The 72,089-nt window shown below is 44.2% G+C and overlaps 1 protein-coding gene across 1 annotated transcript; it reads left to right on the top strand.

The window, feature by feature from the left end:
- The first annotated feature begins 21,846 nt into the window (after positions 1–21,846).
- APOB (apolipoprotein B) lies at positions 21,847–61,581 on the top strand. Its single transcript, XM_082643180.1, has 29 exons — positions 21,847–22,041; positions 22,342–22,380; positions 23,421–23,536; positions 24,647–24,792; positions 27,046–27,199; positions 28,053–28,208; positions 28,657–28,781; positions 29,747–29,832; positions 31,315–31,534; positions 32,289–32,516; positions 32,737–32,854; positions 32,946–33,092; positions 33,794–34,005; positions 34,264–34,501; positions 35,068–35,244; positions 36,674–36,865; positions 38,409–38,576; positions 39,030–39,241; positions 41,764–41,946; positions 42,634–42,755; positions 45,864–46,074; positions 46,640–46,815; positions 46,938–47,125; positions 47,601–47,746; positions 49,521–49,894; positions 50,412–57,971; positions 58,352–58,466; positions 58,565–58,751; positions 59,658–61,581. The coding sequence occupies exons 1-29, from the start codon at positions 21,978–21,980 to the stop codon at positions 61,293–61,295; spliced, it is 13,698 nt and encodes a 4,565-aa protein (XP_082499306.1). The 5' UTR covers positions 21,847–21,977; the 3' UTR covers positions 61,296–61,581.
- The last annotated feature ends 10,508 nt before the right edge of the window (positions 61,582–72,089 follow it).

The raw sequence follows: 72,089 nt of genomic DNA, 5'->3' as shown, positions 1-72,089 counted from the left end.
CCACGGCTTTGGGACTTCCTTCTCTGTTCTCTCTCGCTCGCTCTCTCTCTCCCTCTCTCTCTCTCTCTCTCTCTTCTCTCTCTCTCTCTCTCTTACATACACACACACACACACACACACACACACACGGCAACACCCTGAGGAAAACCCAATTCTAAGGCTGGAGCATGGACTACCTTTGAAGCCATTTGCTGCATTCTTTCCATAGCACTCATTTTCCCTGTCAAGACAATTGGTTCTGGACCTGTGACTCAGTGCACTCATTGTGTGGCTCCCTCCAGGATTTCTTGATGACACAGGAGCAGTTAACTGTACTATTTATTGAAGGATAGTGTTATTCTAGCATCTAATATCATGGGCCAAAGAACCAAAAACCCAGGTCATCCTAACAGCAGTGACCACACACTCATGACTTGCCCGGTGTGTTCAGGTTGGGGTTGCTACTGCCGGCATGTGGGTGTCCCCGACGCCCAGCACTCACTGTGCTGCCCAGCCTTCTTGAAACCCTCTCTCCTGAATGCCCAGTGGCTGCAATGGGCCGGGGCTGGGGAGGCGGGGTGGGACTAGACCTCTGGAGATGCTGGCACTAGCGCACTGAGTTTCTCAGAGGTTTCCCACTGGTGCCCTGGAGCTCCCTGTGGCTGAGAGCACCAACTCCAACCCCTGGTAAATTGTTCATTCCCAAAGACTCTGAAATCCTACTCCAGGCTGGTCACTGTGCTGGGAAGTTTAAAGATACAGAGATGGATGAAGTATGAACATGGTTAGTTGTCGCATTAAGCAGCTTAACTAAGGAGTTGTTGGGGGCCCTGGATGGATTCCAGGGGCTTCACAGTGTCTTGAAGTTCTGTGCAAAACTTGCTGGTCATTTGTAGATATTTATAGTAAGAGGATGCTAGCTCTTGTCAGATCATCAAAGGGCAGGGTTCTGTGGCCCCCAAATTTTTAAGAAGGATTAGTTTTCTCAAGTATAATTTTGATATCTTCTCATATTAAGAAGAGTAGTTCCATAACCCTGGATGAAAAGGAGAGAAAAGGCCTTTTGAGTAACAGAAGCTGACTTCTATCCGGTTTACTGCCCCAGCATTTACTTAGTAAGTGGCCAGGGTCTTACTGCCTCAGCGGGGATGTGGACCCTTAGAAGATCGGTTAGAAGCGCTTTGACCCAATCCAAAGGCTGACCCTCAACTCCTTAAAATGTAGTGTCGTATGTCACTAATCCCTATACCATTTGTGCAAGCATTTATTTCTATCCTACTGTAGCAGCATGTTCAAAAGCAAGTAAATTGAAGAGAGTCGATTTGTTATGCAATACAGCCAATCCCACTGTTTCCGTCATCAGCGTGAAGGGTATAGATTGCCCCATGGTGGATTCTGTCCCTCTGATCGCTGCTGTTGAAAATATGGAGAGAATAGGCTGTGTTGACTCTGCTGTATCCAGCTAGGCCATGAAGTTTCTTACTGAGTTGGCTTATTGCAATTCAGAGTCCCATTTACTAATTGTCATTGACCACATTGTATATATAAAGTCTAATTTTTAAAATTTTGAATGTAAGCAAATCTAAAATTTATTCTTTGAAATTGGGATGTTTCTCTTCTCTTCTCTTGTGGGAGAGGCATTCCTGTCTTTATTGCTGAAGATCTGAGAAAAAAGTTTACCTGATGTCCTCTAAATGACTAAATAACTTTTACACAATTGTGTAATCTAAATCAAGGTGTTTTTATCAGAAGATTAACTGTGGCCTCATTTCACAGCTTGTAGCTTTCCTGAGTTCAAGAAGGTTAATCCCATACCTAAACTGGAATTGCTTCTTTCTCTTTGTATGAAGATACCTAATTATTTAAGTATTACATTTCTTACAGATAATTAATATCAGCAAAATTAATTCATTCACTTTTAAAAGCAGTGGTCTGAGAACAAGTGAAAAATTCAGGCTGTAGAAAATGTAAGTTATCCTCTATTCATTCTTTCCAATAGTCTGTTGATAAATCAATAACTGTTTCTATCATAACAGAGTCATTACTGATGGAATAATGAAAAGTAGGAAAGTTAACAGTTAACTATACCGTGTGACTTTAGTTATGTAATGTTGATTTTAGAGAGTTACATAAAATAAGCTCTAGTTGGCTGCTGAAATAATAGAAAATAATATCAAGCAGCTTTATGACCAGTGGAAATCTAACATGACAATTTTAAAATATCCATTTAGTTTATGATGCTGTATTTCAAATATACATTTAAATGGTAATGGGAAAGATGATTAAAGTTGGCCCAGTGACATTTTTCAGATAGCTGAGAAATGAGAAATATATTCTTCCCTTCACAGCTTTATGTTTCATTGGTATGAATTGATAGGTTCTTTTGCTGAAGAAGTGAGCCAGTGGTCCATGTACCAGAGCATTTATATTTTCAATTCTAAACCACTTCATTTTTCTAAACCCCAAAGAATTTTACTAGAGTGGAAGTTGTATCTCATTACACACAAATCATACAAAAAGAATTAAAAAGTAGGCTCTGTTCTTTTGCTCAGAGTAGAACAGTGTTTTATAAAGTGTAGAGCTAGAAGGAATTTCACATGACACAGAGGAGGAGTATTTTCTCACTCTGACCAAACAGATAGTAGAAATTGCTAAAAAAAATCTATTGCACTAAGACAATGTGAGTTGAGTTTTTTTCCTTGTTTATTCACTAAATGTTTTGAGGTTTGTGAACTTTTGCAAATGGTTGTGCGATAGAAATTATCTTTCTTAATCTTTTAAAATGCATGCCAGGTAAAAAGGAAACTTCTTGAAATACCAATGTTCTGTTCAAATCCAACTGTGCATCTAGGAAGCATTCCTATTAACAGTGCACTTTAATTCAAACAATGATCTTTCCATGAACAATGGAAACTTCATTGGAGGTTTAAAAGTCTTATTTGTCACACTGTGTAGGAAACGGAGGCTTGAGAAGGGAACAAGTTGTTAATGATAGATGAGAACTAATAGGTTATGAATCTCCATCAGTCAAGACATATGATTAAATATTTGCCACCAAATGTGATGAAAATGCCCACACTTAAGATACAGAAGGTGAAAAAGATGTGTTCAACTAATTCATTCATTCAACAAACATGTCGTGTTTGAAATGTTTGTGGGATATCCAAGTGGAGATGTTTTGATGTGCTGGGCATTGAGATGACAAAAATGAAAACACAGGACCTCTGCCCTTAAAATGCTCAGAGTAATGAAGAGATGGGTGGACAAATGTTCAATTACAATACAATCAGATATTACTATAATGGGAATATATACAAAGCACACAGATAGCAAGCATTAAGAGCAGCAGCTAAGTTTGTTGGGGACATCAGGGAAGGCTACCGAGAGGACTTTAAGTTTGTTTGTCAAACTAATGGGAGAACACTCCAAGCAGAGGGAATGGCATCTTCAAGGACTCAGGGAAATGAAAGACTTTGAAATATTCAGGGAACTACATGTTGAATTATGTGGCTGTAACTAGGGTGCAAAGAGGCTATTACAGTAGTACAGGCAAGACATGTCCAGATCAGTGGCAGCAGAGAATGGCAGGAGAAACAAGTGATGGAGATATTTAGAAAGTAGACTTGACTAGGTTTTGTGAAGAGGGAGGAGGCTCTAATGACTCCCAGGGTTCTGGTTTGCACACACAGAGGACACCGTTTACTAAAATAGGGAATGTACATGGCGAAGAGATTTAGACTCAAGGATGGGTGAGGTAGTGTATTCATTTTTGAATATGTTGTATTTGAGATGCCTGCAGGACATCCAATTGGATGGCAATTATATATGTAGGTGAGGATCCCAAATAAGAAAACTGGGCTGAAAACACAAATGAGAAGCCATCAGCGTATAGATAGATGTTGAAGCCACAGGATAGGTGAGATAGAGAGTAATAAGAACAGAGCCCGAGAGAAGACAGACACTTAAAGAACAGATAAAGCAATAGTTGGGTAAAGTGGGTTGCAAAGATTATATGCAGGATAGGAGGAGAACTAGCAGATTGTAATGACACGAAACTCATCAGGAGAGTAGGACTTCAAGAAAGAGGCAACAGATATCAGTATGGAAAGCTGAAGTTAAATCAAGCAGAATAATGATTGAGATGCTGACACTGGATGTGTTAAATAAGTTTGGGCACCCTTAATAAAGCAGTTTTTATGGGTTTTAGTGGTGGAGAGGGTCTCCACCAGATTGTGTTGAGCTGAGACGTGAACTGGAAGTGAGAAAATGGAGGCAATGTTTATGTGAACTGCATTTTGGAAAAGCTGTGGGAAAATCAAGGAGGAATAGAGGGTGGTAGTTAGTGATTCAGTATCAAAAACATTTTTTAAGATAGTCAGAACTTGACAAGTTTTATATATGCAAACAACATAGCATGTTTTATATGCAGTTTTAATCATTTTAGATATGCATTCTTGGATAATTCTCAGAATAATTCTGAGCTGATAACAATCATATTTAACATTTATTGAATGCTTCCTATGTTCCAATGTAGGATGTGGACACTTTACACGTATTACCTCATTTAATCCTCATAATGACTCTTATGAGGTAACTGGTATTATCACCCCCATTTTGCAGATGAGAAAATTGAAGGACAGAGAAGTAATGTATAGCTCCAGGCATACAGTTACAAAACAGCAAAGTCAAAATTCAACCCAAAGTCTGTGAAGTAATAAGATAGTTCTTATCACCCTTTTAAAGATGAGAATACTGAGTCTAAGAGGTTAAACAGTTTCCCTACTGTTAGGTCAATCGATGAGTTTCAAAGCAGGATGGGCACAGGATGCCTGATTCCAAAGCTTGGAACAACCATGTTGCTGATGGAGCAGAGTCTGGAGATAAGAGAGAGAGGGCACAACACGTGGAATAACTCTGACCCAGCACAGCCAAAAAAATAAATAAATATAAAAAAGAAAAGAAAAAAGAACCTCTAAAAGCGGAAGAGGATAACAACACAGGTGAAGCAATTAGTCTGTTACCTGCAACATGGGAACAAATCCAGGAATGTACAAATCACAGGATTGGAAAGAAACTCTTTGAGGCCAACCCTGCTGCTTTCTTAATACACCACAAGCAAAGCCAGAGAGGCAAATGTATTGCTTGCCCAGGGAAGAAGGTCAAACACTTCTCTGCAGGCTCTCAAGGCACCAGTATAATATTTACTCCAGCATCCTCTTGGACATTTATCTCAGGGAAATGAAAACTTATGTTCCTGCAAAAGCCCATACACAGTGCTTATAGCAGTTTTTTTCTTAATAACCAAAAACCTGGAAACCACCCAGATGTCCTGTGAAGGGTGAGTGGTTAAACATACTCTGATAAATCTTCACCATGGAATACTACGCAGCCATAAAAAGGAAAAAATTATTGATACACACAATTTCTATAGATCTGTAGCTAATTATGAGGAATGAAAAAAGAAACCATCTCAAAAGTGTGTATACTGTCTAATTCCATTTATATAACATTCTTGAAATGACAAAATTATAGAAATGGAGAACAGATTAGTGGTTGCCAAGGGTTAAGGAGGGGGGGACTGAGCTGGAAGTAGTTGCAGTGATTAAAGGGTGCAAAGGAGTCTGTGAGGGAACAGATTTGTGTCCTCCCTGCGGGGGGTGCTCACACAAATCTACATACATAATAAAATTGCACAGAACTATCTGCACACACACCACACACAAATGTGTGCAAAACTGGTGAAAGCTATACATCAGCGGATTGTATCAATGTCATTTTCCTGGTTGTGATGTTGTGCTATAGTTTTTAAAAATGTTCCTATTGGGGGAATCCAGGTGAAGGGTGTACAAGACCTCTCTGTATTATTTCTTACAACTGCATGTGAATATGCAATTATCTCAAAAATTGTTTAAAGCTACATAAGTAAAAGCCTTAGAGATTGCTATGTAGGCTGTCTCTTTTTTTACTTGGATCACTTCAGAATAGGTCCCAGGGAAAAACTGTGTGGTACACTAAAATAGAAATATAAAGTTATTTGGACTTTCTTAAAACTGAGACAAATACATGTTGATCCATGTTTGTTGAACAAATGCAGGATGAATGAATAAGGACAGGACAATTTTCTTTTTTCATTTCCTGCCAACTTTTTAATAATGTTGGTTTCTAAATCAGTAACTCACCCATACTCTAGACTCAAAGTTCTGTAATCGCCTCAGCTCCAATGACCTTCACCTATATTCCAGCAACCCACATCCATGGTCACACTCCAAACCGTCTCTCCCTCCAGAACCCCAGGATGATTCTCCTTCTGAAATCTTTTTTTTTTTTTTTTGCTGTACGCGGGCCTCTCACCGCTGTGGCCTCTCCCATTGCGGAGCACAGGCTCCGGACGCGCAGGCCCAGCGGCCATGGTTCACGGGCCCAGCCGCTCCACGGCACGTGGGATCCTCCCGGACCGGGGCACGAACCCATGTCCCCTGCATCGGCAGGCGGACTCTCAACCACCACGCCACCAGGGAAGCCCCTTCTGAAATCTTAAACTCAGAAAGCCAACATCTGACCCTAACTTCCAGTAAGCTCTCTTTTTACCCTCATCAAGATCTTCAATCCCTTCACCCCTTTCTAATCTGTCCAGGCTTCACTAGCTTTATGCCCTCTCATCTCTAGATTCCAGCTCATAGTGAATCCCACAAAAGACTACCCTACCCACCTTGGTTACCTGACTTTTTTGTTCTTCTTCACATCCCTCAGTCAATCCCACTTACTCTGCCTGTCCAGTATCTGTGTTTCAAGGCTGTGTATCTCTGCTGGAGAAAATTCCCACTGAGTTCTCAGGGTCATTTCAAACATTATTTCCAACTTCCATTAGACACTCCTCTCTCCTTGAGAGAGTTTATCATCCTATTCTCAGTTTCTTTTCCCTGCTGAGATTCTATTTTCAACCTTTACCACATCCCCTTCCCCCTCCTTTCCCAACTCCTTTGGGAAAATATTCCGTCAGTTATTCTTTTTATACCATCGACTTTCTCCTTCATAACCTCAAAGCGTATCTATGTTTCCATCTTGCCAAAATAAATTCTTCTCTGTGCTCTCCTCTTCAGAGCACCATTTTTTCCCAGAGACCTGGGCAGCCCATCCACTCCCACCCTATTCAGAAGATTCTAAGGCAACTCAACTTTCAGCCTAACCATGGATATTTTAATTGTGTTACAAACTTTATAATGATACTTACGATGATATTTTTACAAATTGTGTGGGAAAAGAATTACTTGTTTTTCATAAATGTTAAAGCTAGATGAAGGAACTGCCTACCCAAAAATAATTTGAGAGTTTCCAGATTTCTGAAAATCTCCACTAAAAGTGTAAAGATACCAAATAAGAAGCTGAAACTCATTTTACAAAATGAGAAGTTAAATGTTACTACTTCAAATGAAAAGATAAATCCCACCTAATAAAGAAAATACCATGGACATATTTAGTAAAACATAAATATCACAAAAAAGTCAGTTGGCCATTCAGCTGGCATCCAAAGGAACTTACTGCAAAATTCCTCAAAGGTTTGGATCTTTCATCATAGCACTTTATCTCCCTTAACCACCTCCTGTGACCCCAGCGGTTGCTGCACCTCTTCTAGGGCAATAATGTTTGGTCTCATAGTCTGGCTGTTCTTGTAGGTCTTACTTCCTCTATAAGAGTGTAAACTAGCAGAAAAACTTTTTATTCATCTTGGGAAAATATCTGAAGTAGACGTTATGTGTGCGCATCAGTAGATCACAGACATTTGGGAGAAGAAAGGGAACTGAATGTGAAAGGATATATTGACAGACCAATGACATTACTGATATTTATGGACTATTTACCATGCACAAGAACTGTGCCCAGTACCTTATCGGTATTAACTCATTTAATAATCGTAAAACCTTATCAGGTAGGAACAGTCTATTATGTATTATGATCCCCTTTTTACAGATAAGGAAACAGAGGCACAAGAGATTAAATAACATGCCCCCAATCACATAACCCATAAGTGACAGAGCTGTAGTGTAAGCCCAGACCTCTGGCTTCAGAATGTGTGCTCTTAACCATTCTGCTAATGCACCTCCTAAAAAGAAGAGATACATGAGCAAAGGAAGCATTGGGTCCCCAGCTCTGAAAAAAATGGTAGGTTTCTGGGTCTGCTGGAATCAGCTTGTTCTACAAGAAAAAGTTGCTCAGTAGATCATCCAACCTGGAAGCCCAGCTTCCTTGTTGTTGGTTATCTAGAACAAAGTCTGGCTAACAGGATGAATTAATTGAACACATAAAGGTCTTTATAAAGGGAAGTTACAGATATTTCAGCATGTCATCATGAGCCCATACAAACTGATTTCATATATGACGTAAATACCCAGTTTTCTTAACTAGATCCATATCTTCTTTCTTTCACCACCCAGTATAGGATTGAGAGTGCTGAAAATAATCAATACATGCTCTTTTGCTGATTAATTGATTTACTGACTGACTGATAGGAGGAAGCCTTATTCTTTTTGTTTTTGAGTCCCAGCTTCATTTATAGTCAGGTGCTTCATCATCCCACTCTCAGCAGCTCATAGAACCAATAAACAAAATCAGCAAGAATATAGAAGAACTCATCAACCAACAGGATCTAATTAACATTTATAGAAAACTACAGCCAACTCAGTAGAATACACATTTTTTCAAATGATCATTGAAACATTCACCGATATAGACCATATTCTGGGACATAAACAAGCCTCAACAAATTTAAAATAATTGAAATCATACAGAGTACATTCTCCGACCATAAGGAAATCAAATTTCCTTTGGGTTCAGTCAAGCTACTCAACTAAATAATGTTATTTTTGCCTTATTTTTGTCATGTTAACCAAATATGCTATTACTGTGCCTTTCTTCACAGGCTGGTTGATGTTAATGGTGTCACTTTAAAAATCTCATAAATATTTCTTCCAGCATTTTTTTGAGAAGCCTGGTATTTCATGTAAATGAGTCTTTTCTAATTTGTAGATTTTTGCACCTATTTTTTCCTTGCAAGAGACGCTTTTATTTCTCTGTTCTCCACCCAAAACATTCACAGTATTAAAGCATTAATCTGCCCTACCTAATCAGACCAAGGTCGCTGGGTGCACTGCTCCTGAGCTAAGGGGCTTGCTGGTCCACAGGTACAAGGGACTCCATAGTTATCTGGGAGTCTGTCTTTAATCCCCTAGAGATGAGTTTATTCTGCTAGGAGAAAAATAGCCCCTAAAGAACGAAAGTCAATAAGCTTTATTACTTTTCTTCTGAGTTCTTTTGCTGCTGTTGATAGGCTGTCTAAATTTCCCAGACCAATTGTTTTCTGTCCTACCCTTGGAATTACCACAGGATTTCCTGGCTGCCCAAAGGTATGTTCTAGAGGCATTATTATCCAGCGATATCCTTCTACTGCAGTGATCACATGGCCAAAAGCCATCTCAGGACTCTGAGGAAGCCACTAACTCAGTGAGGCAGTTCTAAGACCACGTGGACCATAGTCCCTAGTCGGCTACTCAGCTAACAGGGTCTTCTTGAAGCTTTCCAGAGTCCTTCTCAGGAATCACAAGGGGAGTCCATATCACTGTCAATTGTAAGGAAATCACATACTTCTGTTTATAGAACCCATTCAGACTATTATGGACTCAAGTGTATCCCCCCAAAATTCATATGTTGCTGTGAACAAAATTGTGTTCCCCCCAAATTCATATGTTGAAGCCCTAATCCCCACCCCATTGTGATAGTATTTGCAAATAGGGCTTTTGGAGGTAATTAGGTTTAGACAAGATAATGAAGGTAGGGCCTTCATGATGGGATTAGTTCCCTTATAAGAAGAGACACCAAAGAGCTACCCGCTTCTCTCTTTCACTCTCGCTCTCGTTTTTCTCTTTCTGTCTCCCCCCCTCATCTCCTACTCCCACTCCCCTGCCATGTGAGGACACAGGGAGTAGGTAGCCATCTGCAATCCAGGAAGAAAGCTCTCACCAGAACCTGACTGTGTGGGCACTCTGATCTCAGACTTCCAGCTTCCAGACTGTGAGAAAATTAATTTCTATTGTTTAAGCCCCTCAGTCTATGGTATTTTGCTACAGCAATCTGAGCAGACTAAAGCATACTTTGAAGTCCTAACTTCCAGTATCTCAGAACATGACTGTATTTGGAGATAGGGCTCTTCAAGGGGTTATTAAGTAAAATGAGACCATTTAGGGTGAACCCTAATCCACTAGGACTGGTGTCCTTATAAGTAAGAAGAGGAAATTAGGACACAGACAGGCACCCAGGGAAGACCATGTGAAGACACAGGGAAGAGGAGGTGGCTGTCCACAAGCCAAGGAGAGGGGCCTCAAAAGAAACCAACCTTGCCAGCACCTTGATCTTGGACTTCTAGCCTCCAGAGTTGTGAGAAAATTAATTTCTGTTGTTTTAAGTCACCCAATCTGTGGTACTTCGTTATGGTAGCCCGAGCAAACTAATACACAGGCTATATTGGGAGTCATTACAGCATATTCACTTATATGCCAGCATCTCAGTCCATAAAGTAACTCAAACTTTAAATAAATTCAGAGATAATGAGGTACTAAAATGGTGGCGATAATGAAGCACACATGAAAGAGGAGGAAGACTAGGACAGACAACCTTAATAGAGAAAATGGAGACTAGGGCTGAGGTTGGGTGACCAGGGCAGGAGAGAGAGTTCACTGAGGGAGTGACAGCAAGAGTGAGAAGGGGCAAAGTGAGGGTGCGAGTGGGAGGAGCAGGAGGTCCCATACGGAAGTGCTTCCTCTGCCTCCGAGGGAGGATTGTAGGGAGGGGTGTATCGGGGGGTGAAAGCAGGGCAGCTGCTGCTCTGCCCTCAAGATGGTGGCGTGCTCATCCACGGGATGGCCTTGGAAGCTGCTCGTGTTCTCTGACTCTTCCACCCCGGTACCTCCCTCCTTTCAGGAAGGTTCTAGCTTCTGTGAGCAGTGAGGGTGCACGTAGCTCCCCTGCCCTCTAACAAGGAGACACAGTTCTGTTATTAATGAAGTGAGAATGAAGTAATTATCTGGATAATTCAGACATCCATCACCGTATTCAACTCAGAAGTCCAGGTAAAAAAGGTGTAAGAGTCTAGAGGAATATATTGATTTGAATTAATTGCCTCAATTTACCATTTTATACTGGACTTGTCCAGATTAAGTGACATAGATGGCCTTTAGCTTTGCCTGTGGGTCCGCCAGTGTTCTGCCAGGGACTCCAGTCCCAAGGGCTGGTCCGGAATAAGAAGACAGACATATCATTTCCTACTGACTCATTCTCAGAGATATTTTCTGGATGGGATAACAGTGTCTCACATTCCGGAGTGTTGATCCATAGGAATAATCGTGCAAGGCCATTATGTGCAAGATAAGTATGGAAAAAGAACGGAGGTGTCTGAGCCAGCTTCTTGTGTACCTACTTAGTAAAAATGCATGAAGGCATTTAGAAGGGGAAAATTGCAATAAACAGTATTTACATTAACACATCCAAGGAGCAGCGACCACAGGTGTTTCACCACGTCTTTGCTTCTTCCCTAAGTACATTTCATCAGAAATCAGGACGTTATCAAAGGCAGCCCCTCGGAAATGCCGCCAAGCCCCATCTCCTTCTCTGGCAGTGGTTTGCTATGGTATTTCTATGTTGCCTCTCTGAGTGTCCTCTCTGGGAGCCAGCTAAGGCTCAGAACCCCCATGCCTTATCTCTCTACCGAATTCCATAAAAAGTCCTGGGTCCCCTAATCCTCTCATTAAGTTTCAGGATGGTGGAGTATGAACTCCTTGGGATATGAAATCAGAACACCTGATTTTGCATTCTAGCTCAGCTAGTTACATGCCAGGTGATCCCAGAAAGTCATTTAACTCCAGGGAGCCTCAGGTTCCTCACCTGTGATATCTAATATAAAACTCACAGGGTTATTAGAAAGATGAAAAGAGAAAATGGATAGCAAAGCCTTTAACAAACCTTAAAGCAACATGCAATTGCAGCTCTTGTTAATAAGACACTAGCTTATTTCCCCAGATAAAGGGCAACTTAAGTATATGTGCCTGGGGTCACTGAGATGAACCTTAGGTTGCTTATTTGATCCTCTTATACATTCATAGTCGCCTCTTCTAGGGATCACAAGGAAGACATTGCATAACTTATGTAGACTTTAGCCCTTGCTTCCTTATTTGTAGGAGCGAGGGTTAAAAATACCTAATTTGCAGGTTTTATCTTTTGAATATTAAATCAGATAATTTATGAAAGTTAACTGTAACAATGATTTGTACATTTTGAGTTCTTGATAAATGTTAATTTTTTTTAACATTTATAATGATAGGACTTTTCTGTGACCACTCAGGAGACATGACTATCCCCCCTCCTCAGCACCTGGCATGCTGTTACAGGTCTACAAGGGCCCCTGTCTCAGTCTGTTGGTTTATTTGTTTATTTTCCATCCTAACTCCCCATCCCCACCCTCCAGCTCCTGATCTTCTCCTCTTCCTCCCCAAAGCAACCATTCCAATGTGTTTGATGTCACTTTATTTTATTTATTTGTTTGTTTATTTCTAGTTCTGTATATTTCCTTGTAAAACATGTGAGCTGTTTTGGGTGCAGAAAAGCCTCATTTCTCTAACCACTGGCTACTTTCTGAAGGAAAAAGGAAGCATGGTTATCAGAGGATCATGGACTTGAAAAGGAGCTTGGGATTTTAGCTTCAGAGACCAAAAATATCATTTTTCCTTCTGAGAAGACAAGGGCTCAGGGCCTGTCCCCTCAGTGACTGTGGCTCTCAGTCACTGGTGACTGGTCACTGCCTGGAAAGCACCAGGGAGGAGCAGCACCCAACAAGGGACTGATCCACTCATTGAGCAAGAGGACTGATATCATCCTTGTCAGGAACAGGTCACGCCCTATTAGCAGAGAGGTGGGAGAGGTTACTCAGAGTCAGGTACAGGCTCACAGAACCTAGAAATTTCCAAAAGCAAGGCTTAGAAGGTAACTTCTATATACAAAATTTAACTCTAAATAGATCAGAGACATAAATATAGCACCTAATACTATAAACCTCCTTGAAGAAAATATAGAAGTAAATTTTCTTGACCTTTTTTAGGCAGTGTTTCTTAGATATGACACCAAAAGAACACGTAACAAAAATATAAACAAAGCGGACTTTATCAAAGGAGATGTGGGGATATATGTATATGTATAGCTGATTCACTTTGTTATACAGCAGAAACTAACACACCATTGTAAGGCAATTATACTCCAATAAAGATGTTAAAAATAAATAAATAATGAGGAAAAAATTAAAAATGTACTTCAAAGGACATCATCAAAAAAGTGAAAAGACAACCCACAGAATGAGAGAAAATATTTGCAAATCCTATATCTAATAAAAGGCTTTACATATCTAGAATATGTAAAGAACTCTTACAACTTAATAATAAAAAAGTCAAAATAACTCAATTAAAAAGTTTAAAACCCAAAGGATTTGAATAGACATTTCTCCGAAGGAGATACACAAATTTCCAGTAAGATCACAAAAATATGCTCGATATCCTAGCCATCATGGAAGTGCCAATCAAAACCACAGGGAGATACTGCTTCACACCCACTAGGATGGCTGTAATCAAAAAAACATACACTAACAAGTGTTGGCCAGGATACAGAGAGATTGCACTACTGATGGGAACATAAAACGGTGCAGGCACTTTGGAAAAGTCTGGCTGTTCCTCAAATGATTAAACATAGAATGACCATATGACCCAGCAATTTCACTCTTAGGGCATATACTTAGGAGAAATGAAAACATACGTCCTCACAAAAACTTGTACACAAATGTTCATAGCAGCATTATTTATAATAGCCACTAAGTGGAAGCAACACAAATGTCCATCAGTCGATGAACAAATAAATAAAGTAAACTGGTAAATCCAAACAATAGAATATTATTTGGCAATAAAAAAGAATGAAATGCTACAGCCTGGGTGACTCTTGAAAATGTTATGCTAGGTAAAAAAAAAAAAAAAGCCTGTCACAAAAGACCACACATTGTATGATCCCATTATATGAAATGTCTAGAATAGGCAATTTGTGGCTGCCTAGGGATGAGGGAATGGGGAATTTAGGGGGTGCTGGCTAATTGGCACAGGATTTCTTTTTGAGGTGTTAAAATTTTTCTAAAAATCGGTTGTAGTAATTGTTGTACAATTCTCTGAATACACGAGAAAACATTGAATTATATACTTGAAATGGGTGTATTTTATGGTATGAATTTTATCTCAATAAAGCTGATAAAAAAGAAGTCCTTTTCCAAGGTAGATCTCAAAACAGCTGAAGGTAGCCATTATTTTTTTTAAATAACTATTAAAAGGTAAGTGCCACTATTAAAAAGAAGACAGAGATACTAAACAGCACGTTTCTACCCACTTTCTGCTTCGAATAGCAAGACACCAAACCGGATTGGGTTCCGGGGATGGCCTGACTCCTCCCCCCATGCTAACAGGAAAGAAAGGATGTACAGATGAAAATAACATCAGCCAGTCTGGCAGTCATTTGCTCTTGACTTCAAAATACAGATAAAGACAGTATCAGAAACTTCCATCCCCAAACTGGCACCTTCCTCAGCTTTCACTGTGATGGATGGTCTGACCTGGACAGAGGACAGAAATAGAATAAACCTGAGATATGACTACAGGGCATTGCTGTCCATACACAGGATCCATCTGGTCCTCTGCAGATAAACAGGCTGGAGGAATGTCCCTTTTAGGGGCTTTTAATTGCTATGCTGACTAGAGCATCGTGTAATTTCTCAAAATTCCACCATTTAGGCAGCTTGCTAATGGGTGCCCAGCTACTCTCAGTCTGATGAGATCCCCTTATTAGGAGATGAGTTGGATGCAGTGACTTTAATGGCCCTTTGAAACCCTGACTTTAATGGCCCTTTGAAACCCTGAATCTCTGTGATTCTATGTAATCAGTAGCATAACAATGTTTATTCTGAATATAAACCCACAAAAAAATCAATTAAGTTTTTCACTTCTAATGAGCAATAGATTATAAGGAAATACACTGATATCAAAGATTCATTTTCAGTAAAGCAATCTCCAAGCAATTTTATGTAGTCAACATAGATTTAGTGCAATTGGAGTATAATGAATATTCTAAATTATAAACTAGGGGACCCAAGTTCTTGCCCTACATTTGCCCTTGTTTGGGAAAAACAACAAGAACAAGAAAGAACCTCAGGCTGTTGAGACCTCAGTTTCTCTGTCTATAAAGTAAGAATATTGTCTAGAGTCTGCCTCTAAGACCTTCAGTATGGGACTTCCCTGGTGGTGCAGTGGTTGAGAATCTGCCTGCCTTGCAGGGGATATGGGTTCAATCCCTGGTCCGGGAAGGTCCCACATGCTGCGGAGCAACTAAGCCCGTGCACCACAACTACTGAAGCTGCACTCTAGAGCTTGTGCTCCGCAACGAGAAAAGCTACCGAGAAAGCCCATGTGCAGCAACAAAGACCCAACGCAGCCAATTAATTAATTAATTAATTTTTTGTGTGTGTGGTGGTATGCGGGCCTCTCACTGCCGTGGCCTCTCCCGTTGCAGAGCAAGGCTCCGGACGCGCAGGCTCAGCGGCCATGGCTCACAGGCCCAGCTGCTCCACGGCATATGGGATCTTCCCGGACCGGGGCACGAACCCATGTCCCCTGCATCCGCAGGCGGACTCTCAACCACTGTGCCACCAGGTAAGCCCTAATTAATTATTTTTTAAAAGACCTTCTGTTTGTCTGACACTCTGGGAATCCCTGTTCCTCCATTTCCCTTCACAGCTCTGGACAAGGAGAATCCAGCCCAATAATCATAGCCTTCTATACTAGCTAGAGTTTCAATGCCATATGTTCCATATTTAATGCCAAATGTCTAATGTGCAGTTTACACAGTAACTCACAGTTAAATCAAAGACTGAATTAGCCAGCAAGCTCTCTGTCCGGAGCACAGCAAAGTGTGCTCCCTGCTGATCCCCATCCTGGTTTTCCCCAGCCTTCTCTACGGACTCAGCTGGCTGGCTGGGTTACAGACTGTCAGGCGTGTCAAACAGTGGCAGCTCCCTGCCGTTACCCTTTCAGTGGTGCCACCCAGTCCAGTTACCCAAATCCTGCCCATCGCCCACCCAAGATCCACTCAAGTCCCACCTCCTCCAGGACCTCTGAGACCTACATCAGACCACTGAAGTCTGGCTGTGCAGACCCCACTCTGGACGCTTTATCTTTTCATTTTTTTATTAGCTGTGATGTGTATTCAGGCCCTTCTCCTCACCTGTAAGCTCTCAGAAGACAAAGTGCTCAGAGGCTCCCTAAATACCTGAAGAGAATCAGCAGTCACGTGGGGATGGCGAGGCTCGTCTAGCTAGCCAGCCATCTGTTTATCATCAGCGCCAGTCAGCCCTTCGAGGCTAGTGCATTCTGAGCCTTAGTCCATGAGAAGACAAAGAAAACTTAGAGAAAAAAAAAAAAAATCAGTGAAGAGCAGCCGACCAAAACCAGCAAAAAGTCTTTCAAAGGAAAAGCTAAGGTCTACCTAAGGAAGGCAAGGCAAGGATGAAGCCTAAAGTTAGACATGAGGAGGAACTTCCTGAGAGTCCCCAGTGTCCCCTGGAGGGCATGGCCTCTCTTTATTTGGAAATCTGTTTAAAATGGGTGAAGGGTTATATTCCTTGCACAGTATTATGGGTGCAGGTCTTTGAGGTAGGTGGCCTTCTAGAAATCCATCCTGCTCAGTGATTCCAAATCCTTAGCCACAGCTCCTCATCATAGTGAGGTCCGAGCACAGGATAATTGATGTGCTGTTTTCTTTAAGTTCCAAAGTCTTCACAGAATCAAAGTAGTCAGGGCTGCAGTGGGTTTAAAAGGTCACCTAGTCCTGTCCACTCATCACACAGGTGAGGAGCCATACTCAGAATCCGAGACTGTCCCGTGATCCCGGCTCCCGAGATCCTGCCTCTCTCGTGCTGATTCAGATTCACCATGCAGTCTAAATTAAGAAATAAGCATATGCAGCGGCACCTGAGAGTAAAACTGAGTTGCAGGTATGAAAAACACCTGTCTCACAGGGACCGTCTCACATTATAATCACAGCGTTTACTCCTTTGCTACCATCTGCCTTGCCTAGTGCGAGGTGCTGGTGAGGGAGAGGGAAGAGGAATACAAAGGTGAAAACGATGCACAGTTCTCATCCTCCAAGCTTCTCTCTCTGGTTGGCAAGATAACATGTAAACACATGAAAAGTTAGATAATATCACCAGAGACAAATGTAAGTTCAGGGCAACAGCAGGTCTGTATGAAGGCCCTTCAGGATCACTTGCTCTATGAAGCAACTGACTGATAAGAGACCAGGGTCAGAGGCCATGAGGTCTTACTGGACTGGAGCCAGAGGAAGGCTCCTCGAAGGAGGTGGGGCTGGAGCAGGCCTTGGCAGGGTGGAGGGGTGAGACCTTCATGGTCAAGGAAGTGATAGCTGCACACACATAGAACCTGACTGCATGCCGAATGGTGCTGACTTCGGACTTTTCTCCCCGGTAAGAACCGCTGCCCAGCATTCTGACCTTATCTCCTGGATAGCAGAATAACCAAGTAGGAAAGTTTCTTTCTGCTTCCTCACTGGAGGTTAATCATCCATCAGTAATGTCTTCATCTGGTTGACACTGGGCCCATCCCACCATCTTCCACTTGTACCGCTCACCTCAATGCACTATTTTTTCCTTGACATTTATCATTTGTGTATGTGTTTGTATATATGTGTGTGTGCACTTGTTATTAGCATGCACAGACCACACTGGGCATGGCTCCGTCTACAATTCTTGAAGTTTACTTTCCAGCTTCTGGGCATCATTTGCAATTATAATGCTGTCATAGGCAGAAAAGAGATAGGCTAATTAGTCATTGTCAGTACTGGTCCCTATTTGCCAGATGAGTTATTTGAACAGTATAGCTGGGAATAATTTGCATCAGATTGTATTTCCTTGTTTTATGTCACTGTAAAGATTTATTTAGCATCATGGTCACTGTACATAAATATCCTGGAAGCAGTGGGGTATAACTGAATGGCGTAGATTCATTTGTATTCGGCAAATACATATTGAACACCTATTTCAGGATATGAACTACACTAACTCAGGATATTGGGCTGCTGAGGGGCTTTTAATAGTCTCCATAGGTCCCTGAACTTGACCAGGACCCTTCTGGTCAGATAAACAGAATGCATAGTTTTCACTTCTAGAGGCTGTTAACTGGAATCCTTGGCATTACCGAATTCCTTGAAATTCCATTAATCAGGTGACTTTCTAATGGGTACGCAGAGCTTTGTGATTACTCAGACTGATGGTTCACCTTATGGGACTTTGCATTCACAGACTGTCAAGTCATAGCCACTAGCTGAGATTAATCTTTGTGCTATCAGAATGTGTCTCTGCTAGAGTCACTAGTCTGCTTGCTGTAGGAAGGCCTCCATTCACCCCCAGAAAGGACAGTGATTTCAAATCCCCAGAAAAGTTAGGAATCATCAGAGACAAATGGATGTTCTATCTCCCCTATGCGCAACCCTCAAGGATGCCCTGTCGTGTTTCTGCTCTCTTTCCCCAATGCGATTTCCTGTTTTTGTTCTGTTAATCTCTGTCCCTATATCCATTGTGCTTAGCTAGCTCAATAGCTACCCTCCAAATATACTTCCACTCCAACACACACACATAATAAATGATAATTTATCGTTCATTGTCTTTTTTGCCAGGCATCATGCTATCAATGCAATTATTTACATAATTGTTTCACTTAATTCTCACAAAAATTCCTATGAGGAAGTTTGCTATTTTTAATCCGGTTTTAGGGATGGCTAAACAGAGGCTTAGGAAAGTGAAGTCACCCAAGGTTACAAGCCCCACAAGAAACCCAGCTAGGACACAATCCCAGGTCTTCTTGAGTCTAACACTCATACTGCTTTCCTTTACATCAGCTGACCTCCCTCGACCTGGGTTTTCTCTGTTCAATGAATACCTTATACTAGAAGATTTCCTGACTCCTGACACCATTTGATGTCTCTGTGAAGACAGGTCACTGTCCTTTGAAACTTTGAATGCGTTTAGGAGAGGGAACTGAGAAATGTTCTTCTTAAAGGCAAAGAGATGAAGGGTGATATCTGTGTTCACAAATAATGCTGTATTTTAAAATAGCTTTTGACAAAAGATCTAAGTGGATTTAGTCATGTAAGAAAAGTCTACGGGGCCTCCCTGGTGGCGCAGTGGTTGGGAGTCCGCCTGCCGATGGAGGGGATACGGGTTCGTGCCCCAGTCCGGGGGGATCCCATATGCCGCAGAGCGGCTGGGCCCGTGAGCCATGGCCGCTGAGCCTGCACGTCCGGAGCCTGTGCTCCACAACGGGAGAGGCCACAGCAGTGAGAGGCCCGCATACCGCAAAAAAAAAAAAAAAAGAAGAGTCTACGCACTAATCCTTACAGTATTTCTGTAAGTGTCCCCAAGTCAACTCAGTGAGCCAACACTTCCTCTGTGGTGCTTCTGTCCCTGACCTTGTCAGAGGATGAGTACTGCTGGCTGCTACCCAGCACTGGGGTGACCTTTCAGAGGAAATCAGGGGAAGAAAGAGAAGCTGAGCCCAATGCTTCCAAGTCTCCATTAGAGATGGTGACAGTCAGCTCAGGGGCATCTAAGCAACCCACAAGTTTTCCCTTGCATCCAAGTTAGCAGATTCATTTTTTGATTCCCAAATCATAAAAATGATGTTCTCTATTTTTTTACATCATAATAATTCAATATTTGTGTATTGTGAAATGATCACAATGCCAACATCTGACACTATACATACCCCTGCACAATTTTTTCTTTTCTTGTGATAAAGACTTTTAAGATCTACTCTCTTAGCAACTTGCAAATACAAAATGGTGCTATGAACTATGTTCATCATGCTGTACATTACATCCCCGTCTTATTTAATGTTCTCTACTGACACTGACTATAGGACAGTGGCTTCATTTGTCGTCCAACAGAGAAATCCTGGCCTTGTGCTTATAAATTGAAGTTAACCATCTCGTTTCAGTTTCTTTATACCTAAATATTTTTACCCACATGCATGGGAGTATGACCATTTCCTGGTATACTAACAGCAGCTCCTCCCGTGGAAACACAATCCACATAAAATAGTTCAAATAAAGTGTTCAGAGAAATGGGGTTTGGGGGCAGTTACTTTTTCCAGACCTTTCTGAATTCAGTGGTGTAGGTATGAGCAGCCTTGGGTTGAAACCTCTGTAATATCCACTTTTAACAATATTAATATACCTTGGATGCAAAGCAGCTGATCACTGAAGGGAGTTTAGCTGCCCACAGGGAGTTACTGGCTAAGGAAAATACATGAGTTGAGGAGAAGTGTGGCGACCCAAGTGCCAGGAGCAAGACAAACATCCTCCTGCGAGTCTCGGCTAAGGTGATGGGGGTCCTTATACACTGTTACCATCTCAGAACTGACCCTTCTGACCAGCATTCCTGGCACCAGAAGATTTAAATGACTTCACAAGTAGTTTGTTGCATCTGGATACATCTCATAAATAACAAATTGTAACAACAAATACTGCCTTCTGCCTCCGGGGCTTCATGTCCCCGTCAGTCCACAGCCCCTCCTCATTGCTCCAGGGCCCCCGCCTCCCACGCCTCCCTTTGCTCTCCTCCAGCAGTTACACCCCACACAGTTTAGCATGGCTTTCAGCCGACCTTCATTGCTCACCAGCAGTTTCCTGTCTACACACTTTGCCTCCCCAACCGGATCGGAGGTGCCTTGTGGACATGGCCAGTCCCAGACATTTGTCCATCCCATCACAGCACCATCCCATCATTCACCCTTAATCGCTTCTGGGTCAGTAAGTCAGTGTTGCCGAAATATCTATACTGTGCCTTGGCAAAAGTTTCCTGTGGGAAACGGACAGTACCTAGAAAAGAAGGGAAGGATTCATGGAGACGTTTCCGGGATGTTTAGGAGGAACGTTATGCATCCACCCACTACTCCGCTTCTCCTCGCTGGCCTCCCCCATCCGTGAGGAAACCCAGAAGCAGTTCACGTGGGGAAAAGCCTCCTCTCCTCAATTTCTGAAGAAGAAATTGGGCCGCTGGGGGGAAGATAGGGGAGGCTGGTCTTTTCCAAAGGCCCCACCTTACTGGGGTTTCTAGAAGATTTACGCTGCTGGATTTCTGCTTTGACCGAGACGTGGTCCCTCAGGTCGAGTGGGGGTCAGTCCCTCACCAGACCTCCCTCCTTCCCCTTGCTGTCTGCTCCCTCCAGATGGGCTGAATCCAGGGCCGGTGACCCAGAGCCACGGGTACTGACCTGGGTTACAGGCCCCCATGCAAACTCAGAGTCCACTAAAGGGGGAAGGAAGGGGTAGGAAAATGTCTCCCCCGAGACGCTGTGAAGGACTGGCTCCCCAGTGGTTATACAGCTCGGGGAGCAGGGGCGAGATGGGCTCCTGTGCTTGGTCATCTCCCGGAGGCACCCCTAGCTCAGGGCAGGCGCTTCGGGTGCTGAGCCCACTGGCCCGGGGCCCTGAGACCCCGGGGACAGGACAGGCGAGAGGCAAGGCCCCAGTGGCCCTGGCTGAGTCCAGGCTGAGCCCCCTCGCCTGCCCCTCCTCGGGGCTCAGAGCTGGGCCTGAGGCGGAAAAGCAAACAGGCCCGGGACGCTGCCCTTTGGACCTTTTGCAATTTGCCCGGCCCTCTTTCACCTGCAGCCCTGCGCGGGCGGCCTCGTATAAATCAGGCCCGGGCGCCGGCCCCGCATTCCCACGCCGGGTGCGAGTGCGGAGCGGGTGCGGGCGCGGAGCTGCTGCCCGTGGGCGCCGGTCCCTAAGGAGCCAGCGAGCAGCGAGGAGGCCAGGCCCAGCCAGCGGGCGGAAGGGAGCCGCCGCTCAGGTCGGCCATGGGCCCCCCGAGGCCTGCGCTGCTGCCGCTGCTGCTGCTGCTCGCCGCCAGCGCCCGGGCCAGTGAGTGAGGCCCCCCCGGCCGCTGGGGTGCCAGGCCGGGGGTGGGGGCGGAAGCCAGGGCACGGGCGAGGGCTGGGGCAGCTTGGGCCTGGGTCAGAGCGAGGACGGCCACAGGGTCGGGGGACAGGGGCACAGGACCAGCTGGGTGGCTCCTCCAGACTCAGGTAGTGGGAGGGGCTGGGGATTGGGTTCTTCAAAACCTGCTTCCCTCCAAGACACTAAAAGTCCTCTGCAGTTGTCCCCGTCAGACGCTAGGACCCTTCGGGAAAACCCACAGTTGTCGTTCTCCATTTCTTACAGGAGACACCGTGCCGGAAAATGTCAGCCCGAGCTGTCCAAGTAAGGCATTTCCCGCTGGGGCAAGGAAGGGCCCCCCGCCATGCCCCACCCATCCCCCACCCAGCCCCCTGCACCTCAGGCCACTTAACTGCTGTGATGCTGTGATTGGCGTACCCTGCTCTGAGCCCAAGAAGCCAGTTCCTTGAGCCTCTGACCCCCTCCAAGGGGTCTCCGCTCTCTTCTACCCACCCTTCCCATCTGTCCTAAAAGTTCAGCCTGGGAGTAGGGTGGGGAAGGGACCGTCAACTGTTGGTCCATAGACACTTTAAAGAGACATCTGTCCTGTTTGTCAGGGGCTAATCATTAATTTGAAGCGCAGGAAGGTGAGGAAATGCTGACTTTAACCTTTGTGCAGAAATCCAGATGCCCACCCCTTTGTATTTACCTGACCCCTAGGGGTCAAAGGAGCTGGCCTTGCAATGGTACCCTGTGTTCTCACAAGAGCCGGAGGCTGCCCTCTGATGGAGCAGCGCTGCCATCTCGTGGGCGTCTGGCATCACTGCATCTGGGCTCATGACCCAAATGTTCTTTTTCTCCAATTGTTCACAAAATGCCTCTCATGCCCTGTGGAAACCTCTGGAAATTCCTTCTTGGGGGTTTCTTAAATCAGCCGGATACCCTTAACGCTTAGTGAACTTAGCCTCAGATGTTTGGTAGAATCAAAAAAGAGCCACAGAATTATGGTATTTTCAAGCTGAAAAGGCAATGAGAGATATTTGCTTTTATGCTATCGACTCTTAATTTTCCAGGGAGTCTTTCCTGTAGACTCTCTGAGCCTCATTACTTGACACTCCCTGCCTTGTGTCTCAGATTATATATTCAAGGATTACCAGCTAATTTAAATATTAACCTCAGCAAAATCATAATGCAGAAGCTAAATCTATAAAGGAAAATTAAGTATAAGGCAAAATCAATTAAAAATAATTTGAGCTTAATTACCATTTTTTATTATCTTTGCCACTATCCCTCTCTGCCCAGGATTGACTGTCCTCAGGCAAGTTATTTCTGCTATGTAGCTGACTTATTTCTCCTCATTGCAGGAGATGCAACGCGATTCAAGCACCTCAGGAAATATGTATACAACTATGAGGCTGAGAGTTCCAGTGGAGTCCCCGGGACTGCTGATTCAAGAAGTTCCACCAAGATCAGCTGCAAGGTATGAGGGGAGATGGAGGGCCACTGGAGGGCCCTGGAGCCCAGGGCTGAGCAAACCAGCTTGTGCCAGGACTGTCGTAATCTCCAAGTGCTGGACTGGCCCTCAGTTTGAAAGTCAGCCACTTTGCTGAGAAGTTGTCTGCCACAGAAAAAATATTTTACCCACCAGGTTTATTTTCCCATTATCTTCCAAGATGTCATTAGAATATGTGATCTAGAATATCAGGATTGCAGACCAGAAGATTTAATATGTTGAGGGATGTCCAGCAGGTGAGTCAAGGGAGGTGGGCATCCCAGGAAAGCATTCTGGAGTGTGGTTTTTATCATCTAAGCCAGATAGTATCTGCTACTAAAGGCAAAATGGAAAAAAAGAAAAAAGTTTAAGTGCAATTTGTTCTCAAATAAAACTTCACTTATTGTTGAGACTGATTGTACTCCTATCCATGTTCCTGTGGAACAGATCTAAGGGCCACTATTGGGGTGCGTGTGGGAAAGAGAATTCAGGCTGGGCCACCCTCTTCTTTCTAGGGTCCCAGGGTCTGTGCTGTCAGATAAGGTAGCCGTTAGCCACGTGTGGCTATTTAAATTGAATGAAAGTAAAAATTCAGATTCTTAGTCACACTAGCCACATTTCATATGCCCAATAGGTACCCATACCCAGCAGCTCTCATACTGGATAGTGAGAATATAGAACACTTCAGCACTGCAGAAAGTTCTTTAAACAGTGCTGGATAACAACTAGGGATCTGTTTAAACTACAGCTGCATGCAAAGCTCTGAAGAGGCCCTGATAGGTACAGTGGTCTTGGAGTTTTGGTTTTTCTATTTACATTAAGGAAACATTCGCTGTTGAAAGCAATGATAGCCCTCCTCCTGCCTCCTGGTTTTCTTCCAAACCCTCACTCCTAGGCTGCCTTTCTTCTAGCCAGTTGTACGTCTTTAAAGGGAGTACATTTAGAACCAATAAAAAGATATCATCCTTTGCATGCATAGGGGAAAACTTCAGAAGCATGGTACCCTAGGACATGGAAAAGGCCAGAAAGCCCTGGGCTGAGGGGGGATCTTGTGTTCTTGATGGAGAGTCTTACTGTGCTGTTACCCTCTGTTGTCAGGTTGAGCTGGAGGTCCCCCAACTCTGCAATTTCATCCTGAAGACGAGCCACTGCACCCTGAAAGAGGTGTATGGCTTCAACCCTGAGGGCAAGGCCTTGCTGAAGAAGGCCAAGAACTCTGAGGAGTTTGCTGCCGCCATGTCCAAGTAAGACGTGGGCCTGTGCATTTACGTTTCTGAGCTCTGAGTACCACTGCACGTGTTGTGCATGAGCGTGTGTGTGTGTGTCCACTGAGCCATGAATGTGTGTGTTTATGTTGGGCATGTATGTGAGTATAAGTATTGGTATTCTCTATTCACCGTGGATCAGGGAATTGCTGAGTTTTCACAATTCAAAAGAGGGAAGCAGTATTTACCCTCCCCTACTGAAGTTCCCCTAATTATCATTTAAATGTGGTTCTAAAAGATCTCACGTTTTAAAACTCCTTGAGACGGTAAAGCTGAGATGGTTTGTTTCAACAAGTGAATTCACGTGTAAAGAATGAAACAAGACTACGCCTCGCAGTCTTCAGACAGGGTCCCGGCAGGACTTGCTGCGGCCAAACATGGCAGTGCAGGGCCTGCTCAGCAGAGGACACCAGCTTCAAGGGGTCCAGGGAGAGCCAAGGCCTGAGCTGATCGCCCTCCAGGGCTGGCACTTTGCCAGTGCACACTGACCAGGCCATTCCTGTTGTTTATGACTGGCATCACTTCTGACTGATCAGTGTTCACGTTGTACTGGTTGTTAGATTTTTTTTTTTTTGCGGTACGCAGGCCTCTCACTGTTGTGGCCTCTCCTGTTGTGGAGCACAGGCTCCGGACGCGCAGGCTCAGCGGCCATGGCTCACGGGCCCAGCCGCTCCACGGCATGTGGGATCCTCCCAGACCGGGGCATGAACCCGTGTCCCCTGCATCGGCAGGCGGACTCTCAACCACTGCGCCACCAGGGAAGCCCTGTTAGATATTTTGATCATCCCTGCCTCATCTCCAGATCACAGTTTGTAGTGTCCTGAGTGTGTGCAAATATGGACAGTCATGGATTTGTTGATTTGGTAACATCGGAAACTCTCCCCACCCCGTGCCCTTCTTTCAGTTTGTTAAACATTAGACTCGGAAGTCAGAATAGGCCTTGATGCTTCTGTCTCTTACCAATACCTCTAATTTTATCCAAGACTTAGATGCATCTGAGGGAGTGGGGTGCAGTGACAGAAGGGAGTCATGGTTCCTTTTTGGTCCTTACTCTCCTGCAAAAAAGGACTCCTGCTTTTGGCTACCTCAAGGCTTTCCTGTGAGCCTGCATCAGTGTCTGGAATTTTCTGAGAGGATGGACAGCTGTGGGAAACATGCCTGGTCTTCTTTTCTTTATTCTGACTTAACTAGAGCGGGTGCTGCCAGGCCGTGTGAAACCCCCTAAGGAAGTTCCCAAAGAAAGGTCCCTTAAATCAAAGTTGACCCAGGCTTTAGACATAGCCTGAGATCATATAGAAGAGTGAATGAACGTCCAACAGATGTATGGGAAGAAGCTCCAATTCGCCAGTGGTCAGGAAATGCAATTGATGTAACAACGAGATATTTATCACCCTAATCCCGTAAGACTACAGAAATTGAAAACAGCTGTAGCACTTGTTGCTAACGAGCCTGTGAGGAAAGGTGTGCCCTCGTGCACGCTGCTGAGGACGAGTGCCATGAGTCAATACCTACTATAATTAAAAATACTTGCAGCACTTGACACAGCAATTTCAAATGCTGGGACTCTAGCCCATGAAAAGGAAAGGAGTAATGTGTGACAATAGATGCATGAAAATGTTTATTTCAGTGTTGTTCATGTGGCAAAAAAAAAAAACTAAAAAATCCAGGAAGGGAAAGTGAATGCCATCCAACAGGGGACTATGAATAAAGTATATATAACCATAGAATGGAATGTTATACAACTTTTTAAAAAGAATCTGTTAGAGCACTACCAATGACTCAGAAGGATTTTCATGGAGTATAATTAAATGAGAAAAACAAGAAAAAGACAAGTATTCATAATACCATCCCATTTGGATAAAACAAGGAACGACAAACTCTTTCTATGCAGGTGTTTTCACTCCCACGCTTCTATACAGGATTGTCTGAGTGTGGAGATACAAATGGGATGCCCAGTAGTTTGTTCTGTAGGGGAGTGTGGCCGCAGAGACCCAATGTGGGTAGAAAAGAGAGAGAGGATGAGTGAGCCAAGCAAAAAAGGAAATTGAGAGAATACCAAAAGCATACACATACTTGTATGCTCTTGAAAAAATATGTATATATGTTGATATGTATAAAGAAAAAATGTAAAAAGAAAATCAGTAAAAAGGAGGCTACAAAGCCACCCAGCTTATGTCCATCAGGCTCATGGTGGAGAAAGAACACTCAGTGACCACACTCTCTCCGGGACAGGTACGATCTCAGGCTGGCTGTTCCTGAAGGGAAGCAAGTTTTACTTTACCCAGAGAAAGAAGAACCTAAACACATCCTGAACATCAAGAGGGGCATCCTTTCTGCCCTCCTGCTTCCCCCGGATACAGAAGAGGCTAAACAAGTGTTATTTCTGGTGAGAATTTAGAAAGCTGATAACAGTGGCCCTTTGAATGCATCTTCACATATTGGAGCCGGGTCCCACTTATACATCAGGTGGATCGTTGACTCAGCTGCATGGCTAGTTACACGGGAGGCCCGATATTGGTGTGAAGCACAGTGCCCAGGGCTCGCCCCAGCCTCTGGGCTCACTGAGGGCTCAGCCCACACAGCCTGAGCAGGTTGTGTCTAATTTTATAGCAGTTTCTGGGGAGTCCCAACCACCCTACTCCTTTGTTTGATTTTGTTCTGTTTCCACAAGGTATAGCCTCTGTGTGTTTTAAACACAGAAACTAATTGAATCTACTTGCCAGCCTCTTTTAAGAATTTCAGGTTTTGATCGGAGAGAGAATTCAATTTACTTCAGTCCCACGAACACTTTTGAGCCCTTACTATGTTCTGAGTTCCATACTGCGCTACTCTCGGAGAACTCACTGCTGCCTCCTGCAGAGGCCTCTCCTCAGGGAGTTCTCAGGACCTGGGGTGAGAACCAAGACACATATAACACAAGGCAGATTGGAATACGAGCCATAAATGAACAGTAGAGAAAATGCCCTGCGAGCACAGAATATAAAACCAGCATTGGCCAGGTCCTAGGAGGGCAGGCAGGTATGCCTCAGAACCAGGATCACCTGTAAGTGGTTTACTCACTCCAGCTCTGGCCGCCCTTGGAACCAGCAATGCCCACGCTCTGTCAAAGAGGATGAAGCTTTCTCCCAAAGCCACGTTGCATCCGCCTTTTCTCCCTGGCTCCTTTCCCAGCCCCACCCCAAGAACCTAAAGATGTTTCCCCATGTTGAATACACCAATTGTATCTTTTGCTCCCATAGGACACCGTGTATGGAAACTGCTCCAGTGACGTTACTGTTAAAACAAGGAAGGGAAATGTGGCAACAGAAATATCCATTGAAAGAAACCTGGAGAACTGTGATCACTTCCAGCCCATTAGCACGGGAGTTAGCCCCCTTGCTTTGATCAAAGGCATGGTAAGTTGCACATCAGCATTGCTATTCACACTGGCAGCAGCCTCTTTATTATTAAAATGATGGAATGTTAGAGCTATAAGGGATCTCAGAGAAAAACTTCTAGGCAAAGAAAACATAAGGAGCAGTAGCAGCTGTGAAGTGTTTATGTTTGGTGGGATGGACAGGCGTGTGTAGGATACCAGGTTATATATACTTTGTGCAGGATCATAGGTCCACTGTGGTAGAATAAGACGAGTCTATAGCTTGACTCAGCTTTGGATCTGCCGAGTTGTTGCATCCCCTTGTCAAAATGTCAAGCACCAAGCTCTCTTCTCTAACTGAATTTATCTAGGGGTACAGAACCCCCATTCCCCCACCTTCTTCCCTGAAGGTAAATACCTATGGCAGAAGACTCAGGTTCAAGCCCCAGGGTCTGATGAAAATGCTTCTCCCCTGATCTCATTCACAGACCCGCCCCTTGTCAATGCTGATTGGCAGCAGCCAGTCCTGCCAGTACACCCTGGACTCTAAGAGGAAGCACGTGTCAGAAGCCATCTGCAAGGAGCAACACCTGTTCCTGCCTTTCTCCTATAAGTAGGTCACCCTCTGCAGCCTTGATTCATTATTTATGGAGCCAGTAGGAGCTGAATGCTTCTCAGGTGCCCTCTTGCAAGCTAGGCTGTGCCTGGGAGGGGGTTGTGAAGAGGTACAGAGCAGAGCCCATCCCTGTCCTCCTGTCTCAAGCTAACAGGCAATTTGGTAGGAAAGTCTTAGGCGTGCAGAATAATTTGGAACCAACAAGATATCTGAGACCCAGACTTTAAGGGCTATAGATCGGGAAAAACTGGGGATCATTACAGCCTGCCCTGGTTATAAAGGCTTTGCAGAAGATTTGGGAATTGGCATAGAGACTTATGTATCCAAATCCATTCTGAAAACTGATCAGTCAACCAATGTATATCGAGTAGCCGCTATAGTCCTGGCACTGTGTTGTGGGAGGTGCAAAGGAATTTCAAAGCACAATGTTAGCCATTCCCTCTGGGCGCTCCAGGATGGTGGAGGGTGTAAGGTACATGTGTCCTTCTGGTGGAAGGACAGCCAACATGACCAGGAGGTGGTACTGTTGGCTTTTTTTTTTAATTGGAGTATAATTGCTTTACAATGTTGTGTTAGTTTCTGCTGAACAGCAAAGTGAATCAGCTATGCATACACATATATCACCTCTTTTTTGGATTTCCTTTCCAGTTAGGTCACCACAGGGCACTGAGTAGAGTTCCCTGTGCTATACAGTAGGTTCTCGTTAGTTATCTGTTTTATACATAGTATCAATAGTGTATATATGTCAATCCCAATCTCCCAATTCCTCCCACCCCTCCTCCCCCCTTGGTATCTATCTGTTTGTTCTCTACCCCTGTGAAGGACAGTTGGCTATAACTATGGGTTGAAAGGTGAGCAGAATTTGGGTAGAAGCAGAGGTGGGGGAAACATTCAACATGAAAAGAACAGAATGGTCTGGGGAGCTGGCCATTGATGACATGATGTGCCTCCTTTGTTACCAGGAATAAGTATGGGATGATGGCACAGGTTACACAGACTTTGAAACTTGAAGACACACCTAAGATCAACAGCCGCTTCTTTGATGAAGGTAAGACTTTATGTGCACCTGGTTGCCAGGGCTGGGAAATCTGCCCATGATGTACCAACCATGGCTTAGCTCCTTGCTGGGCCCGATGAAATGTCTGCTGGTGATGAGGTCATGGGCTCTAGTGTTCTGGCCGTGGGCCATTCTCCTGAGGAAGTACATTCACTTCAGAATGTCAGCTGGCAATGGGATTAAAGGAAAGGGAGTTCCCCAAAGCTACCTGGGTTTTTGTAAGTAGGAAACTGGTTTCCTAAGTCAACCTTTGGTAGATGGGACAACGTCATACACCCCATGATAAGGCCTGGGGCCTGGACCGGGTGGGGCAAGTGAGAGAGACCCTCAGGGTCAGGGATCAGTCTTTAGAGCTGAAAGGAACTATAGAGACCTCTAGTCCAACCCCAGCCCTGCATGTGTCTTGTATGTGAAGCTGTCCTATGTCTTACCTTGTTGTTCTCAGCAACCTGTGATGTCAGGTGGTAGCAACGTGTGCTTTTATACCCATCAGAGGGGAAAGGGACCCAGAGAGAGGCTTAGTCATGTGTTCACAGTCACAGACTACTAGAGGTGGTGAAAAATAGGCCTCCAGGTCTACTCTAATCTAAGTGGACTCCTTCCACTGCACCATATTTCCGTGCTGATTCACCTGCCTCCCTGGCACAGGTGAGAGCAGGGTAATGGAGGGGACACAAAAACGTCTTCCCCTCCCCCACAAGCTGCCATTAGATCCCACTGGAAGAAAGGGTGGGTGAGCAGCAGTGAGTCAGCTTCAGCTGTTGCCACGTCAGCAGCAGTGCCTCCTCACCAGGTCTTTTAGGCAGAAAGGTTATCCGATACCAGAGTCACAAAAGCCTGGATTCAGTTCCAGCTCTGCCTCTCACACCCAGAAAGGTCTTGGGCAAGGTGAGTGGCTCGCTTCTGGGTCTTAGTTCCCTTATCTTTATTTTTTTATTTTTTATAAGTTTATTTATTCTATTTATTTATTTTTGGCTGCATTGGGTCTTCGTTGCGGTGCGTGGGCTTCTCATTGAGGTGGCTGCTTCTCTTGTTGTGGAGCTCGGGCTCTAGGCACGCGGGCTCAGTAGTTGTGGCTCGCGGGCTCTAGGCGCACGGGCTTCAGTGGTTGTGGCGCACGGGCTTAGTTGCTCCGCGGCACGTGGGATCTTCCCAGCACAGGGCTCGAACCCCTGTCCCCTGCATTGGCGGGTGGATTCTTAACCACTGCGCCACCAGGGAAGTCCCCCGTTATCTTTAAATTGAAGAATAATACTACCCTCAGGGAAAGTGTGAGGAGTCAATGAAAACACTGAAGTCAGACCCCTAGCACAGAGCCAGATAGATACGTAATGGGCATCAAGTACAGTACTGGATAGTTTTCTTTTCTTGTCCCCTTTGCTGACCCCTCCTTGATCTCCAGTTTCCAGTAGAAAGATGAGGGTGAGAAGCAGAGGTAAAGCCAGAATCCCTCTGACACATTCCTCCTTCCAGGTGCCAAGGCGGTGGGTCTTGCCTTTGAGAGCACCAAGTCCACATCGCCTCCAAAGCAGGCCGAGGCCATCGTGAAGACCCTCCAGGAGCTGCAGAAACTGCATGTCTCCGAGCAGAATGCCCAGAGAGCTAACCTCTTCCATAAACTGGTGACTGAGCTGCGAGCCCTCAGCAATGAGGCAGTCACATCCCTCTTGCCAAAGCTGATCGAGGTGTCCAGGTATTTCTTGAATGGTCACAGCTCAATCTTTCATAGATTATACACCTGTGGTAGGTGGCTGAGACCTCGGCCAAACAGAGAATCTCAGGGACCATTGAAATTTCAACCCAGTTAATCAATTAGTCAGTCAGTTAACATTTACTGGATAGAGAGATATCAGCTAAGGTGTCTAGAGTTCCATGGGCAATACACGCATACACACATTGCATCCAAGGTAGATATATATTTGTGTATTAAGACAGGAGGGAAATATTTCCCACATTTTGATGTGTATCTTCTAATTCCTAGTTCTATAATGGGTACCCTGGAGTGTTTGAGAGAAAAAGAAGTCTGTGCCTTCTGGAAGCCTATAGGCTACAGGAGAGAGAACTCAGGCAAACAAAATAATACCGTGCCTTCTCTTTACTCCAACGCACTCACTGTGAGTGCTGTGAAGATCAGAGAAGGGACTGAGGACTGGACGAGTGTTTGCCTGGCATGTTGTGTTCTGACCAAAGGATGACAGACCTTTCTGGATGTTGAGTCCAGGGGGTCCTTCTTCAGACTTTGCTCCATGGTGCTTCTCCGGTGGATAATGTTTATAGGGAAGGCTTTCTGGTTCTAGGGATCTGAGTTAGATTTTGGAAGATGGTTGGATTTGGATTGTGAATAAGGGGAATAAGGGCATTCCTGACAGAGGGAACACCATGGGCCAAGGATATTTTAGCTGCCTAGAATGTGATGTTTATAACTTTCTCTGCCCTTTTCTTCTCAGCCCCATCACTTTACAAGCCTTGATTCAGTGCGGACAGCCCCAGTGTTACACTCACATCCTCCAGTGGCTGAAAAGTGAGAAAGCCAACCCCCTTCTGATAGATGTTGTGACCTACCTGGTGGCCTTGATCCCAAAGGCCTCTGCCGAGAGGCTGCGAACAGTCTTTAACATGGCAAAGGAGCAGCAGAGCCGGGCCACCTTTTATGCTCTGAGTCACGTGATCAACAAGTGAGTTTTACACTGGCACTCCTCATAGGAGCTAAGGAAGACCCCGCTTCTCTGTATTAAGTTTGTACCCTCCCTTCACTTTCAAATTATGATATTTACTCTTTTGTTTTCTACTGCTCCTTTTGAGAGTAATGATTTGAAATAAGAAATCAGCAAATATAAGTGTATATTTTAAGATAAATCTGGCTATGCTCGCTGAATCCTACCTCTTATTCTGTAGCTATCATAAGACAAACCCTACGGGGACACAGGACCTGCTGGAAATTGCTGATTACCTGTCGGAACAGATTCGCAATGACTGCACTGGGAACGAAGACCACACCTACTTGATTCTGAGGGTATTTTCAGTTTTCTGTATGATGTGCAGTTTTCCTGTACACCCCTCACTTCTTCTGTGCCCTGATTCCCTCTTGTTTCTTTTCAATGCAGGTCATTGGAAATATTGGTAGAACCATGGAGCAACTAACCCCCAAACTCTCATCTTCAGTCCTGAAATGCATCAAAAGCAGACAGCCATCACTGCTGATTCAGAAGGCTGCCATCCAGGCCCTGCGGAAAATGGAGCTTAGAGACGAGGTAAAGTCCACAGAAGAGGACTGAAAGTGAAAAGTTTATTCAGACGGACAAGGATTTGGAATGAGATTCCAAATCTCATCATTCTAGCAACTTTATTCTACTGCTTTTTAATTGCAACTTTCAGCACACCTGGTGACTGCCTAGCAGTAATGTGGACGTGAGAGAAATATTTGATGCTACTCCAGCAGGCGGAGTGTGAGCTGTTCACCATATGCTGTCCTCCCGCCAGATTGACCAATGTTCCCATCTTGGGAAAACATGTCTGATTTTTCCCCAGTTTCCCTAGCCTAGGATAGTCAAACTGGCCCCAGAAAGTGGCAGTGGCTCCAGAGCTTTGCAGACAACCTGACTTACTTATTAGCACCAAATTCTCACTGTCCCTTCCCACCTTTATCCTCATATTGAGATAATTTATGTTAAGACAACTTTATCTTCAGTTAGTGGCAGATCTCCGACAAGTTGTAACTTGGCCATAACTTGTGTATTTTAATGCAGTTGAATTCAACATGCATTTGATAGGTGTCTTCTGAGAACCCTTCCTTGAGCTGGTTGCTCTGGAGGGAACACAGGCAAGAAGGTTCAGTACCAGCGTTTGAAGGATTCTTAGAGAGAAATTCAACTTGCGCATAGTAAGACCAGGCACGTTTGCCAGGCATGTTCTGTGTTCTGACAGGGATAACAGTCTCCTCTTTTGGCTACAGGTCCGGGAAGTCCTACTTCAGACTTTCCTCGATGACACCTCTCCGGGGGATAAGCGACTGGCTGCCTATCTCATGCTGATGGGTGGCCCTTCCCAGTCAGATATTAACAAAATCACCCAAGTCCTCACACGGGAACAGAACGAGCAAGTGAAGAACTTTGTGGCTTCCCACATCGCCAACATCTTAAACTCAGAAGAGCCGTATGTCCAGGAGTGAGTGAAGTCGTCCCCCTCTGCCACAGGGGCCTGAAATTCCAAACCTCGATTCTGATTTAGCCGCTGCCTTCCCTTCATACATTGTTCTTTCTTCTGGAACAAACATCTGGGTGAAAGGGCGGCAGACCTGAGCCAAGCTCTTGGGGCAAATGAAACCCAAATAGTTTGGTAGCGATTGGAAATCCATATTTACTTGGGGGTGGAAGAGTAACGTGATGTGTGTCGGCTCACAATATCCCCCTCCTCTTCATCTAGGTTGAAAAAGTTAGTGGAAGAAGCTCTGAAAAAATCTCAACTTCCAACTGTCATGGACTTCAAAAAGTTTTCCCGGAACTATCACCTTTCCAAATCTATTTCTCTTCCATCGCTTGACCCAGTCTCAGGCAAAATCGAAGGGAATCTTATATTTGATCCAAGTAATTACCTTCCTAAAGAAAGCATGCTGAAAATGACCCTCTCAGTCTTTGGATTTGCTCCAGCTGACCTCTTTGAGGTATGTGTGAGATTGAAGCAGAGTCTTATGTTTTCTAGGCCATTCTGTTCTACATCGTAAACATAAAGTCAAGTCAAGGGAGCTGTGAGCCAGCTACAGAGGAACAAGAATTATCAGGCAGTGGTACCATCACTTCTTTCCCTCCTCCCTCACCTTTCTGCCTCCCCGCTAGGGATCATCTGAAGCATGACTCCTTATATGAATGGAAATGCAGATGTCTCAGAGAAGCCCTTAGACCCCAAATCCAAGGAAGAGCATGGGCTGTGCAGTCAGACGGCTCTGGTTCACACCCCAAGTCCACTCCCAACTCTCAATCTTTGGTTTAACTATTTATGCTCTCTGAACCTTAGCTGCCTCTTCCAGAAAACAGGCATGTGATAAGTTCTGCCTGTCAAGATTCTGGTGAGATTTAAATAAGACAACTCACGTGGAGTGCTAAGCTCAGCTCCTGCCCTGTAGTAGTCACCAAATACTTGTTTAATGAATTGGACATAAAGAGGGGAATGGAAGGCTGACAGACAACAGAGAAACATGATGGCATTTTCTTGCCTGATTTTCTTTCTCAGATTGGTTTGCAAGGAAAAGGCTTCGAGCCAACATTGGAAGCTCTTTTTGGGAAGCAAGGATTTTTCCCAGACAGTGTCAACAAGGCTTTGTACTGGGTTGATGGTCAAGTTCCTGAGCATGTCTCCAAGGTCTTGGTGGATCACTTTGGCTACAACAAAGATGATAAACGTGAGCAGGTATGTTTCTGTTAAGTATCCTCTCCATGAAAGCTTTGGGTTTCAATGCGAAAACATTCTTGTCTAAGCCTGGAAGTCACCAAGGTACTATCTAACTGAAGTGACAACTATGGCTATTATTAACCAGTCCAGTGAGGATAAGAGCCAGTATCCTCTGTAGGTATGGGCCTCCTGGAGATTCAGTCTACCCACATCCAGACTCATTAGAGGCCACTCTAACATAATCAGAGGCTCTCTAACATAGACTTCATAATAGTGTGAACTCTGGGGCATGGGTTTGAAATCTAACCTCACTCTCTTCAAGCTCTGCATACCTGGGCAAGTTGCTTGATGTTATGTCTGTTTCCACATCCCCAGATTGCTAATAATCCATACCCTTCACGAGGATATTTAAAGACTAAATGAACTGAAGTATGTAAAAAGCGAAGCAAAGTGCTTGACTCTTATATTGATTACTCAAGAAGCAGATAGTATTATACTCTTTAATTTCATATTTCATTATTAATAGCTACTTTCTTTGGCTCTCACCCACACCAGTGCACTAGCTTATGGGAGCAAAATCCTCTTTGAAGCTAGCATAAGCCTCCACTTAAGGAGTAGAAAATAGATTGTATGATCTGGAGCTTCTTATGCTTTAGCTTTTTGCTACCCAAAGTGTGGTCATCACTGGCATCACATCAGAGCTTGTTAGAAATGCAGGTTCTCAGGTCCCTACTGGGCTCTGCTGAATCAGAACCTGCATTATAACAAAACCCCCAAGGAACTGGTGTGCACATTTCAATTTGAGAAGCAGGGCCATAATTTACTCCTCCATGCTTGCAAATGGTCCCACCTCTGTCTTCTAATTTACTTACCTCCACTTGAGGCTGAGGGTCTTTGATCTGTTTGGAGCCTTTCAATCAATCACTCTTTTCTTCCTCAATGCCTAAGCATCAGTCTATGGAATCCTTATCTCTAAGAACTTACCTAGATAAGAACATACCTAGACCAGGTGTTTTTCAAGCTTTTGGCCAATGTATATAGCAGCTATGCTTTCCCAAGAAACCCCTAGTGTTTTTGCCTCATCAAAGGAGAGAGGGAGTAAGCAGGGGGGGGGCTTGGCAGACAGAGGGTCTTCTAATCTTGGGGAGCCGTTGGGATCCTGGCGTCCTGGAGAGCAGAGATCGCCCTTACTATGCCTACATCATTCAAGTTAAGAACAGAGTGGAAGCGCCGCTGTCCCTGAGCGTTCTTCATCTCAGTCTGGAGGAGCTATCTACCTTTTGATAAAAGGTGGGGGCCTGACTTCAGTGTCTGCCCTGTGCCCCCGCCTTGAGCATTTGTGTTTAGGCCCATCACGGCTGCAGCAGGTAGGTCCCACATCTAAATCTATGGGTGTGTGTTTGACAACGCTCGCACCTCACTAGACATTTTGTTGTTAAAATCCCAGGACATGGTCAACGGAATTATGCTCAACGCTGAGAAGCTGATCAAAGATTTGAAATCCAAAGACTTCCCAGAAGCCAGAGCCTACCTCCACATCTTGGGCGAAGAGCTTGGCTTTGTCAAGCTCCAGGACCTCCAGCTGCTGGGGAGGCTGCTGCTGAGCGGTGTCCGTACCCTGCAGGGGGTCCCTCAGATGGTAAGTGGGCCGGGCCCCGTCATAGGGTGACGGGATTAGCCTGGGCTCCTTTTAGATCTCCCAGGCTCCCTTAAGATCCCAGCCACACAAACCAGAGAAAGTGCTTACTTCCTTCAGAGAGGCAGGTTTGTCTTGAATTTCAGTGAAGAAGATTCTTGGATCCTAAGGAATTGATAACATTTAGAAATTAAGCTATTCATCATGTTAGATGTATCTTTTAACAGCATTCATTTGTTCATCTGGAAAGCAATGTTAAGTGTGTCTCCCTCTACCTATGCTACAGGTTCCTTTTAATATTGAAATGATGCACTGATTATGAAACAACATATGTGGAAAACTGTAATCCACTATCTAAATATTAACTATAGGTTTTTTTCTTTTAAAGATTTTTTTTTTAATTTTTGGCTGCGTCGGGTCTTAGTTGTGGCATGTGGGCTCTTCATTGTGGCGCGTGGGCTTCTCTCTTCATTGTGGAACGTGGGCTTCTCTCTAGTTGTGGCGTGTAGGCTCCAGAGCACATGGGCTCTGTAGTTGTGGCATGTGGGTCCCAGAGTGCATGGGCTCTGTAGTTTGTGGCATGCAGGCTCTCTAGTTGAGGTGCGTGAGCTCAGTAGTTGCGGTGCGTGGGCTTAGTTGCCCCACAGCATATGGGATCTTAGTTCCCTGACCAGGGATTGAACCCACGTCCCCTGCATTGTAAGGCAGATTCTCTACCACTGGACCACCAGGGAAGTCCCTATAGTTTTTTATAATTATTAATTTATTAAAAAGGGAGAAAATATCCAAGTATACTCCCTAGGATATAATGAATAATAATGTGGCTTTAATAAAAGAGATCTCAAGTTATTTTGCAGATGTGTTATAAAGAATAAAGAACAATGCATACTTATATGTACATCATCTAAATAGCTCATCAGTTTTGTTTTTTTATTATTTTTTAAATTATTTTTTTAATTAATTAATTATTTGGCTGTGCTGGGTCTTAGTTGTGGCCTGCAGGATCTTCATTAAGGCGTGCAGGATCTTTTAGTTGCAGCATGCGCACTCTTTGTTGCAGCATGTGGATCTAGTTCCCTGACCAGGGATCGAACCCAGGCCCCCTGCATCGGGAGCGCAGAGTCTTAGCCACTGGACCACCAGGGAAGTCCCAGCTCGTCAATTTTTAAAAATCGGTTTTACCATAATATATTGTGCTGCAAGTAAACCCTCATTTACATTTAGACTCCAGAAAATCAGAATTAAGCCGTGCTATGCAGTGATATTTAAAGTTCTTAAATCTCAGAGGCCCAGAAATATTCTGAAATGCCTTCTAAATCACCAGTTGAAAACAACATGATATTTACACAGGGCAAGTTTTTGTATCCCAATTTGTTGAAATCAATAATCATTCATCTTTACTTATTAAACTATTCAGCTAATTAAAATATGTTGGTCCCTTCCTTTCTGGATAAAGAAGAATAACCATTGTCTAATGGGGGGGGTCGCATTTCACAAAGCCCACTTTGATGAGGCGTACTTTTCATCTCCCCTGTCGGATCTACAGATTAAAGAGCTCGTAAGGAAAGGTTCAAAGAGTGACTTGTTTCTTCACTACATCTTCATGGACAATGCCTTTGAACTCCCCACTGGACTTGGATTACAACTGCAGGTGTCTTCCTCTGGAGTCATCACTCCTGGAATCAAGGCTGGAGTGAAACTGGAAGTAGCCAGTGTAAGACTCTGTCCACTTTTTCCTTCCTGAGGTTGTTCTTTTCCTCCAGGGTGGGTGTCTTGTGCAATTTAAAAAATGTTTCCAGTTCAAGACGAAGTGCATCACCATTGGAATCACCTCATTAACTTTTATGAAAACGTTAGGCTTCCACTAGGATGCACCACCTTGCTAGTTCTGCTCGGGCACAGCAGTAGCACGAGAACTCAGCTGTTTCTGTCGTCCTTGTGTCTTGTTATGCTTCAAATTAACTTGGGCACTTCCTAGTCCTGGGTATCAGTCTGGCCCTGGAAGACTAAGAACTTGGCTTTTCCTCCTACAAATGAATCTCAGTAATGTTTTCTCTGGTGTGAGCCATCCAGAGATATTTGCCCAGGGGTGGGAAGGATGGTTGATCTGACTGCAGGGGACTGAGGTTATTTAACAAAGCTGAATAGGTTGTTTTGTGATTTACAGATACAGGCAGAACTGGTGACAAAGCCGTCTGTGTCTGTGGAGTTTGTGACAAGTATGGGCATCATCATTCCGGACTTTGCTAGGAGTGGGGTCCAGATGAACACCAACTTCTTCCATGAGACAGGCCTGGAGGCGAGAGTAGCCCTGAAAGCTGGGCAGCTGGAGTTCATCGTTCCTTCTCCTAAGAGGCCAGTCAGGCTGTTCAGTGGCAGGTAATTCTTTCAGTTAGATCTGATGAGCCAGTTTGAAAGAAGGAATTATGACTACAGGGTTTGGCCAGGCTAGACAGCTGATTGAGATAGTTCAGGCCCCAGTGGATCTGGGGGGTGTGCTGGAGAGAGAGAAGGTACTGGATTACCTATCTTTAACCTGGCCTAGACTCAGTATATAATTACAGTTTCCTCGACTTTTCACATTTTACTAAGATGAGACTTAAGACCTACTGATTAATTAGTTGCTGCTAGGTTGTGTTTTCTTGTTGTTTGTTTTGAGAATGAAGAAGCACTAGCTATAGAGAAGTCATCTTTGGGAAATGGGTATTTTTCCCAGGAGAACCACCAAAGGACATACTGATTTGCAGGGGCTAGTTCAGTGCATAAAGCGTGGAAGTCCTGCTCTCCTGATTATGGGATGCAGCCTCCTATTGAGAGCTCCATTTTCAATGAAATCTTCAAACGTTGATTTACCTTAGTTTCCATATTTTGACACATTAATTTGCCCATTCAAATATAGTGAGGCAAGCAGTGACTATCAAGTGAGGGCTCAGTTAGAGGAAGCAGGAGAGGACCATGAAATTACGTATCACGGAGCCTGTGGCAGTTAGGGAAAACCTGAAGAAAGCCACACTTGAGCTGATCCCTGGAAGCTGTGTGGGAGTTATGCAGACAAAAGAGAAAGGAATGAGTGTTCCCAGGCAAAGAGAAAAGCACATGCAATGGCCTGAAGGAAAAATGATACGGTTTGGGAACTACAAGAAATTCCATGAGGTCAAGTACACGGGGAACACAGTGAGAGAGGAAGTGAGAGGCTGGCAAGGGTCAGCCTTGTGAGCCGTCTTAGGGAGATTGGGCTCTTCTGAAGGCAAAAGGGTTTAAAGTGGGAGCATAAGTAAAATAAGGTCGGTGCTTTAGAAAACTCCGACTCCAGAGCGGGAAATGGGTGGAAAGGAGGCATGACTGGCAACAGGGAGACCAGTCAGGAGCCTGTTACAGTCACGTACAGGAGGGAGATGCTAGTGGCCACACCCGATAAGGGCCAGGTTGACAGACGAGTGAGCCAACCCCAGAAATCCTTAGGAGGTAGAAACACAAGTACTTGGTGATTGACTGACTGAAATGGTGGGCGTGGGGGGGCGGAGAAAGAGGCAAGAGGAGTCAGGGGTGCCCTTCATTGAAATAAGGACTAAAGAGGAAGAGCAGCTGGTGTGGGGGACAGTGACAAATTCTATTTTCAACACGCTGCACTGGAAGTCCTGTGAGACAGCCGACGAGAACATCCAGCTGTCAATGGACCAGTGGGTCTGAGCTCAGTGACAAGGTTTGAGCTATAAATACAGATCTGGGCATCACTGGCACATAGCGGTTGTTGAAGTCCAACAGTGATGAGTATAGAGTAAGGCCTGAGGGACTAGGGACAGAAACAGGCAGAACAGACACGTGTGAAGGGGAGAGGGATAAGCAGCAACGAGTGAGAAGGGGCGACCAAAGCCATAAAGGGGCACAGAAGCCCAGCAGTGGCCACGGGGTGGATCACCCCACAGACAGGCCGACGCTGGCACTTAGGGTTCCAGCCCACTAGCAAACGTTGGTCTTAGGGCACCCCCTAAGGTGAGGAAACAATACTGAGAAAAGAACATGATATATCCAAGATCCTTTCATCCTTGGATGAAATCAGGACATTGTTGAACTTTCTGGCACTTACTAATTTTTTAAGTACATACTTGGGGGGAGGATACCATCATCTTTTCAGGGCTTTCGGACTCAAAAGTCTTAATCTGGCCATAAGTGAGCAACTCTACTGAATGCTTCCAAGAGATCGAGGAAGACAAAGCCTCAAAATGTCCTTTGGAGCTGACTGGAGCTGCTGATGAAAGCAGTTCCAGAAGCACCATGGGGGTGAAAGTCAGATCCCTGTTCAGTGAGATGTGGGTGTTGAAAGAAAGTGGAGACTGCAAAGGCAGACACATTTCTTGATTGTGAGGGAGATAAGAGGGGGCTAGAAGGGAAGGAAAGGTGTGTGTGTGTGTATGTGTGTGTGTGTACACACACAGTGGGAGAAGAGACTTGAGCATGTTTAATGCTGGTGGAAAGAAGCTAGTAGAGAGAGATTTCAGATGAAAGAGAAGCAGGACACCTCTCATCCACACTTTAGGAAGGAAGGAGCAGCCCTGAGGTCAGGTCCCAGTGATCGTTACTGACCCCTCTGAGCCTCTTTCCTCTGTAAAAGGACACTCTTAATGCCCGCCGTTGTGGAAATTACAGATAACAAATGTGAAGAACTTAGCGCAGTGTCTTAGTGCCAGTTGTTTCGGGAAACAGAAGAGTCGCCGTGATTGTTAGCTTTGTTGGTGTTCTTCTTACTATTCTGTGTTTCTGAGTAAATCAGAGAATGTGAGGTGGGTGTGGACGAGGGGTGGCAGAGGGCAGGATAAGGGGGCGTTTGTGCTGGGAGAATCAGTGATGTTCATTTCGGTCCATGACTTGAAGGTAACTCAGGTTTTTCCTTCCTTCACCAGTAACACGTTGCATCTGGTGTCTACCACCAAAACGGAAGTGATCCCACCTCTCGTTGAGAACAGGCAGTCCTGGTCCACTTGCAAGCCTTTCTTTATTGGCCTGAACTACTGCACCACGGTCGCTTATTCCAACGCCAGCTCCACAGACTCTTCTTCCTACTACCCGCTGACTGGGGACACCAGGTCAGAGATGCTCAGTGTCCCCACCCAGCATGTGCTTACCTCCTACCTTATGGCAACCGAGCAGGGCCAAGAAAAAATGCTGTGTGTTGTAGATGTCGCGTCACCAGCCTCAGGAATTTGCACTGTCCTTTGGTTATTTAGAACAGTTGTCCTTTGCCCAACACACCTGAAGGGTACCTACCTAACCTTTGAGTCTAGGGTTGGGCATCTTCATAGGTGGGTAGGAGTGGGGCGGTGCTGGAAGGTGAGGCGTCATGACCCCTAAGGGAGGTCTTTGCTCAAAAAATAAACAAGGGACTTCCCTGGTGGTCCAGTGGTTAAAACTCCACGCTTCCACTGCAGGGGGCACAGGTTCGATCCCTGGTCGGGGAAACTAAGATCCCACATGCGGCACAGTGCAGCCAAAAAATAAAATAAGGGTTATAGGACAAGTCTTATCCTTGTTCTCAGCTTTGCTGACACAACCAACCAACTCCTGCTTGTCCAAAAACCCCAGGCACCCTGGGATCTGCCCTTGCCTTGGGCTTTCGCAGGGACTGAAAGGGATCATTAGTTAAGGACAAGAGACAATGTTAAATAAGGACCAGATTTTTGTTGCAATTGAGGCTGACTTGTTTTGGGGACGTTGTCACCTCCTCATCCTGAAAGCTCTAACATGATGCATCACACGCATTGTAACGTCTTTAGATTTGAACTGGAACTGAAGCCAACAGGAGAAGTAGAGCAATATTCTGCCAGGGCATTCTACGAGCTCCAGAGAGATGGTGAAGCTTTGGTGGACACGCTGAAGTTTGTAACTCAGGCAAAAGGCAAGTGCCCAGAAAAGGGTCCCTCTATCTCTGCCCTCGGTCTCAGGTCTAGGACTCGCAAGCAGAATATATTTAATTTAATGTATTTAACAAATATTTACTGAGTGCCAGATAAGTGTCAGGCCTGTTCTGAGAGCTGAGGCTAGAATAGTAAACAATGGAGATAAAGTCCCCATCCTTGTGGAGTTTATAGTAAACAACCAAACAAGTAAATATTCAGAAAGTCAGATTAGTGCTGGGGAGAAGAATAGAGCACAAAGGGGTCTAGGGAATGTCAGGAGTGGCAGCAAGGAGGAAGGCTGGGGGAAGCCAGTGCCATTTGGAATGATAAGGGAGACCCTCCCAGGTAAAGGGAGCATAAAAAAGAGACCTGAAGGAGGGAAGGGGATAAGCCATGTGGAAAGAGCGTTACAGGCTGAGGGGCGAGCTGGTGCGGAGGCCCTGAGGCAGGTGCATGGCTACTGTGTTTGAGGAAAAGGAAGGAAGCCAGTGTGGCTGAAGCAGGGAGATCAGGGAGGAAAATGGTAGATGAAGTCAGAGAGGTAGGGGGTTGTGAGGGAAGGATAGTCTTCTAGGCTGTGTAAGGATGTTAGTTTTCATGATGAGTGAAGTAAGAAGCTACTATTTTTTTAATTGAAGTATGCTTGATTTAAAATGTTGTGTTACTTTCAGGTGTACAGCAAAGTGATTCAGTTGTACATATACACATATTCTTTTTCAGATTCTTTTCCATTATGGATTATTACAAGATATTGACTATAGTTTCCTGTGCTATGCAGTAGATCCTTGTTTATCTTTTATATATAGTACTGTGTATCTGTTCATCTCAAACTTCTAATTTACCCATCCACCCCCTTTCACCTTTAGTAACCATAAGTTTGTTTTCTATGTCTGTGAGTCTGTTTTGTAAATAAGTTAATTTGTATCATTTTTTTTAGATTCCACACGTAAGCGATAGCATATGATATTTGTCTTTCTCTGACTTACTTCACTTAGTACAGTAATCTCTAGGTCCATCCATGTTGCTACAAATAGCAGTGTTTCATTCTTTTTTATGGCTGAGTAGTATTTCGTTGTATGTATATACCAGATCTTCTTTATCCATTCATCTGTTGATGGACACAACATTTCTTCCATGTCTTGACTATTACAGATAGTGTTGCTGTGAACATTAGGGTTCATGTATCTTTTCAAATTAGAGCTTTTGTCTAATTTGGGTATATGCCCAGGAGCGGGATTGCTACATCGTATGGTAAGTCTCTTTTTAGTTTAGTTTGTTTGTTTGTTTGTTTGTTTGTTTGTTTTTTGCGGTATGCGGGCCTCTCACTGTTCTGGCCTCTCCCGTTGCGGAGCACAGGCTCCGGACGCGCAGGCTCAGAGCAGCCATGGCTCACTGGCCCAGCCGCTCTGGGGCATGTGGGATCTTCCCGGACCGGGGCACGAACCCGTGTCCCCTCCATCAGCAGGCGGACTCTCAACCACTGCACCACCAGGGAAGCCCTCTTTTTAGTTTTTTAGGAAACCTCCATACTGTTCTCCATAGTGGCTGCACCAATTTACATTCCTACCAACAGTGCAGGAGGGTTCCCTTTTCTCCACACCCTCTCCAGCATTTGTTACTTTTAGACTTTTTGATCACAGCCATTCTGACTGGTGTGAGGTGATACCTCATTGTAGTTTTGATTCGTGTTTCTCTAATAATTAGCGGTGCTGAGCATCTTTTCACGTGCTTGTTTGCCATCTGTATGTCTGTTTAGTTCTTCTGCCCATATTTTGATTGGGTTGTTTTTTATGATATTGAGCCGTATAAGCTGTTTGTGTGTTTGGAAATTAAGCCATTGTTGGCCGCATCGTTTGCAAATACTTTCTCCCAGTCTGTAGGTTGTCTTTCCGTTTTGTTTATGGTTTCCTTTGCTGTGGTTATAAGTTTGATTATGTCCTATTTGTTTATTTTTGAAGAAGCTACTGTTTGATTTATGTCTATGTTGAAGAAAGACTTGAGGGGGACAAGAGCAGAGAAACTAGTATGTAGGCCGTCACAGTAATCCAGGCTAGAGACGGTGGTGCTTTGGGTTGGAGTGGTGATGGCAAAGGCGGTTGGATTTGGCCATGTTTTGAAGACTGGGCAGACAACAATCTGCTGATACAGTAGATGTTCAGGGTGAGAGAAAAAAGGCAATCAGGACGACTCGAAGTTTTTGGCCTGAGCAGCTGAAGAACAGGGCTGCCACATCCTGAGATGGAGGCGCAGGTTTTAAATGTTCACTTTGGAAGATTTTTTATGTAGGAATAATATGTCACAAAATTCAACAAGGAAAACAAAACCCACAGGAAAGAGGGGGCACGTACTGAAAAAAAGTGTCAAGTAACGATTTTACAAGAGATATAAAATGGGTATTGACCTGTGAATTTAAGGAAACCTGGAAATCTTGTGACAAAGAAAGGAGGAGCCGGGGAGAGGGGAAGGCAGGGTAGGGTGGCAGCGAACCAGGAAGGGTGTCGTAGGCAGACGATCATACAGAGATGTCACGTGTGCCTGACACAGAAGGACTCCGAGCCCTTACTGGTCCCTGAACACGCCGAGTTTTTCTCATATCCGAACGTTTGCCTTTCCGATTCCCTCTGCCTGGAAGGCTCTCCCTGCATGATGCAGCGTGGCTCAGCCTCTCTCTTCATTCAGGTCTCTGCCCACATATCCTCTTGTCAGAACTCTGACCACCACACGTGAAATAGCACCTCTTCTATCCCTTTCTCTCCTTTATCACCTTATCTGGTTTTACTTTTCTTCTTAACAAACATGTATTGCCACCAGACATAAATAATGTACTTGCTTATTGTCTGTACCCCTCCCATTAGAATGTCAGTTCCATGAGGGCAGGGGCTTCCAGTGCCAAGAGCAGTGCCTAGCACATGGTAAGCAATCAGTAAATACTTACAGATTGAACAAATGTGCAAGTACCACTGAGTTAAAAATTTAAGGTAAAATCCTGAACTGTGTCCTCATTTGAGCACATTAAGTACTTGAGGTTTCTCTGCCTTTTTCTCTCTCTTTCCTTCCTAAACATATCTTCTGAATAGACATCTTGATTCTCTTGTACACTCTTCCAGGTGTGAAGCAGAGCGAGGCTACTATGATGTTCACATATAACCGGCAGAGTAAGACTTTGTCCAGTGAAATCCAGATTCCAGACTTTGACGTTGACCTTGGGACAGTCCTCAGAGTTCGTGATGAATCTTCTAAGGAAGAAAAGTCTTACAAGCTCACCCTGGACATCCAGAATAAGAAAATCACTGAGGTCACCCTCACCGGCCATGTGAGGTAAGGAAGGCTCAAGGCAGGGTCTGACCTGAGCTGTGGGCCTTTGTGGCTCTTTCCTTTCTTCCTTTTCAGCTTTAAAGCTGACTGAGGGGTCTGCACTTCAAGGGGCAGACAGAGCCCTCAACACTGTGACCCTCTGCACGTGTCCAGTTGGATCTGCCTACCGTTCATTGGGTACTTACTATTCATCAGGCACTATACTGGGTACTTTAAAGAAATTATCTCAGCCCTCATAATAAACTGCAGATAGGTATGAGTTTCCCTGTTTTATAGATAAGGAAATGGTAGCTCGGAGGGGTTAAATAATTTGGCCAAGGCAGTAGAGCTAGTAAATGGTAGAGCAGGATTCAAACAGTTTTCGAAAACCTTCTCTCTCCCATACCTCCCTGGAGTGTCCTGAACTTGTAGTGAGTTAGCTTTAGAAGTTAAGAAGTTCAGTCTCTGGTCATTCTCTGAGCCATTCATGTATCTTGTTTTCATCGCCACAAATGGAACTTGCATTGAACCCTGCCTATCTCCTTGGAATGAATGGAGTCACTGATGTCAACTTTTTCTTTTTCAATAGTTATGACAGGAAGGAAGAAGGCAAAATCAAAGGTGTTATCTCCATACCCCGTTTGCAAGCAGAAGCCAGAAGTGAGATCCTCACCCAGTGGTCTCCCTCAAAACTGCTCCTGCAGATGGACTCATCTGCTACAGCTTATGGCTCAACAGTTTCCAAGAAAGTGGCATGGCGTTATGGTAAGCACGTCTTCCCAACATGAGCACTTCCCAGAGCACGGTGTACTCGATGGCAGTGTTGACAACCACGGGTAGGAGCTGACCTGGCGCTATTGACAACTATTTCACGTGTGTGTTTTCAGATGAAGAGAAGATTGAATTTGAATGGAACACAGGCACCAACGTGGATACCAAAAAAGCAGCTTCCAGTTTCCCTGTGGATCTCTCTGATTATCCTAAAAGTTTGAATATGTATGCCAGTAGTCTCCTGGATCACAGAGTTCCTCAAACAAACCTGACTTTCCGGCACATGGGTTCCAAATTAGTAGTTGTAAGTACACATCAGCCAGTCAATAAATACATGGTTATAAGTGCTAATTACATAGTCAACTCTGAGTTAGGTGACAGAGTATCCAAAGATGGATAAGGCATGCTACCTACCCCCAGGAAATTCCTGGGGAGAAAAAGAAGCACTCACGTATGCAGAGTTACCCAGTTACACAAGGCTATATTTTTAAATACCAAATGAATACTACTAAGCAGAAGAGCTGCCTGTGCCTAAGATATCACAGGGAGCTTCAGGACACTGACTAGGGGTTTGACTATGCTACGCATTCCTTTTATAAAATACAGGAAGAGATTAATTACTGACAACAAAAATTCATAATTTTTATGATTTATTTTTTAACTTTGAGTATACCGTCCTGCTTAATGATCGAGCTGTCAAATATGGATTATCACCTGATGTTAATTGTGTTTGATGCCCATCCATGCCCATTGCTTTGAAAACTTCTATTATTTTGTAGGCAACAAGTACATGGCTTCAGGAGGCATCGAGGAACCTTCCTTATGCTCGGAATTTACAAAATCATCTCAGTGGCCTACAAAAGTTGTACCTCCAGAAAATGGAATTGCCAGACTTCCACATCCCAGAAAACCTCTTCTTAAAAAGGTAAAAAGAGGAACCAGAAAAATTTCTTGAACCATGAAAAGTAAATGGAAGATTTTACTTAGCATGATTTAGACTTTTTTTAATTTACATTTTTAAGGGAAACAAGGTAAGCATTTTAAGGAGATTAGTAACTGTCCCATAAACATTGTGGCATTTTTGCATTATTAAATATGAGGTCAGAATGTGAATGCCAACCCAGTCAGAAAAAACCCAAAAAACCTAAGAAAGTAATTAGAAGATTCTGGTACTTTCACCCTAAGATGTTTTATTCACTTAGTTTTAAAACTGAATTTGAAAGCCATTCACTTTTCCTCTACTATAAGTGAACTCGCCTTATGCTCAGGAACAGGATATACTCATAATCGTGAAGAATTCAAGAGTGGCTGGCAGACTTGTTGGCTACAGGCTTGCTGTTGAGCTCACAGGGTCAGAAGAGCCATTGGGCATGGAATGAAGGCACATTCTGAGAGCATATGTCACTTTAGCAAAATAGCATCATCCTTATGGGGAAGTCAGATTGTAAAATGCTCGGTCCCCTTCTGTACTTACAGACATACATGTGATGCTTTGATTTCTGTCATGAAAATTTAAAGCTCAGAGCATGAGCTGAAAAGACTACAGTCTGTTCTGGATTGACTGTTCTCTGTGTTATCTTCAGGGTTTAGAAAACAAGTGACCTGTGTCACATGGGCCTTTCCATAGTCTGTGTCTGGGCAGCAAAGTTTAATAGACCAGATAAGTGTGTGAAAGGGCTAAAATCCACCAAAGCACTCATATGGACAAAATATGAAGATAAGAGAAAAAAAGTGGCAGCTTCAGAGGACAGAGGACCCAGGAACCTCTTCCTTCCCTCCTAGTGTTTCCAACCAACAGTCTTGTCTGTGCTGTGCTGAAAAGGCAGGACCACAGGACCTTAGAAATGGATGGGGCCTTATCAAGCACGGGATCTTACCATGAATGTTGGGATCTGGATAGGCAGCATCCAGTCCTCGATGGAGTGATGCAATGAATAGTTATTTGTTTACTACACTTACACTCTGCCATCCTACTTTCTTCTTGTGAGTTGTCAAAATAGTCCATTGTATGTGCATAGTACTGAAAAGATTGCAAAGTGCTTTTGCGTATTTTTTCTCATTTCATATCCAAGACCAGCTCTGTGAGATCAGCAGAAACGGTACTATTATCCTCACCTCACAGATAACATCACTGAGACTCAGAAAGGCGAATTCACTAGCATAGCTCCCACTGATTGACGCTGACATTATAACTCAAGATTACTGATGCCCCTGCCTATGCTTTTTCCACGTGTCAAGATGCCTCAATTCAGTTGAGCAACTACGTATCAAATATCCCCTGTGTGCAGTACTAGATTAGATTAGGTGCAGTGAGAAAATAAAAGCTGGGTAAGGTGTAATCCTTCCCCCCCCAGGAAGACACTGTGTAGACGCTGACAAATGAACAAATAAGTGCTAGTTATATAAGCAGATTATGAAAAGCTCTTTGAGATAGGTGGAAGCGACTGTCACTACAAGAGCAAGAGAAATTGACTGTGACTTAGATGGGATGGTAGAAATAAGGGCACAGCTCTTGGCAGGGATGTGAACGGATGTGAGTGTTTGTAGGTAGAGGTTAAAGCCAAGGGACGCCAGGAGGAACAGTGCAGTGCAGGATGGGAAATTAGACACATGCACTATTGCTTAGAAGCTCAGGTGGCAGAGAACTTCGAGGGCTTGCTGTCTGACTGTGGGGACGTTGTCTTTGCTCTTCATTTCAGTGACGGTCGGATCAAATACACCCTGAACAAGAACAGTGTGAACATTGAGATCCCTTTGCCTTTTGGTGGCAAATCCTCCAAAGATCTAAAGATGTTAGAGACTATTCGGACACCGGCCCTCAACTTCCAGCCTGTGGGATTCCACCTGCCATCTCAAGAGTTCCAAGTCCCCATTTTTACAATCCCCAAGTTGTATCAACTGCGGGTGCCTCTCTTGGGTGTTCTAGACCTCTCCACAAATACCTACAGTAACTTGTACAACTGGTCCGCCTCCTATACTGGCGGCAACACCAGCACAGACCTCTTGAGCCTCCAGGCTCAGTTCCGTGTGAAGGCAGATGCCGTGGTCGACCTGTTCTCCTACCACGTGCAAGGTGAGCCCTGCCCCGAGGGGAGGTTCACAGAGTGAATTTGCTGCAGGTTCCAATGGGCTAGCCTCCTCTAGGAAGGGAAAAACTTGGGCTTTCTTGCAGACATTGTTCTTGCTACTTGGAACCCTATTCTTTTTCCTTCCTACCTTCCTTCCTCCCTCCCTTTCTTCCTTCAGAAATATTTATTAAACACCTATGTATCAAGTATTCTACTAGGCAGTTAACAGAGAAAACAGATAAACTGGCAATTAGAATTCAGTGTGAGAGGTGCTGTGATAGGGTATAGTGTGTAAGGTACAGTAGAGGACAAGGGAACCCAGCAAGGTCTGTGGTGGTCAGGGAAGGCTTCCAGGAGGAATGCCTTTTGCTATCAGATTTTGTGGTCATGTTATAAATGGAGGAGACTGTTGCGCAACGGACCTGGACCAATGGGACTTTCTTATTGAAAGACTTTCAACATAGAAATTGTTGTGGAAGTGCATGACTTCATTTAACCAATGTGTTTTGATTTTTATGCTAGGATCTGCAAAAACAACGTATGACCACAGGAATACACTCACGTTTTCAGGTGATGGGTCTCTACACCACAAATTCCTGGATTCACATGTCAAATTCAGTCACGTAGAGAAAATTGGAAACAATCCAGCCTCAAAAGGTTTTCTAACATTCGATGCATCGAGTGCCTGGGGACCACAGATATCTGCTTCAGTCCATTTAGACTCAAAAAAGAAACAGCATTTGTATGTCAAAGAAGTCACAATTGATGGGCAGTTCAGAGCCTCTTCATTGTATGCTAAAGGCACATATGGCCTGTCTTATCAGAGGGATCCTACCACTGGCCAGCTAAGTGGAGAATCCAACCTGAGATTTAACTCCTCCTACCTCCAGGGCACCAACCAGATAACAGGAAGATATGAAGATGGAACAGTCTCTATTACCTCCACCTTGGATCTGCAAGGTGGCCTCATGAAAAATACTGCATCCCTGAAATATGAGAACTATGAGCTGACTCTGAAATCTGACACCAATGGGAAGTATGAGGACTTTGCCACTTCGAACAAGATGGATCTGACCTTCTCTAAGCAAAGTGCATTGCTACGTTCTGAGTATCAGGCTGATTACAAGTCACTGAAGTTCTTCACCCTGCTTTCTGGATCACTAAACTCCCATGGTCTTGAGTTAAATGCTGACATCTTGGGCACTGACAGAATTAATAGTGGTGCTCACAAGGCAACACTAAGGATTGCCCAAGATGGAATGTCTACCAGTGCAATGACCAACTTGAAGTATAGTCCCCTAATGCTGGAGAATGAACTCAATGCCGCGCTTGGCCTCTCTGGGGCATCCCTGAAATTAACAACAAATGGCCGCTTCCGGGAACACCATGCAAAATTCAGTCTAGATGGAAGAGCTACCCTCACAGAGGTGTCACTGGGAAGTGCTTATCAGGCCATGATTCTGGGGGTCGACAGCAAAAACATTTTCAACTTCAGAATCAACCAGGAAGGACTCAAGCTTTCAAATGACATGATGGGCTCATACGCTGAAATGAAACTTGACTACACAAACAATCTTAACATTGCAGGGTTATCACTGGACTTCTCTTCCAAACTTGACAACATTTATAGCTCTGACAAGTTTTATAAGCAAAATTTTAATCTACAGTTACAGCCCTATTCCCTGGTAACTACTTTAAACAATGACTTGAAATTCAGTGCTCTGGGTATGACCAACAATGGAAAATTACGGCTTGAACCTCTGAAGCTGAATGTGGGTGGGACCATAAAAGGAGCCTACCAAAATAATGAACTAAAACACATCTACACTCTTTCTTATGCTGACTTATCAGCAAGTTATAAAGCAGACACTGTAGCTAAGGTGCAGGGGACAGAGTTTAGCCATCGGCTCAACACTAACATCGCTGGGCTTGCTTCAACCGTGGACATCAGTACAAACTACAATTCGGACTCCCTGCATTTCAACAATGTTTTCCACTCTGCAGTGGCCCCATTTACAATGACCGTCGACATGCATACTAATGGCAATGGGAAACTGGTTCTCTGGGGACAACACACAGGGCAGCTGTATAGCAAATTCCTGTTGAAAGCAGAACCTCTGGCCTTTACTTTCTCTCATGATTACAGAGGATCCACAAGTCACCATCTCATGTCCAGGAGGAGCATCAGTACTGCTCTTGATCATAAAATCAGTGCCCTGCTCACTCTGGCCGAGCAGACAGGCACCTGGAAACTCAAGACCCAGTTGAACCAAAATGAATACAGCCAGGACTTCAGTGCTTACAACACTAAAGACAAAGTTGGTGTTGAGCTCAGTGGACGAGCCCTGGCTGACCTCACTGTGCTGGACTCCCCTATTACAGTGCCACTTTTACTCAGTGAGCCCATCAGTGTAATTGACGCTTTAGAGCTGAGGGACGCCACTGACCAGCCCCAAGAATTCACTCTTGTTGCTTCTGTAAAATATGATAAGAACCAAGATGTTCACACCATCAACCTCCCATTCTTTAAAATCCTGCCAGAATATTTTGAGAAGACTCGAGAGGTAGTTATAGGTGCACTGGAAGCTATACAGAAAGAATTGAAACACATCAATATTGATGAACGCATGAGGAAATACATAGCAGCCTTGGACAAACTCCCACAGCAAGTTAATGATTATCTGAATGCATTCAACTGGGAGAAACAAGTTTTGAGTGCCAAGGAGAAACTAACTGCTTTCACAGAATATTATAGAATTACAGAAAATGATCTGCAGATCGCATTAGACAATGCCAAAATCAACCTTAATGGAAAACTATCTCAGCTACAAACATATGTGATACAATTTGATCAGTATATTAAAGATAATTATGATTTACATGATTTTAAGGCAGCTCTTGCTAAGATTATTGATCGAATCATTGAACAATTGAAAAGTCTTGATGAACATTATCATATCCGTGTAACTGTACTAAAAGAAATCAGCAATCTGTGTTTGTTTATTGAAAATATTGATTTTAACAAATTTGGAAGTAGTACTGCATCTTGGATTCAAACTATGGATACTAAGTATCAAATCAGAATCCAGATACAAGAAAAATTGCAGCAGCTCAATGCACAGATTCAGAATGTAGACATCCAGCACCTTGCTGAAAAGGTCAAACAACAGGTTGAAGCTATTGATGTCAGAGTGCTTTTAGATCAGTTGAGAACTACAATCTCATTTCAAAGAATAAAGGAAATTATTGAGCATGTCAAATACTGTGTTACAAATCTTTTTGAAGATTTTGAAGTAATTGAGGAAATCAATGCTTTCAGAGTCATGGTCCATGAGTTCACTGAGACATATAAAATAGACCACCACATCCAGGTTTTAATGGATAAATCAGTGCAGTTGGCCCACCAATATAAGCTGCAGGAGACTGTTCAGAAGCTAAGCAGTGTCCTACAACAAGTCAAGATGGCAGATCTTGTTGAGGAATTGATTGGGTTTACCGACCATGCTCTCAAGCAGCTTGAAGCATTGTCTTTTAAACAATTAATTGAAGAAATAAACAGATTCCTTGACATGCTAGTAAAGAAATTAAGGTCATTTGATTACCACCAGTTTGTAGATGAAACCAATAACAAAATTCGTGAGGTGACTCAGAGAATCAATGGTGAAATTCAGGCTCTGGGACTTCCACAGAAAGCTAAAGCACTAAAACTGTTTACAGAGGACGTCAAGGCCACAGTCTCAGTCCATCTGGAAAACCTAAAGGCCACCAAAATAACCTTATTCTTTGACTGGTTACAGGTTTCTGTAGTTCACATGAAAGCCAAATTCCAAGAGACCCTGGAAGATGTACGAGACCGAGTGTATCAAATGGATATGCAGCAGGAAGTCCAGCGATACCTGTTCCTAGTTGGCCAGGTTTACAGCACACTTGTCACCTACATTTCTGATTGGTGGACTCTTGCTGCTAAGAACCTTACTGACTTTGCAGAACAGTATTCTCTCCAAGACTGGGCCAAAAACCTGAAAACATTAGTAGAACAAGGGTTCACTGTTCCCAAAATCCAGACCACCTTCGGGACCATACCTGCCTTTGAAGTCAGTCTCCGTGCCCTTCAGGAGGCTACATATCAGACTCCTGACTTCATTGTCCCCCTGACAGATCTGAAGATTCCATCCGTTCAGATCAACTTCAAAAAGTTGAAAGATATAAAAATCCCATCCAGGTTTTCCACGCCAGAATTTACTGTCCTCAATACCTTCCACATCCCTTCCTTTACAGTTGACTTGGTAGAGATAAAAACAAAGATCATCAGAACCATTGACCAGATGCTGAACAGTGAGCTGCAGTGGCCAGTCCCGGAAGTGTACCTGAGGGATCTGAGTGGGGTGGACACGGTTCTTGCTAGAATCCCTGTGCCAGACTTCCATTTACCAGAAATCACAATTCCAGAATTTGTCATCCCACATCTCAATGTTACAGATTTTCAAGTTTCTGACCTTCACATACCAGAATTCCAGCTTCCCCACATCTCACACACAACTGAAGTACCTACTTTTGGCAAGCTGTATGGCATTTTGAAAATCCAATCTCCCCTTCTCATATTAGATGCAAATGCTGACATTCAGAATGTAACTGCTTCAGCGAACCAAGCAGAGATTGAGGCTTCTGTCACTGCCAAAGGAGAATCCAAATTAGAAGTTCTCAATTTTGATTTTCAAGCAAACGCACAACTTTCAGACCCTAAGATTAATCCACTGGTTCTGAAGGAATCTATGAGGTTCTCCAGCAAGTACCTGAAAACAGAGCATGAGAGTGAAGTGCTATTTGTTGGGAATGCTATTGAGGGAAAATCAAACACAGTGGCAGGTTTACACACAGAAAAAAATACACTGGAGCTTAGTAACAGTGTGCTCGTCAAGATAAATCATCAGCTTACCCTGGACAGCAACACAAAGTACTTCCACAAATTGAACATCCCCAAACTGGACTTCTCCAGCCAGGCTGACCTGCGCAGTGAAATCAAGACCCTGTTGGAAGCTGGACACCTAGCATGGACTTCTTCTGGAACAGGGTCCTGGAAATTGGCCTGCCACAAATTCTCAGATGAGGGAACACATGAATCCCAAAGTAACTTTACTGTGGAAGGACCCATCACGTCCTTTGGATTGTCTAATAAGATCAATAGCAAACACCTAAGAGTAAACCAAAATATAGTTTATGAATCTCGCTTCCTCAACTTTTCTACATTTGAAATCCAGTCACAAGCTGAATGCCAGTACTTGGGCCGAAGTGTTCTAACTGCTAAAGGTATGGCACTGCTTAGAGAAGGGAAGGCAGAGATAACTGGCAACCATGATGCGCATTTAAATGGAAAGGTTATTGGAACTTTGAAAAATTCTCTTTTCTTTTCAGCACAGCCACGTGCGCTTACCACATCCACAAACAATGAAGGGAACTTGAGAGTTAGTTTTCCATTAAAATTGACAGGGAAGATAGACTTTTTGAATAATTATGCACTGTTTCTGAGTCCTAGTGCCCAGCAAGCAAGTTGGCAAGCGAGTGCCAGGTTCAATCAGTATAAGTACAATCAAAATTTCTCTGCTGGAAACAATGAGAAAAGCATCGAGGCCCACATAGGGATAAATGGAGAAGCCAACCTGGATTTTTTAAACATTCCTTTAACAATCCCTGAAATGACTCTACCTTATACAAAGCTCACAACGCCCCAGGTGAAAGATATCTCCTTATGGGAAAAGACAGGCTTGAAGGAATTCTTGAAAACAACAAAGCAATCGTTTGATTTAAGTGTAAAGGCTCAGTATAAGAAAAACAAAGACAAGCATTCCATCCCAGTTCCTCTGGATGTATTTTATGCATTTATCAATCGTAACATCAATTCCTTCAACAGGCATTTCGAAACAGTCAGAAACAAGGCATTAGATTTTTTTATCAAATCCTACAATGAAGCAAAAATTACATTTGATAAGTACAAGGTTGAACAATCCCTCAACCAGCAACCCAGGATCTATAAAATTCCTGGGTACACTATTCCAGTTACCAACACTGAAGTGCCTCCATTCACAGTGAAGATGCTGACATTCGGGTATGTGATCCCCAAAGAGGTCAGCACCCCGAGCATCACCATCCCTGGTTCTGGCGCCTACGTGCCCTCATACACATTAGTCCTGCCATTCCTAGAGCTGCCAACCCTTCATGTCCCTAGGAATCTCCTTGAGCTTTCTCTTCCAGAGTTCAAGGTATTGAGTACCACAAACAAAATTTTAATTCCAGCCATGGGCAATATTACCTATGATTTTTCCTTTAAGTCAAGTGTCATCACACTGAATACCAACGTTGGTCTTTACAACCAATCAGATATTGTGGCTCATTTTCTTACTTCCTCTTCTTCTGTCATTGATGCACTGCAGTACAAATTAGAGGGCACCTCAAGTTTGACGAGGAAAAGAGGGTTGAAGTTAGCCACAGCTTTGTCTCTGAGTAACAAACTCGTGGAGGGCAATCATGACAATACTATTAGCTTCACCAAGAAAAACATGGATGCATCCATGACAACAACCGCAAGAGTCCAAATTCCACTTTTGAGAATGAATTTCAAGCAAGAACTTAATGGAAATACCAGGTCAAAACCTACTGTCTCTTCATCCATTGAATTAAAGTATGATTTCAGTTGGCCCCACGTGTACACTACTGCTACAGGGGCGTTTGACCACAAGCTCAGCTTAGAATGTCTCACCTCTTACTTTTCCATTGAGTCATCTACCAAAGGAGGTGTCAAGGCTTTTATCCTTTCAAAGGAATATTCAGGAACTCTTGGCAGTGAGGCCAGCACTTACTTGAATTCCAAGGGTACTCGATCTTCTGTGAAGCTGCTAGGAGCTTCCAAAGTAGATGGTATCTGGAACCTTGAAGTAAAAGAAAATTTTGCTGGAGAAACCACTCTCCAACGCATATATGCCATCTGGGAACAAAATACGAAAAACCATTTACAGCTAGGGGGCCTCTTTTTAACATCTGGAGAGCATACAAGCAAAGCCACCCTGGAACTTTCCCTATGGGAAATATCAGCCCTTGTTCAGGTCCATGCACGTCAGCCCAGTTCCTTCCTTAATATCAATTACCTTGGCCAGGAAGTGTCCCTGAATGCTAACACTGAGAACCAGAAAATCAGCTGGAAAAGTCAGGTCCAGGTTCATTCTGGGTCTCTCCAGAACAACATACAGCTTTCCAATGACCAAGAAAAGGCACGCCTCGACATGGCAGGCTCCTTAGAAGGGTACCTATGGTTCCTCAAAGATGTTGTCCTACCAGTTTATGACAAGAGCTTATGGGACCTCCTAAAGCTGGATGTAACCACCACCAACGATAGGAAACAGTATCTCCGTGCTTCAACTGACCTTGTGTATACCAAAAACCCCAATGGCTATCCTGTTTCTATCCCCGTGCGAGAATTGGCTGATAAATTCATTATTCCTGGACTGAAACTATATAACCTAAATTCCTTTCACGTCACACCTACATTCCACGTCCCCTTTACAGATCTTCAGGTTCCATCCTACATACTTGACTTCAGTGAAATAAAAATCTACAAGAAGCTAAGTACTTTGCCATTTACCCTCAACATACCAACACTACCCAAAGTGAAATTCCCCAAAGTTGATGTGTTAGCACAATATTCTAAACCAGAAGTCTCCTCAGTTCCCTTTTTTGAGATAACTGTGCCTGCATCTCAGTTAACTGTGTCCCACTTCACCCTTCCAAAAAGTATTTCAGTTGGCAGTGCTGTTTTGGATCTAAATGTGGTGGCCAGCAACATTGCAGACTTCGAGTTGCCAACCATCACCATGCCTGAGCAGACTATTGACATTCCTTCCATGAAGTTCTCTGTACCTGCTGGAATTTTCATTCCTTCCTTTGGAACACTGACTGCACATTTCGAGGTGGCCTCTCCCTTGTATAATGCCACTTGGAGTGCTGGTTTGAAAAATAAAGAAGATCACGTTGAAACATTCCTGGATTCCACATGCAGCTCCACCATTCAGTTCCTAGGATATGACCTAAACGGTAAGGAAATTTCCTGCCTCCCCTACGTGCTTTATTTCTTCAGTGCGAGTTGTGAATACATAATTATGTATTTAGATATGGCTCGAAGCAAAATTGCTCTCTATAGCAAAATTGAAAAGAGGCGGGAAGGAGACACATGTATACCCCACATGTGAAAACCATCCTGTTGAAAACCTACTGACATTGCAGAAGAATAGGTTCAGAGAAAATAGATTTTTCTGTAATCATTTTAGGACTAAAACGGTCTCCTGTTTTTTTAAGTGAGGACCACATGTTTCAAACATATAAGACAGTTAAGATAGAATTCTCTGTTTTCACAATGAAAATGTTTATATCCTGCAGTTACTAATCTAATGAAACATAAAATCTTTCCCATACAGTTGTGGGAACACACAAAATTGAAGGTGGCATGTTAGTTTGTAAAATTAACGGATCATTTGCACACCATGACTTCAGTGCAGAGTATGAAGAAGATGGCAGATATCAAGGACTTGGGTATGGAACTTCTATTTTCATCTCTTTTCCAGTCATTATGATGTTTGCCATCTCCACGTCCCTTTCATGACAGCCCATCTGCTTTCTTTTGCTTTCAGGTACTGGAATGGAAAGGTCGACCTTAATATCACCAGCCCGACATTAACTGATGTCCGTCTGCGCTACCGAGAAAGCAAGAACCACCACTCCTCCTCAGTAGCCTCCCCAGCCATAGGCACTGTGGTCATCGACGTGAAGAACATTAACGGTACCTTAAGGAGATGGAACCTCTACTACCGCCCTCAGGTGAGTCCCAACTAGTGGGTTACACACCCCAAGAGCAAACAGAGAATATGGGCAGGTAATACAAAGTATTACCTAGGGGCTTTCCCAAACTAGGTGAAACACAAGCAATGAGCAAGCTGAACTTCTCTTCTGAGGAGCTATTCTCCAGAAAGTATTAGGAGTCTTCTACTGATTGTATTAGATGCACACATGACCTCATATTACCACTATTATTTTATTACACTTGGGCAGTTCTAGAAAGATGAGAGTTTTGCCTCATCACCTAAATCATGGAAAAACTCTGCCATATGCTGAGTACATTTTTCAGACTGGGGCTTCTTGGAGTATTTGAGGCTTCAAAATTCTTCCCCACAGTAGGATTGTTAGATATGCCAAGTTTCTCTCGTGTACTTTACAAGCTCTGCCAGGGCCCAATCAAAGATGCCACTAGTAGAGGAGAGGAAATAATCAGATTCTGTCACTAAAGTTTATCATAGGCTTAGAGGATGGATGGCCCCTGATATTGGTCTTCTAGGTCTCTGCTCGATGGGCCCTGGACTTCTTTCTTTTTTGTTACTTCTCCTTTCTCTGAATTAGTCTTTCCCTGTTTTCTTTCTCCCCATTCTCTTCCTCCTCCTCCTCTTCTGATCTTCAGGCCTAGAAAGGCCTAAATGTTAAATGTTACTGTGTAAATGCCTTACATAATTTTGTCCTTTCTGGGGCATGTGTTAAAGAGGAATTAACAAGAGTGTATTTGTTTAACCGTAAGACAAACACATGAACTGACATATGAAAGATAAATCCCCATCAGAATATGAAAGATCCTCTGATCTTTACTTTTAACTGCTAATGAAGTTTTAGTGTAGTATATTATGTAATCAAGATAATTGAAAACATGGTCTTTTCATCCTTTTTTGCTGGTTTTAGTCCTCTCCAGATAAAACACTCAACATAGTCAAAATTGAGAGGGTCCCAGAATCGGATGATGAAGTTCAGATTAAAGCTAACTGGGAAGAAGAAGCAGTGTCTGAATTGCTAAGCTCTCTCAAAGACAATATGCCCAAGGCCACGGGGGCCTCTTATGACTGTGTCAACAAGTACCACCAGGAGTACACGGGACTCGATCTGAGAGATGCTTCTTTAAGACTGAGAAGAGGTTTGCAGAACAGCGCTGAGCAGGTGTATCAAGGGGCCGTGAGGCAGATTGATGAGGTGGACGTGGGGCTCCAAAAGATAGCCAGAGGCACCACTAGAACCTACCAACAGTGGAAGGACAAGGCCAAGAGTCTGTACCAGGAACTGTTGGCTCAGGAGGACCACAGTGGTTTCCAGAGACTCCAGAAGAAGGTGTTTGACAGCTTAATAGGAGTTACTCAGGAATACAATGTGACAGTCAACCGTGTGATTGACTCATTCATTGATTTCCTGAAGTCCACCAGATTCCAGCTCCCAGGAGGAGCCGGGAACTACACTGAAGACGAACTTTACACTATGCTCCTGAAGAGAGTAGGTAAGTTACTGTCCCAGGTACATTCAAAGATCCATAGTGGGTTAGAAATACTCTTTTCCTATTTCCAAGACCTAATGGAGAAATCTGAATTAATCAAGGACCTAAAGAATAAATTTCCCTTTGATTCAGTGTACTATCAACTAATAGGTATAGGCTCAGAGTATGGAAAACTGTTGAAATCTTTATCACAAGAGATCCAAAAGGCACTTAGTGACCTCCAGTCTGTCAAGACTACAGAGATGCTAAGTGATCTTAAGAGGTTTCTACAAAGAATTTTCCAAGAGATAGAAGAAGACCTTAAACGCTTAAAGGAGAAGAAATTTACTGATCTCATTAATGATATCCAACACGACATCAGCACAACCTTCGACACATTCATTCCATTTGTTTTTAGACTCCTGAAAGAAAACCTAGGTCATAACTTTGGTGAGTTTAATGAACTTGTTCAAAACAAACTTCAGGAAGCTTCTCAAGAGTTACAGCAGCTCCATCAGTATGTGCAGGCTCTTCGCAAAGAATATTTTGATCCAAGTGTGGTTGGCTGGACAGTGAAATACTATGAGCTTGAAGAAACGATCATCAACCTGATCAAGAACCTAGTAGAGGTCCTTGAGGACTTCCATCCCAAATACTCCGTCAGTGCTGCTGGCTTTGCTTCCCAACTCTCAAGTCAGGTTGAGCAACTGGTGCAGAAAGATTTCCAGGGATATCTGAGCATCCTTGCCGATGCAGATGGACAAGGGAAAGAGAAGATTTCAGAGCTTGCTACCAGCGCTCAGGAAATAATGAAAAGCTGGGCTGTTGCAGTGAAGGAAATCATTTCTGATTACCGCCAGCAGTTCACATATAAACTACAGGAGTTTGCAGACCAGCTCTCTGATCACTATGAAAAATTCATTGCTGAGTCCAAAAGATTGACTGACCTGTCCATTCAAAAATACCACATGTTTCTGAGATATATAATGGAGTTACTGAAAGAGCTACAATTGGCCACAGTCAATGGCATGAGCCCCTACATAAAGGTTGCTCCAGGAGAGTTTACCATCACCTTCTAATTTTTTATAGCAATTCTCATTTATTCTTCTGCTCCAATTAAACTTCTACATAGTAGGGGGAAAATTCAGACTGTATGTATTAATATAATCATCCACCAAGCCAGCCTTGTAGCAGGTAGCTGACTACAAGCAGAAACACATATGAACTGGACCTGCATCGAAGCTGGCATCAGATCTCTGAAGGTCTCTGAACTTTTTGCAAGTTAAAGAGAACCAGGATCTGAGTTATTTTGCTAAACTTTGGGAGAGCAAGAACAAATAAATAAATTCTTTATTGTGTATCATACCACTCAATGTGACTCATTCATATTGAAAGATAGAGAAATGAGGTAATTTATTCAAATGTCTGGCATTTCAAAACCTCTAGAACACACACTGTTTTGAGTGATAGGGGAAAAGGAGAATTTAGGGAGGGAAATACTTTGCCACCTTGAAGAAAATAACTGATCTCGGAGACTGTATTTGCCAGGTGAGAATGAAAAACTATTTGCAAAGGCTTTCACATAATTTGACCCACAGGAGCATCTTATTATGTGCCACACAATCTTCCTCACCAACCAGTCTGCTTTTGCCAGGCAAGGCTCTCTGCTAGGCTCTGAGATAAACCATCAGGCCCTTTATTTGACTCGCCTGCCAGCAGTGGAAAAGGAATGGCTAAGAAAGAAGTCCTAACCGCAAGGGCTTCATAGCAGTAGGGATCCCAGAAGGCTCCCTGCAGCTCAGCCAGGATCCATTCGTGGCAGAGGAAGTAAGGGTAGGAGAGGAGACTTGGGACATGGGTTCCTAACATTTCTGGGACCAAGCATACATTAATGCTCTTGAATTTCTTTATTTCTCCAAACTTAATATCCAGTAATCCTAAGTGTAATCAAAACCCAAGCGTTTCCCCTACTATATCCACTCACCTCAAACTCTGATTTTAAACACTGGCAACATCCAGTGAGAGCATCCAGGATGAGCTCTGGTGAGGGAAGGCTGCAGAGAAGTTGTGCAGCCCAGCTGTCACTAATGTCATTGGGAAGGTCAGCGATAACTTGCATTTCAGTGGCACTGGAGGACAAAGGAAGGGTGTGACCTTCGGGGAATAGGAAATTGGAGACCACTCCAAGTCCTACATGAGACCTGTTTGGAAAAGGCCCTTTTTTTTTTTTTTTCCTTTTTGCGGTATGCAGGCCTCTCACTGTTGTGGCCTCTCCCGTTGCGGAGCACAGGCTCCGGATGTGCAGGCCCAGCGGCCATGGCTCACGGGCCCAGCCGCTCCGCGGCATATGGGATCCTCCCAGACCGGGGCACGAACCCGTATTCCCTGCATCGGCAGGCGGACTCTCAACCACTGCGCCACCAGGGAGGCCCGAAAAGGCCCTTTTTATCCCCAGATACATTCAAGCTGCAGCATTCTTTCATAAAGCCTTCAAATTCCCTTGGTAAAGGCCACTCTTAAAATGCACAAGCATTACCTGGAAAAGAAAACACATTAGCCTCTTGGTACCTTAGCAGGATTCTTCTGTCTAGAACCGAGGAGCCAGAAAGAGTCATAGGGAGGTGGAATATATATGGATCTGGTACTCAAGGAAAGTCTTTTGGCTAATGAATCAATAGATAGATGGATGGATGGATGAGTGGAAGGATGGACAGATAGTTGAGTGAATGAATGAGAGGGTAGATAAGGGGTCAGTTCCAAGCGCGAGATAAGGGGAGAAATTAGGCCCAGGTCCCACAGCAGCACGTAAGTGGTTCCAGGCATAACTCTATGAGACTTTCACTGACGAGCTGTGAGCAGCAAGGATCTACTGAGTGTTCAAACTGAAAGGAGGCCTGGGATTATGGCTTAATTTGGAGGGAAAGGAGGAGTCCAAGCTTCCTGGTGCTCACGTGGCCATATCTGTGTCTGGGGCATGAGGAGGAAAAAACAGACAGAAATTCAAAATGATCATAGAATCACACAGTGCCATCTGTTCAGTTCCCTGACTGGTATCCCTTATACGAGGTGCCCCTGGCTGGCTTAGAATATCTTTATCATGCTCAGTAAAGTTGGAAGAAGGGATCTTTGGCAGGGCTTGGACTTTGCTTGTCCTCTACCATGGTCTTCCACTACATATCAGGATACTTTTCTGGGTTCAGTTAATGGCTACATTCCTTACTTGTTTGGAGCTTTGAGCATCTTATTTCCCCTCTGTGAGCTTCAGTTTTCTTATCTACAAAATGAGGATAATATCTATCCTACCTGCCTTGAAAGGCTGTCCCATGAAAATCAGTTGAAATGATAACGTGAGTTTTGTAACCTTTAATGTTGTGTAGAAATGAAGTGTTATTATTATTAGATGATTATTTAAACAAGTTTATGGCAAGGAGAGAGAATGGAGACAAGAAGAACTGGCCAGTTTAGTGAACATTTATTAAATGCTTCTATGTGCTAAGCACAAAAGCTCTACAGAGGAGACAAAAATCAGCAAGACACAGTTCCTGGATGTCTGTCTGTCCATCTGTTTATGAAAGGTGGAATGCGTTGTCTCATGATGGGTATAAACAAAGTACTATGAAGGTTTTATAACAGGAAAGGATAAGAATCAAGAAGTTTTCATGGAGACCATTGAAATGGATCTTGAAGTTACATAGACTTTAATAAGAGATAAGGGAGAAATGACATTCTAGAAGAAGAAAATAGCAAATAAAGATAGATGGGTGTGTTTGAAGGTGGCCAAAGCACAGGAAAAGTCAAGGGGAGACAGGATTGGAAAGGCAGCGGAGGTCTTGAAAGCTGTAGTGAAAGGTGGTACTCTCTTGGCTGGAGAGGGCATCCAATGAAAGTATTTGAACAGGAGGGTGTTATGGGTTGTGATTTGAGAAAACTGATATGGCAGCTTTTGCAGGATGAATTGTAATGAGATGAATCTGGGTATGAGGCTGTTCCAAGGTCCAAGTAAAAGATGCTGAACATCTCAGGCAAGTCATACATGCTGCAGATGGTGAGGACCGGTTGGATACAAGAAGCATCACGAGGACATAAGACAGAGCCAGGGGGCTGACTGTTTAGGACAGAAGGGATGGGCACAAAAGCTATTAGAACTGAGCTACCTTGGAAACTCACTGGAACCAAAAATTGGAGGGGTTGCTGGAGTGACCTGGAGAACAAGGAAGACTGACTAAAGCAGACTTCAGAGTTAGGACATTTTGAACCTGCATAACGTGAAGACCTATGGGGCATCACTAGAAATAGGAGAAACGTGTTGAGGGTAGACTGTTAATGTAAGGCACGGACTCACAGATGATCAGTGACAGCTGGAAAGGGAGTGTGGGATTGCATGGTAAGTTTCAAGTTGCAGTGGTATGTCCAAGCAGAAGTATCTCCAATATTAAATTGGAAATGTGGGCTAGAGAAACAACATCCAAAGGAATGGGGACTAAGGAGAATTTTAACCAATTGCATTGATCTTATGTCTTTATACGTACCTTTAGAAACATAACAAGAAAACAAAGTTTGTCCTCTTGTACAATTAATTGGCCTATTGACCTGAGAGTGAGCCAACATGTACACGTCCTGAGAACATACTGTGAGATGACTCGGAAAGTACTACTATAAACACGGCTATTCCTCCCGTAAAACAAATAGCCAAAGTGTAAAACCAAAGGGGAACTAAGATCATGGCGCCCAGCCCAGGCCCCTGGAACTCGGGAAGCGTGATCAAGCTGTGTGCGTTGGTTTGACCCCCAGGTCCTGCCTTAGACTAGTGGTGCTGTCCCCAGAATAAAACTTGTGAGCGTCGGGTCCACTGAGAGGGGGCACCACCAGGTGCATTTGGAGCCCCCGCAGTTCTCTTTACTTGTCACCTGGCGGCTGGTCAGTTGGGGAACCCAGTTGCACTTTATTGGTGAGATGAGCAAAACCCCCTCTGACTTCTTATTCTGGGTCCCTCTTCTGGCTCTAATTTATGACTTAGTCCCCATTCAGTCAGAGAAGGGGCCAAGCTGGCCCTCAAATGGGGCCTGTAACATGGGAGCCAGAGTGGACAAACAGATGTTCCCTCTAAAAGTGTCTAATAACCAGAGATAAATGTGCAGAAACAGACCCCACCTCTTAGCTCATCTCCTTGTCTTGCTGTTTCACATTAAGAGGTCAGCTGCACTCCCTTCAAGCACTCCATTTGTTGGTGCGATGGTTGGGTGGTCACTAACAAATAACATTCCAGGGCCTCGTAAAAGCTGGTGGAGTAGGAGGTACACACGTTTCTAGGAGGAGAGGGCCCTGCCCTTCTCCTCCTGTACAGACTGGCTCACGCCTCCTCCGAGTCTGAGCAGTGCTTTGGGTCAGTGATACCCAGGCACTAGGCACTAAGCGCTGACCTTTGTGTCAACTTTACCCCTCCACTGGCACCACCGAGGCCCAGTTTTAAGTGAGAGAGACAACGCAGGCCTTGGAGGTAGCCTGGTCCGTGAGCTGTAGACCTGTGTCCCCACCCTTGTTTCCAAGCTGTGTCTGGGCCATAGCTGTGCAGCATGAGTACCACACAGAGAGCAGAGGCATCCACAGTTCAGACTCTAAGCTAGAGAGTAGCCTGAGGAAAGGGCAGCTCAGTCAGCAGCCCAGCTCCCCAGTTCTCCCTGGCCTCTCAGGTGGACTCTCCACTCCTTCTCTTCCCTTCCATCAAGCAGGTCCCACTCAGGCCGGCACCTAGGCCCCTATAGAGCAGTGAGGCCCAGGACAGCTCCAGGAGCCTTGTACCTGGGCTGGGCTAGATGGATCAGAGCTGAGGTCACTAGGACACTCCTGGAATTACATGATGCCTTGGAAGTTCACGGAAAGAACAGTAGAAAGAGGGCAGAGTCCTGCCTGTAATTCTGCTGAGCTGGGGCAGCCACTACTTCCCTCTTCTCAAAAGAAGGCTAAGCTCTGGAGCCAAATTCAGGCTTCACCACTCATGAGTTATATAACCTCAGGAAAATTACTTGATTTTTCTAGTTTCATCTTTAAAATGGGAATAATAAAAGAATAGGTTGAAGCACTCTGAGCAGGAAGAGAGGGTGGTTCCCTCTTACATTATAGGCTTGTAATGAAGGTGAAATGAAATAATGTATATGAAGTACCTGGCACACAGAAAGTGGATTAACTGAATGCATCATATTGACAGAAGTTAAAGCGAATGAAGTATAATTACAATTACACACAACCATGTAGAGGAATTTTACCAACATAAATGGAATAAGAAGGTAAGTCCCAGAAGACTAAACACAGCATGATACCCTTTTAATAAAGTTAAAATCAACTAAAACCAAACAATTTATTTTCTGGAATTATAGTTTTAAAGGAAAGGAATGGTAGACTCAAGATTCAAAATAGGTTACATATGGTGGAGAGAGACAGGGGAAAGGATGGGTGTATTAGTCAGACTTCTCCAGACAAACAGAATAGTGTGTGTGTGTGTATATATATATGTATGTGTGTCTGTGTATATATACACATATATATGTATATATATATGTGTATGTGTATATATATATATACACATATATATATACACACACAGAAACAGATTTAACAGGAAATTTATTATAGGAATTGTCTAGAAAATGGAGGCCAATAAGTCCCATGATCTACCATCTGCAACCTGGAGAACTGGGAAAGCCAGCAGTGTCTGGGTTTGAAGGCCTGAGAATCTGGGGGCCAATTGTGTAAGCCCTGGTCAGAGTCCAAAGGCCCAAGAACCAGGAGCACTGATGTCCAAGAGCAGGAGAAGATGGACGTCCCAGCTCAGGAAAGAGCAAAGGCACCCTTCCTCTGCCTTCTGTTCTCTCCAGGCCTCAACAGATTGCTTGGTGCCCAGCAGTATTGTGACTGCTATCTGTTTTACTCAGTCTACCAATTCAAGTGCTAACCTCTTCTGGAAGCAACCTTACAGACACACCCAGAAATAATGTTTACCAGCTACTGGGTATTCCTTGGCCCAGTCAAGGTGACACATAAAATTAACTGTCACGATGGGTGAGGACACAAAGGTAGGTGTGCGTTATGTCATGCTTTCACTCTCATGCTGGATGATGAGTTTAGGGGCATTTATTATGTTATTAATTAATTTAAATATATATTTTTTTTACTTTATTCAAAAATTTAAAGACAGAAAAGAAAACCTGCAAGGGCCTGACAAATATTAGGTACTTAATTTGTGGTTTCCTTTCTTTATGGCATCAACCTGGGATTTTTGGATGGACAAACTCCTCTTTCAAAAGAAAATTATTTCATATCTTCAGCAGCTATTCATTAAGCCCCTTCCCTAGGCCAGGCACTCTCCTAAGCATTCAGGACACAGAAATGAACAAGGCTCTGCAGTGGGAGGCTGGGGGAGGCCCAAATGGGAAGGACTCACAGGAACCCTAGGGTCCCAGGGGATAGTGGGGGCAGAGAGGGAGGGAAGGAAACTAGACGTGGGGTCCTGGGAGAGTCACTCTGCCTCTCAATCCTCAGTTTCTTCATCTGCGAAATGGGAACACAAAAGTCATGCACTCCAGATAAACTGAATCAGTCTTGGTCCTCTGCACTATCTAAACTTTCTTATTTCTTATCTCCATGACTGATCCTTTTTAATTCTCTCTAGGAAAATCCTTCAAGCCTCAGCAAAAAATGGCTCTTACATACAGGTGGCCAGTAGGCACATGAAAAGATGCTCAACATCGCTAATTATTAGAGAAAAGCAAAGCAAAACCACAACGAGCTACACCTCACACCGGTCAGAATGGCCATCATTACAAAGTCTACACATAACAAATGCTGGAGAGGGTGTGGAGAAAAGGGAACCCTCCTACACTGTTGGTTTGCCATGTAAATTGGTGCAGCCACTATGGAGAACAGTATGGAGGTTCCTCAAAAAACTAAAAACAGAGTTGCCATATGATCCAGCAATCCCACTCCTGGGCATATATCCAGAATATAATTCAAAAAGATACATGCACTCCTGTGTTCACAGCAGCACTATATACAATAGCTATGACATGGAAACAACTTAAAAGTCCATCGACAGATGAACAGATGAAGAAAATGTGTGTGTGTGTATATATATATACACACACACACAATGGAATATTACTCAGCCATAAAAAGGAATGAAATAATGCCTGCCATTTGCAGCAACATGGATGGACCTAGAGATTATCACACTAAGCAAAGTAAGTCAGACAGAGAAAGACAAATACCATATGATATCACCTTTATGTGGAGTCTAAAATATGACACAAATGAACTTGTCCATGAAGCAGAAACAGACTCATAGATGTAAAGAACAGACCTGTGGTTGTCAAGGGGGAAGGGGGACTGGGGAAGGATGGAATAGGAGGTTGGGACTAGCAGATGCAAATTATTATATATAGAATGGATGAACAACAAAGTCCTGTTATATAGAACAGGGAACTATATTCCATATCCTGTAATAAACCACAATGGAAAACAATATGAAAAATGATATATATGTGTGTATATATATATATATATCTGAATCACTTTGCTGTACACCAGAAACTAATACAATACAACATTGTAAATCAACTATACTTGATTTAAAATATATATATATATATATATGAAAATAATGGGTCTTAGTCCTTGAAACCTTCTCTGGTCACCTATGATGCACACCCAGGCCACATGCTGGCACTGACCCATGTTCTTTGCTGCCCCATGTTGCTGCCCCAGACCAAATTCTGAAATCAACAAGGCCACTGCAATGGGCTTCCACTAAGACTTTGTCAGTTTTCTTCTACATTCCACCTTGTGGCTGGGTACTTGAAGGGCCCGGCCTCTTTTGAGGGTCCCCTGGGTTTGGTGACACGATTCCCTTCTGTAGACTCCTCTGAGACAACCCGCTCAGCCCTGCTGTGGGCTGTTTGTTGACTGCCTGAGTGACCGCTGCACTGAAGTGGTACTTGTAGACTTTTCCTCTCACGAAAGGGTTTGAATGGAAGAAGGAGGCGGCTGAAAACCCACAAGGCTGATGTTGGCTCTTTGGGGAGAGACCCTCCATGTCCTCCAAGGAGGCTGCGCTGCCAGGGGCTGCTCAGGGTGGTGGGAAGCTCAAGTGTCTCTTCTTTCCTCCGCGCCTGCTCCTAGCCCTGGAACTGCCCCTCCACACACCCACTCCCCCCCGTAAGAAGTGGCCTCCCCCTAACTCCAACCCCCTCCCAACCTACCTGCTGCCTTCCCAGCCTCCACCCAGCCACCACTACTTCCTCTGCTCCAGGATGACTGGGTGTCCATTTTAATCAATCAGGCCAGTTCATTTGGTCCATTTTTAGTGGCATTTCCCACTGTACCTCCTTTCTCTGATGTCTTACATCACTTCATCTGCCTCCTTTATTACCTTGACCTCTGGTCAGGGCTCTTAACGCCCCGGGTGATGGATAACAGAAGGCCACCTTCACTGACTGGAGCCTGATACTTTGGACTGCCTTCTTCCCTTCCCTCTGGGTGCTTGCTCCCATGCCAGATTCTGTGTTTTTACCTTTCAGCTTTATCCTCCCCGGCCCTGGCACCCCGCCTCCCCGTTCACAGGTCTCCTAGGCCATGCAGGACTGAGTCTTATTCTATAACAGGTACAGGTGCAAACTCCCCTCAGGTCTGCGTATGGGGCAAAGCCATGGGGCTAAGACAGAAGGCACATAAAGCCTCAACTCCCCAGTCACACCGCAGGCAGGGAATAATCCAAACCCGGGACACACCAACCCCAACTCCTCCTCCTCCTCTGACGGCCGCTCAGCTTCTCCACGCTCCCCACAGGGCCACCATGTCCTGGGAAACCCCAGTGGAGATCTGGCCTCCCGGGAGTCCTCCATCTGGCCAGTGGGGCAGTCTCCATCTGCAAGCGGGGCCTCTACTCGGAGGAGGCCCTCCACGGCAGTCAGGAGGCCTGGCTCCATCTCTGCTGCAGACCTGACTGGCTCTGTGATGCTGCGCAGGTCACCCTGCCTCCTATGGTCCTCCCAGGACTGACAGCCTGTGGGTCCAGTATGACCACGGCGTGCCCCACTTGGAGCAAATCCAATATACACAGAACACAAACCTAAAACTCACTACGCAACCAAGTGTTGGCTGCCTGGATGTGCAGTCACATTATGCAGCCTCCAAGGTCTCCCTCCTCTTTAATATCGGAATCAACCCATTGAGCTCCAGCCCACATATGCCCCCTCCCCGAGGTCCCCTAACACATAGCTGTCCTGTGAGCCAACTGCTCCCATCTCTCTAGGGCTCTCTCCTCCTCCCCCTTCAACTCTCCCCAGGTCCCCAAGCCCTGCCTGCCCACCCAACAGAGGAAGACTCCTGTCACTGTGGAGTGCAGGAGGATTTGACTCTTCCTGGGGAGGCAGTGGGGCCTCCCGTTTTCCAACAAACGCCCATCGACCTATTTTCCTTTAAGACAAAACAAGCAGTCTTCTTACCAGGAAACATTTTGCCTTCCTTTTAGGGCAACAGGCTCCAACTGCAGCCAGCTTTAAAATAATTTTTTCCTACCTTTCACAAATAAAATGGGGCAGTGATTCATCCTACCATGTTTTTAAAAGAATCTGTTTATCGAAAATTCTTCACGCAGTTTTCCTGGGACAAGGTAGATAGGTAACGAGAGGCCCCCATGTGTTTCTGCCTTCTCCCAAGAGAGTGAGATGAGAACCTTGCACGGGGAAACTTAGTCAAGGCTTTGGTTTTGTTGTGAGAGGCAGGTCCTGTGGATGCAGGTTCCTGATAGAATATTCTCTGCGGGGGTTTCCCTGGTGGCGCAGTGGGTAAGAATCCGCCTGCCAATGCAGGGGACACGGGTTTGAGCCCTGGTCCAGGAAGATCCCACATGCCGCGGAGCAGCTAAGCCTGTGCACCACAACTACTGAGCCTGCACTCTAGAGCCCGCGAGCCACAACTACTGAGCCTGCGTGCCACAAATACTGAGCCTGCATGCCACAACTACTGAAGCCCACGTGCCTGGAGCCTGTGATCTGCAACAAGAGAGGTCACTGTAGTGAGAAGTCCACGCACCGCAACGAAGAGTAACCCCCGCTCACCACAACGAGAGAACACCCTCGCGCAGCCATGAAGACCTAACGCAGCCAAAAATAATTAATTATTTATTTATTTATTTAAAAAATTCTGAAAAAAAAGAAAAGAATATTCTCTGCATTCCCTTTTGGTGTCTAAGGGAAGGAAACAGGTAGGAGAGAGTGGAGGATAGAATTTGCAGGCAATTTTTCTGCTGCAAAAAAGTCACTTACATTGGAAGGTGATTTCTAAGCCAATCACATCCCTGACTCACTTTACACATTTACTAGGTCCAAGAAAATGTGAGTGTTCACTTTGATAAATCAAAGAATATTTGAGGGACTTCCCTGGCGATCCAGTGGTTATGACTCCGCATTTCTGTGGCAGGGGGAAGAGGTTTGATCCCACATGCCACACGGTGTGGCCAAATAACTAAATAAATTAAATAATGAAGGGAAAATAAAGGGAAAAAAGTAAAGTGTCTTTAAAATAGCATTTCAGTAGCTGATGTTGCCAAAGAATATTTGAAATGTACAATATAAGAGAATCTGATGGGGAAGATTCTCGTAAAGCAGTTTCCTCTTATCCTATGAAACATTCTCCCTAAAATGAATGTTCTTCGCAGTTTTCAGAGTTTTATGGAGTTTTCTTCAATCAGGGTGGTACCCAGCCACGTCCTACTGAGGCCACTGGAAGGCACTGCAAGACAGTGTGCAGTAAATATACCAGGTTACATCAGGGAGGATTTGTTTCTACTGTTACAGAAATACTTCTATTCTAGGAAAAAT

The sequence above is a fragment of the Mesoplodon mirus genome (assembly GCF_964341445.2).
Source record: "Mesoplodon mirus genome assembly, chromosome: 14".
Lineage (NCBI taxonomy): Eukaryota > Metazoa > Chordata > Mammalia > Artiodactyla > Ziphiidae > Mesoplodon > Mesoplodon mirus.
Note: the sequence above shows the minus strand (reverse complement) of the source record. Positions and strands in the feature narration are given on the sequence as shown.

Coding starts and splice junctions, on each gene's coding strand:
- APOB (XM_082643180.1), top strand. CDS start 21,978: ATGGGCCCCCCGAGGCCTGCGCTGCTGCCGCTGCTGCTGCTGCTCGCC. Junction 28,209..28,656: donor TTGCTTTGATCAAAGGCATG/GTAAGTTGCACA, acceptor TCTCATTCACAG/ACCCGCCCCTTGTCAATGCT. Junction 38,577..39,029: donor TGAAACTGGAAGTAGCCAGT/GTAAGACTCTGT, acceptor TGTGATTTACAG/ATACAGGCAGAACTGGTGAC.